The sequence below is a fragment of the Muntiacus reevesi genome, chromosome 2 (genome assembly GCF_963930625.1).
Source record: "Muntiacus reevesi chromosome 2, mMunRee1.1, whole genome shotgun sequence".
Lineage (NCBI taxonomy): Eukaryota > Metazoa > Chordata > Mammalia > Artiodactyla > Cervidae > Muntiacus > Muntiacus reevesi.
The window spans coordinates 272,422,141-272,492,064 of record NC_089250.1 but is presented as its reverse complement, the minus strand read 5'-3'; the positions used below and the strand labels follow the sequence as shown (position 1 = coordinate 272,492,064).

Below are 69,924 nucleotides of genomic sequence, written 5' to 3'. Positions count from 1 at the left end.
GCTTTAAAAAGTTGCATGCATAATATTTAAAGAGCATTAATATGTAAAGTTAGAAGCCGCAGGCTCTACATATGATCACATCTTCATTCTTCAACAGTCTGTGAGGCAGGTAATAATGTGACGTTAATGAAACAGAGGAGGGTGACATAAGCACAGAGAGATTGGATATTTGTCAAAATATGCTCTTAGGACAGAGTGAGGACTTGAAACCCACTGGACTGGTAAAGATAGTGCCTTGAACCCTGACTTTTCCAAAAAGTTATTTAATTGTTCATATAATAATTCAGATTGATATTTAGTTTTGTTTTCAGAGCTTGTTCTTTGATATTTGATTGCTGCTATTTCATAATTTTTATTGACAAGATTCCAGTTTTGAAAAGCACTTTGTATTATAAATGAGAATTCAGATTTCTTAGTATATGTGCATGTACTGCTGCCTGCCAGGAGAATATGGGAAGAGCCTTCCCCAGGACCAGGTAATGTCATGAAGATGAGGATGACTCAGAATGAGGATGGAAACAGGAAATCTTTTGCTTTTATTTCAGAAAAGCAGTTATACTGCAAGTACTCCAGAAATTGTTAAATAATTCCATATAATGTCATTAACTTGGGACATAAAATAGTCATACATGATGATGTAGTACAAAAGGAAAAAGTTAATTATTATTATTTTCCAGTGATACAGATATCTATTCATTAATAGCAGAGTTAATTGAATATATGGCAATGAATTAGACTTTTCAAATGACATACCAGAGATAGATACAAATCAGCACCTGCAAGGGATCTATTCTTATGTATTTTATAAATTAAAATAGTAGGTATTTAGATTCATATTGAAATATCTTTTCAATGGGCAGAAACAATACGATATATGACTGAGAGCTGCTGCCTGAAACTTTGCATTATGTGAAGTTTCTTTAACTACTCATTTCATTACATGAAGAGTGAAGACAACTTCACCATAATCAATGGACTCTGGATGTTTTCAGTTAGGACACAATTACTGTCTCCATTAACATCCAGAGTCAGAGAAAACATTTCCCTTCAAGCCATTTCCAGTTGTATTCGTTTTTTTGTACAGAATTACATGATTTTTGCACACTCATCAAACTGTTTACTGCCACCTTGGAGTTATTATTGTGGCCTCTCTAGTCATCCTGAACATTTAGTCTATGATTCCTCTGAGGCCGACTCAAGAGAAAATTGATTTTATATCTACATTCTTAAACACCTTAAACAAAATCAGATTTTGTTATCACTTGGACTAAGTCACAACAGCCACTGTCAGTGAGGATTAAATTAAACTCCAGGAAGAGCCAGCAAGAATTGGTTTAGGGTTAGGACCCCATCTCTCCTTGCCATCTTGGCTCATGATTCAGGATTTTACTACCTTATGCATGGTGTTGGCACTGAATCCAGTGACTACGCAGAAGGCTGCCTCTTTCTGATATGATCACTCAGCATCTTGATCTGCCTCTCTTTTACACACTCTGCCTCTCAGACTGAAATAGAACATCCTTATTTGACACCTTCCTTCTGCCAGGACAGTGGGCTCCCTGATGGTCATTATACCCAGTTTGTGTATGGAAGGCAGGCAGTCAGTCCCTGATATGTAGGTTTGAGATGCTGTGTCCTCCGCTCCTCTCCCATCAAAGCTGCAATGATCATTTCACTACCAGCAGCGACGGGCGTGCAGGCTTGGGAGCCAAGAACATTTCTGAAAACTTTTCTCTCAGTTGTTAATTACTGGAAGCAATTACAAGTTTCTAGTTGGCACACTTATGAGACAACTGGATATATTTGAGAGGCATTTTCTTTTTCATGATCACTGACGGCAACAGGGTCTCATGAGGAGGAAAGCAGGAAATGCTGAAATTCCACACATTAGGGACTGACATAAGCCATGCGTGTCCCTCTGGATTCATTACTTCCTTGTGATATGTCTCTGCTCTGAAACTAGTACTTTCCTCACCTTCAACCACTGAACCAAATCATCAAAAAAAGTACTGGTAGAGAAATGGAATTAGACAAAATACCTGGGAAGTATATTCGAAGAGACAAAGAGAAAAGGAGGAATATGATTAAACGCTCATTATATGGACTACTGGCACAAATCAAATCAATTTAGACTCATCATCATAACTTGATGCCAATTATTATGGAAATCTTGTAGGAAAATATAATTTATTATCATCAACCTCTGTGATAAGGAATGGATGTGGGACATATACACAATCAAAAAGGGATAGGGATTGAAAAAGTGTATGCCATAAAATAAAATCACCTAGATATGATGGCTCAGTGATTTTGACAATTACCTAATTCAAGAGGATCAAACCTGGACACTAAACAACAGGCTATTAATAGCCATGTGAAATCAGAAGAAAATGAGGAATTACCTTGAAGCAAATAAAAATAAAAACAGAAAATTTCAAAATCTATAAAACACAGCAAAAGAAGTTCTAGAGGGAAATTGATATGGATAAAAGCCTATTTCAAGAAGCAATATAAATCTCAAATAAACAGTCTAACCTACCAAATAAAGAAATTAGAAAAAGAACTACACATAATGTCAAAGATATCAGAGAGTGGAAGTGATATAGAGGAAAGAGAAAAATTTAAAATCAGACATCAAAAGACCATTAGGAAAAGTCAATGAAAGCAAGAGCTGGTTTTTTGAAAAGATGCACAAAACTGATAAGCCTCTACTGGGGGGATCAGGGTAAAAAAGAAGAAAAAGAGGACCTAGAACTTTTCTGGTGGTCCAGAGGTTAAGACTTTCAACGCAGGGTGTGCAGGTTTGATCCCTGGTCATGGAGGTAAAATTTTGCTGTCTAAATCAAAACATAAAACAGAAGGGATACTGTAACAAATTCTATAAAGAGTTTAAAAATGGTTCACATCAAAAAATCTTTTTAAAAAAGAAGTACATTTACAGTCAAGTGTTACCCTTCTTATATTCGTTATGTTTTTTGTGAATTTAAGGTTAGCATGAAGTTGTATAGCACTCATTGTCATTGCTGCATATGCCAATCTGTCCATGGGAGAAACACTGCAAGAATACTGGAGTGGGTTGTCGTTTCCTTCTCCAGGGGATCTTCCTTGACCCAGGGACCGAATCCCCATCTCCTGGGACTCTTGCACTGCCAGGCAGATTCTTTCCCACTGAGCCAGCTGGGAAGTATATATAATATACGATATACAATTACAATGTACAGTGTACAATATACAAGATTTCATTTTATGAATTTGAAATAATGCCATGAGCCTGTTGTTATGAGGAGTAATTCTAGGGAAATGGAATTTAAGGGAGAGTTTTTCATCAGTTTCTGTTTTCGGAAATGGCTTTCTAATCTAATTAGAAGTGAAAACACTAACGAGCTTTTTTCCAGCAGTAAACATTGCACAGATAGTCCATGCCCTGATTCAGCAGCGCAGACTCCCAACACATCTGCCTGTTAGAATAAGTGAGTTTCTGGGTGACTCTCTTTATAATACTTTTGAACATTTAAGAAACTAATGAATGTATCACCATTGGCTGCTTGCTCCTAATGTTGCTAGATTAACAGGTGAGTGAAAATGTTGATCTCAGGTATTGGAATGTCCCATCCAAGCACCATATAAAAGACCCAAGGCTTCTATGTGTGCCCTGAAGGAGACACTTACCTCCTCCTACCTCTTAACTGAGATTGCTGAAAATCAGGCAGGGAATATCACCCTCTTGGTATTTATTCCAAGGGAAGACTCAGGAGAAAAGACTGTGCAGTTAACTCAATTATGTTTTGGGAATTCTAGTCATGTTTTTTAGAAGGATTTTATTTTAGAACAACTTTTGATTTACAAGAGTGGCAAGACTTTACAGAGTTCACATGTATCTCACACTCAATGCATTGACTCTTAAAATCCTCTATTTGGTGTATAAAGTTGTCATAATTAACAAACCAATAGTGATGAATGTGTTAACTAAAGTCAACACTTTATTCAGGTTTTCTCAATTTTCCCTTTATATCCATTTTCTTTTCCAAGAACTGATCCAGATACCAAATCTTGCACTGTAGTCACCTCTATCTAGGCTTCTCTTTGCCAAGACAATTAGTCAGACATTTCTCAGATTTAATGATGTGACAGATTTGAGGAGCACTATTCCAGCATTTTCTGCAATGACATTTAACTGATATTAATGTGACACTTCTCTCATCATTATACTTGGGTTCTGTGTTTTGGGGAGGAAGACTGCAAAGCTGTAAGAGCCATTTTCATTACATCATATCATACATTGGTCCATACAATCAACATGGTTTATCACTGTTGATATTAGCTTCAGTGTCCTGGATGAAGTAGGGTGCCTCTGATTTGTTCATGAGAAGTTATTTTGTCTCTTTTCATGGTGTACTCTTCAAAGGAAAACACTCTATGCAGACCACATTTAACAATGGGATGTTAGAAAGTGATCTAGTTTCATTCTTTTACAAGTGGTTGACCAGTTTTCCCAGCACCACTTGTTAAAGAGACTGTCTTTTCTCCATTGTATATTCTTGCCTCCTTTGTCAAAGATAAGGTGTCCATAGGTGCATAGATTTATCTCCGGGCGTTTTATTCTGTTCCATTGATCTATATTTCTGTCTTTGTGCCAGTACCAAACTGTCTTGATGACTGTGGCTTTGTAGTAGGGACTGAAGTCAGGTAGGTTGATTCCTCCAGTTCCATTCTTCCTTCTCAAGACTGCTTTGGCTATTTGAGGTTTTTTGTATTTCCATACAAATTGTGAAATTATTTGTTCTAGTTCTCTGAAAAATACCATTGATAGCTTGATAGGGATTGGATTAAATCTATAGATAGCTTTGAGTAGTATGCTCTTTTTCCCTATATTGATTCTTCTGATCGATGAACATGGTATATTTCTCCATCTATTTATGTCCTCTTTGATTTCTTTCACCAGTGTTTTATAGCTTTCTATATATAGGTCTTTTGTTTCTGTAGGTAGATATATTCCTAGGTATTTTATTCTTTTCGTTGCAATGGTGAATGGACTTGTTTTCTTAATTTCTCTTTCTTTTTTCTCATTGTTAGTCATATACACCATACACAAAAATAAACTCAAAATGGATTAAAGATCTAAACGTAAGGCCAGAAACTCTAAAACTCCTACAGGAAAACATAGGCAAAACACTCTCTGACATAATCCACATCAGGATCCTCTATGACCCACGTCCCAGAATACTGGAAATAAAAGCAAAAATAAACAAATGGGACCTAATTAAAAGCTTCTGCACAACAAAAGAAACTATAAGCAAGGAGTCAGCCTTGAAAATGGGAGAAAATAATAGCAAACGAGGCAACAGACAAAGAATTAATCTCAAAAATATACAAGCAGCTCCTGAAGCTCAATTCCAGAAGAATAAAAGACCCAATCAAAAAGTGGGCCAAAGAATTAAACAGACATTTCTCTAAAAAAGACATACAGATGGCTAACAAACACATGAAAAGATACTCAACATCACTCATGATGAGAGAAAGGCACATCAAAACCACAATGAGGTACCACTATACGCCAGTCAGGATGACTGCTATCCAAAAGTCTACAAGCAATAAATGCTAGAGAGGGTGTGGAGAAAACGGAACCCTCTTACACTGTTGGTAGGAATGCAAACTAGTACAGTCACTATGGAGAACACTGTCGAGATTCCTTAAAAAACTGGAAATATAACTGTCATATGGCCAACAATCCCACTGCTGGACATACACACCGAGGAAACCAGAGTTGAAAGAGACACATGTACCCCAATGTTCATCACAGCACTGTTTAAAATAGTCAGGACATGGAAGCAACCTAGATGTCCATCAGCAGATGAATGGATACGAAAGCTGTGATACATATACACAATGGAATATTACTCAGCCATTAAAAAGAATACATTTGAATCAGTTCTAATGAGGTGGATGAAACTAAAGCCTATTATACAGAGCGAAGTAAGCCAGAAAGAAAAACACCAACACAGTATACTAACGTATATATATGGAATTTAAAAAGATGGTAATGATAAACCTGTATGTGAGACAGCAAAAGAGACACAGATCTATAGAACAGTCTTTTGGACTCTGTGTGAGAAGGTGAGGGCGGGATGATTTGGGAGAATGGCATTGAAACATGTAAATTATCTTACATGAGATGAATCGCTAGTCCAGGTTTGATGCATGATACAGGGTGCTCGGGACTGGTGCACTGGGATGACCCAGAGGGAAGGGATGAGGAGAGAGGTGGGAGGGGGGTTCTGGGTGGGGAACACATGTACACCCATGGAGGATTCATGTAAATGTATGGCAAAACCAGCTCAATACTGTAAAGCAAAAAAAAAAAAAGTTAATTACTTAGTTAATTAATTTTAAAAAATGGGATGTTATGTTCCACATTTTCCATGATATACTTTCAACACAATTTTGTGGAATATTTCTGAAAAAGAGTTCTGTTTACTGAATAAATTATTTCTTCAATTGTATTCATTGTCAGTTTAGACTGATGCACGTTTCTTTTATACTGTGAGTTATAATCCAAAACTACTTTCTTCGAAATAAAATTGTTCAACTTGATCATTGGGAGGTCTTTTAGGTGACTCCTATGTGTCTTTGCTATAGACCATCATTATGTTTTTTTCTTTCTTCTTATTTAAAGCATTTTCCTGTTTTCTAGCAGGCTTCCCTGCTGGCTCAGTGGTAAAGAATCTGCCTGCCAATGCAGGAGATGCAGGTTCAATCCCTGGACTGGGAAGATCCCCTAGAGAAGACAATGGCAAGCCACTCCAGTATTCTTGCCTGAGACATCCCATAGACAGGGGAGTCTGGTGGCTACAGTCCATGCGTTCTCAGAGTTGGACATGACTTAGTGACTAAATAACAAGACAACACATTTTTCTAGTACTATATGGACCTCCAGGAATTTATAGATACACACACACACACACACACACACACACACACACACACATCCTGTTCTGTTCTGGTCCAAGCTTCAATAACTACTCCACAGAGCAACAGCTGCTTTGATCAGCGAATGGTGTGATGAATCAATATATGCACAGTAGATGAGCCCAGGGCTACTGGTGTCATAAAGGTGGCCTTGAGACAGGGAGTCCAGAGGACAGAACATCCAGACAAACAGGATAGTTCTCAAACTTTAACATCTGGTGGAATTTACTGTCCTAGGAGTTTTACCTGCTTTAGGGAGGTGACTTGTTTCTACTCTGATTTCTTGTTGTTGGAATGATAATGTCCATCCTAGGCAGTCCCACCATTGTAATTTGGTAAGCATATTATTTTTCCGCTTTTGAAAAAAGAGGAAAATGGAGGAAACTTGTCCCTTGACTTCAGACTATACAACGAAGCTACAGTCATGAACACAGTATTCAGCAGGCACAAAAACAGACACACAGATAATTGGAATAGAATGGAGAGGCCAGAAATAAACCCATGCACTGTTGGTCAATTAATACATGAGCAAAGGCAGGACTATATAATGGGGTTAAGAAATTCTCTTCAAAAAGTGTTGCTGGGAAAACTGGACAGCTACATGTGAAAGAATGAGATGATGATTTGAATATTTTCTCATAGCATATGCAGAAATAAACTCAAAATAGATTAAAGGCCCCAATATAAGACTGGAAACCATAAAACCCCAACAAGAAAACACAGGCAGAACACTCTCTGACACAAGTAGTGGCAATATTTTGCTGGTTCTGTCTTCTAAAGTGAAGGTAACAAAAGCAAAAATAAACAAATGAGACTTAATTAAATTTACAACCTTTTGCACAGCAAAGAAAGCCATGGAGAAAAGGATAAGATAACCTACTGAATTAGAGAAATTATTTTCCAAGAATGTGACTGATAAGTTCATATCCAAAAGGTATACACAGCGCATACAACTCAGTCTTAAAAAGAAAATATGATATAAAATGGCTAGAAAACCTGACTAAATATTATTTCAAAGAAGATGTACAGATGGCCCTCAGACACATGAAAAGATACTCAACATTGCTATTCATTAGAGAAATGCAAGTCAAAACCACACTTAACACCCATCAGAATAGATATCATCAAAGAGACCACAAATAACAAATGCTGGTGAGGATGTGGAGAAAGGAAAACTCTAGTACACTGTGGAAGGCAATAGAAATCGGTGCAGCCACTTATGGAAAACAGTACGGAGTGCCTCAAAAACCTAAAAAAGAACTACCATGTGATGTAGCAATTATACACCTGAGTATACACCCAAAGAAAAGGAAAATACTAATTCATTAACAGGTGAGTGGTTAAAGATGTTTTATAAACACACACACACACACACACACACACACACACACACACACTGGTATAACAGTCAGGTGGTTCAGTGGCAAAGAATCCAAGGAGACATGGGTTTGTTCCCTGGGTCATGCAGATCCCATGGATAAGGAAATGAGAGCCCACTCCAGTAATCTTTCCTGGGAAATCTCATGGACCCGGGAGACTGATGGGTTTAGCCCATTGGGTCACAAAGAGTCAGACACAATTGAGCAGACATGCACACAAAAATGAATTAAATTTTCCATTTACAACAACATGAATAGACCAGAAGGTCTTATGCTTAGTGAAATAAGGCAAAGACAAATACTGTATACCATCACTTATTTGTGTACCTAAAATATATAAAAAATGGATGAATGGAACCAAACAGAAATGAACTCAGATATACAGAGAAGAAACTAGTGGTTACCAGTGGGGAGAGAAAAAGAGGGTGGAATGAGATATGGTAAGGTTTCAGAATTTAGAATCTATGTAAACATTGACTCACTATGATGCATTTGCAAAACTAATACTGTAAATCAACTATGATTTGATAGAAAAGTTAAAATTAAAAGGATACACATTTTACCATGTTGATATTTGGCAGAAAACAACACAATTCTGTAAAGCAATTATCCTTCAATTAAAAAATAAATTCTTAAAAATGATGAAAAAAATAATATATATTTTGTAATTGAGTTGCTAATTATGTGTATAATAGCAATCATGTTACAATATACAAGTATATCACCAGCTTGTATACATTAAACTGTGTTATATATCAAATACATTTTAATTTAAACAATCAGCTGAAACATACATTTTTGTTGTTTTGCTTGCATTTTTATTGGAGCATTCTTTTTGTGCTCCTCGTGCTGCACTTCACTTCAATCTGGTCATTGCTACATGAAAATAGTGAAATGTACTAATTTCCATATAAAACAATATTTCCAATAAATACTGCCATCTCTCTAGGCATGTTATCTATAATACTCATCATTGACTCCCATAGTCTCTACAACTGGAGACTGAGTTTAAACTCTAACTCCACAGCAGACCACTCTTCATTCTGTGAAGTCATTAACTTGTCTTTCATTAAGGACTATCCCAATGCTAATCCATGTTCACGCAAACCTTTCTCTATAGTTCATGTCGATTTAGTTTCAGTGAGACATCTGTTGTAGATTGAAAATTACACATTTGAATAGTAAATAATATGAAGGTGGTTTCAAGACGTGTTTATTATTGTATAAATTCTGAACCCCTTTTCTGAAAATATTAGAAAATCTTCAAGCACATAATTCTTTACAAGATAACTATATGTCATGACAATTCTGTTGCAACTGTTTATTCGGAAAAAGATGCTCAGCATGTCCTGTTTAATATTCTTTTGAGATTCAAAATTTTAGTTATGTCTCTGAGGTGAATAAACAGTCACTTGTACATTGTGGAAAAATAGCCAAGTCACAGATTTCTCATAATAGTAAAGGATTCTGTGTTTCTCATCCAGGCAAAGTAAAGCCTGCATACACTGGAGTCACATCTCATGAGCAGAAAGGGACTGACAACTGGGAAGCATGCTGCTATGATTACAGTCAAGTTCACAAGGAAACAGGTGGACTGATCAAAAACAGCCAGAAGAATTTGAAAGATGGAGGAAAGAGTATAAAAGTAGACAAAGGTGCTCCCAGGAGAAGGATGGTTTTAGTAGCTCTGGACTCAGGGGAAGATCTGGAGGAGGCGTTGGTCCTACAAATGTGCTAGACCTGTTGCTTATGTCTGTACATGATGAGAACCATGGAGCTGCCGGCCCAGAGTGTGAGCCCCAAACATAAAACATCAGGGAACGACAACGATGCTGCATACAAGGCGTCTCTGGTTTTTCCATTCTTCTGGTCAATAAGAAATGTAGAACAGCAGCCATAATCTCTTTCCTCTGTGATGTTATTGTCACTCCATTTGCCAGTTATATAGATAGGAAAACTGACATTTACCAGCATTTGCAGGATCCAACACAGGAAGATAGAGGGAACGGTGTACTTAGAAGCTGTTACTTTCAGTGCTGCCCACCTGGAGTTCCAGGGACTGATCGTGATCACCTGAAAGACACTCAAGAGGCAGATGCTACCGATGGACACACCCCTCCTCACTCTGTGCAGAAAGAAGAGAAGTTTGCAGCCAACATCTCTGCGGATCTGCTTCCACCCAAACACTGCCATTGTGTGTGGGACCCCTTTAGAGAGGAGGACCAAGGAGTTGGCCACAATCAGGTGTTTAAGGATCAAGTCTGTGGACCTTAACCTGTAACACATGAAGTGAAGGATGATATAACTACAAAGGAGTGTGAAATTCCCCAGGAGTCCAACCACGGTCTGTGTTAAATGATCATGCCTATTATGAAAAAGATGACGGCCATCCTCTCAGTTCGCAGTCACTGGTATTGTGAGTTAGAAGGTCTGTATGGGAATATGAGGCGTGGGCTACATGCATCGTGTCAACTGAAATCCAATATTCTCCACTTAGCAATAGTTCCCACTTGGAAATATTTGACTCTTGTGTTTCTGTTACCAGCAGCCTTTAAAGGGTTCCATGTCTAACATTTAAGGAGGACTAATATGTTAAATTAATCACTGAAGATACTTATGTGATCACATCTTCATTCTTCACAAATTTATTAGGCAGGAACTGAAGGGACCTTAGTTATACAGAGGAGTGTAACCTACCCCCAGACAGGTTAAGTATTTGCCCAACCTGCTTCTTAGTGCAGGATGAGGACTGAATCCCATTGGGTTACTCAAGACAGTGGTTTGAGGAACTTCCCAGGTGCTTAAATGATTAAAATTCTGCCTTCCAACACAGAGGGTCCAGGTTCAATCCATGGTCCAGGATCTGAGATCTCATGAACTTTGATGCACGGCCAAAACAAGAAAAAAAGAGAGTGCACTGATCACCAGCCATGTCAAACAGCTAGTTAGTTGCAGACATATAATAAACCAGATCTATATTTGATTATAATTTCACAACATGTCTGTTTGTAGACCTGTGATATTTTTAAATTTTCAATTAACATGATTCCATTTATTTGTAAAGCTTTCTTCTATGGAACCACATATTATGAATAAAATCTTAGCATCTTAACACATGAACATCACTGCTGGCAGTAGATTACAGCCAGAGCCTGCCTCAGGACAAGGAAATGTCATGAATGAGAATGATTCACTGTGAGGATGGCAACAGAAAGATTCTTTTGTTCCCGTGACAGAAACACAACTAAAATAATATGTATTATAGAAATGTTTGAATAGTCATATGTAAGCAATAAACCTTAGGGCATAAAACACTAGCATGTGATAAAACAGTTGAAAACAAAGCAAAATTATTATTGTCCAATCATACACTGAATCAGTATGTTATTGTCTGAGCCCAGTGAACATATTAGCAATGAATTAATATTTGCAGTTGACATTAACATACAAGACACAGAGGCAAAATTTGGCACTTGTAAAGCATGGATTCTCGTGTCTCTCATAAACTGATGTACTAGATTTGCTAGAATGTCAACAAATTGGTGTTGGTGTCAGTTTCTGATGTGATCACTTCCCCAGAATCTTGATCTGCCTTTCTCTCACAGACTCTGCTTCTCAGACGAAAGTACAACGAACATACCTTCCAGCTGCCAAGACAAGGACTCGGTGGGATTGTCATTATACCCAGAATGTGTGTGGGAGGGAGGCAGCCAGATTCTGATGAATGGGTTTGAGACACTGTCCTCCACTCCCCTCCCGTCAAAACTGCAATTATCATTTCACCTGCAGCAGCGATGGGAGTGCAGGCTTGGGAGCTGAGAACATTTCTGGAAACTTTTCTCTCAGTTGTGAATTACTGGAAACAATTACAAGTTTCTAGTTTGCAGCCTTAGGAGACAACTGGCTGTACTTGACAGGTAATTTCTTTTCCATGATAACTGAAGGTGATGGTGTCACGAGGAAGAAATGATGAAATCACACACATTAGGGACTGACACAGACCATGTGCGTCCCTCTGGATTCTTCACTTCCCTGAGATGCGTCTCTGCCCTAATACTAGTACTTTCCTCACCATCAACCATTGAATGGAACCGCCAATGAAAGCATTGGTAAAGAAATGGAATGAGATAAAACACCTGGGAAATATATTCAAAGAGACAAAAGGAAAAGGAGGAACATCATCAAGAACTTATGATAGGAAACACCGGCACAACTTATATCAACTTAGAATCATTTTCATAATTCAACGCCAATTATTATGGAAATTTTGTAGGAAATATACTTTACTTTTATTGAACGCTGTGAAAAGAATTGGGTGCAGAAGAAATAAATAGAAAAAAGAGTGAGGGTTTGAAAACAGTTATAAATCAAAGCACGTACATTTGTTGGGTCAATTATTTTATCAAGGACTTAATTCAGGAGCGTCCTGGAGAGGAAACAATATGCCACTAAAACCAAGTGCATCAGTGCAAAATTAAAAGAGAATCTGAAATGCAAGTAGGAGGCTTCACAAAAAGTAAACACACTGACACTTTGATTATGTACTTCTAGCCTCCAGAACTGTGAAAAACGGGGAAAACTATCTATGTTTAAACCTCCCAGGCTGTTGTGTTTTATGAAGGCAAACCTAAATGTAATACAAACTGTAAGAGTCTGTCTGTTTGATCCTGGAACTTCCAAGGATGATCCTGCAATTTATGTCAGAGAAAGTGTTGCCTATGTTTTCTTCCAGCAGTTTTATGGTGTCATGTCTTCTATTTAACTCTTGGAGCCATGTTGAATTTATTTTTGTGTATGGTGTGAGGGCGTGATTAGACTTCACGGATTTACATGAGGCTGCCCAGCTACCAGAGAAGAGTGGGAAGAAATAACTCGAGAAAGAACGTAGAGACGGGGCCAAAATGAAAACAATGCCAGCTGTGGATGTGACTGGTGATGGAAGTAAAGTACGATGCTGCAAAGAACAATATTGCATAGGAACCTGGAATGTTAGTCCATGAATCAAGGTACACTGGAAGTGGTCAAATAGGAGATGGGGCGGTGAACCTTGACATTTTAGGAATCAGTGAACTAAAATGGGATGGAACAGACGAATTTAATTCAGATGACCACTATATATACTACTATGTGCAAGAATCCCTTAGCAGAAATGGAGTAATGCTCATAGTTAACAAAAGAGTGCAAAGTGCAGTATTTGGATGTAATCTCAAAAATGACAGATTGATCTCTGTTTATCTCCAAGGCAAAGCATTCAATATCACAGTAATCCAGGTCAATGCCCCAACCATCAATGCTGAAGAAGCTCAAGTTGAATGGATCGATGAAGACCTACAAGACCTTCTAGAACTAACACCAAAAAAGATGTCCTTTTTATCATAGGGGACTGGAATACAAAAGTAGGAAATCAAGAGATACCTGAAGTAACAGGCAACTTTGGCCTTGGAGTATAGAATGAAGCAGGGCAAAGGTTAACAAGACTTTTGCCAAGAAAACGCACTGGTCATAGGAAACACCCTCTTTCAACAACACAAGAGACAACTCTACACCAGATGGACATCACCGATGGTCAACACCAAAATCAGATTGATTATATTCTTTGCAACCAAAGATGGAGAGGCTCTATACAGTCAGCAAAAAAAAGACCAGGAGCTGACTGTGCTTCAGGTCGTGAACTCCTAATTGCCAAATTCAGACTGAAATTGAAGAAAGTAGGGAAAACCACTAACCATTCAGATATGACCTCAATCAAATCCGTTACAATTATACAGCGGAAGTGGCAAACAGGTTCAAGTGATTAGATCTGATAGACAGAGTGCCTGAAGAACTGTGGACAGAGGTAGGTGACATTATAGAGGAGGCAGTGTTCAAGACCACCCCCAAGAAAAAGAAATGCAAAAAGACAAATGGTTGTCTGAGGAGGCCTTACAATTAGCTGAGCAAAACAGAGATGAGAAAGGAAAAGGAGAAAAGGACAGATATACCCATCTGAATGCAGGCTTCCAGGGAATAACAAGGAGAGATAAGAAAGCCTTCCTCAGCGATCAATGCAAAGAAATAGAGGAAACCAATCGAATGAGAAAGGCTAGATATCTCTTCAAGAAAATTGGAGAAACCGAGGGAATATTTCATGCAGAAATGGGCACAGTAAAGGACAGAAATGCTATGGACTTAACAGAAGCAGAAGATATTAAGAAGAGGTGGCAAGAATACACAGAAGACTATACAAAAAAATCTCGTGACCCAGATAAATATGATGGTGTAATCATGCACACTCACCTAGAGCCAGACATCCTGGTGTCTGAAGTCAAATGGGCCTTAAGAAGCATCAGGACCAAGAAAGCTAGTGGAGGTAATGGAATTCCAGATGAGCTATTGAGAGGGTAAGAGGCAGGAATGCCAGGGGTCTCCAAATGGAGGAAATAGGCTACAAGTGCCAGACATTTTTATCTCTCTTAATAGGCAGGAGGAAACATCCTGGTGATATTTTTTTCCTTCTCTATAAAATTTTTTTTCCTTCTCTATAAAAATTTAAAAGGCGGTTTCTCTTAAAACGCTGTTCGTCATGACACCTGGTTTCAACTGAAGCTAACTATTCTCAAACCCTGAGTCAACCAATACATTTTTCTTATGGAAATGTTTGTCTGAAGCTATGTTAATGTACCCCAGACTGTGTCTTCAATCTGCAAGTGGCTTAGAACCTACTTGACAAACCAGTATTATATACTCAAATATTGTTCCCCTAATCTATGTAAGTGAAACTATTTGTATGGTCATCTGCCCTTCTACAAGATTCAAGTCAATCGTTTTATGGCCTGGGATGAATTATCTGGTGCCAAAATTATCACAAAAGGCAGTTTTGGATGAGGGGCCTGGTGCCATTCTGAGTTTTGAGACATTCCTTTCTTTCACTAAAAGACTGCTAATGACTACACAACATCCAGCTGAAGACTAGTAGGGGGGTACTCTTTCTGCCCCCTTCTGATGCCTGTGTCAGAAGTTTTCTCTATCTCCTTTAAACTTTAATAAAATTCATTACACAAAAGCTCTGAGCAATCCAGCCTCATCTCTGGCCCCGGATTGAATTCAACTCCTCCGGAGGCCAAGAATCCTGGCGTCTTATCATTCAGTAACAACCTATCACTATATCAAGTCCTAATAGATGACGCTGTGAACATGCTGCACTCAATACGCCAGCAAATTTGGAAAACTCAGCAGTGGCCACAGGACTGGAAAAGGTCTGTTTTCATTCCAATCCCAAAGAAAGACAATGCCAAAGAGTGTTCAAACTACCACACGATTGCACTCATCTCACACGCTAGCAAAGTAATGATCAAAATTCTCCAAGCCAAGCTTCAACAGTATGTGAACCAAGAACTTCCAGATGTACAAGCTGGATTTAGAAAAGGCAGAGGAGCCAGAGATCAAATTACCAACATCCACTGGATCATCAAATGAGCAATAGAGTTCTAGAAAAACATCTACTTCTGCCTTATTGGCTACAACAAAGCCTTTGTGTGGACTGCAATAAACTGTGGAAAATTATTTAAGAGATAAGAGTACCAGACCACCTGACCTGCCTCCTGTGAAATCTGCATGCAGGTCAAGAACTGTTAGAACGGACATGGAACCATGGACTGGTTCCAAATTGGGAAAGGAGTACATCAAGGCTGTACACTGTTGCTGTGCTTATTTAATTTATATCCAGAGTACATCATGCGAAATGCCAGGCTGGATGAAGCACAAGCTGGTATCAGGATTGGTAAGAGAAATGTCAGCAATTTCAGATATGCAGATGACACCACACTTATGGCAGAAAGTGAAGAGTAACTACAGAACCTCTGGATGAATGTGAAAGACGAGAGTGAAAAAACTGGCTTAAAACTCAAGATTTGAAACACAAAGATCATGGCATGTGGTCCCATGATTTCATGTAAAATAGATGGGGAAACATAGGAAAGAGTGACAGAATTTATTTCCTTGGTCTCCAAAATCACTGCAGATGGTCATGCAGCCGTCAAATTTAAAAATACTTGCTCCTTTGAAAAAAAGTTATGATCAACTTAGACAGCATATTAAAAAGCAGAGATATCACTTTGCTGACAATGTTCCATCCAGTTAAGGTTATGGTTTTTCCTGTAATGTATGAATGTGAGAGTTGGACCACAAAAACAGAGCACAGAAGAATTGATGCTTTTGAACTGTAGTGTTGGAGAGGACTCTTGAGAGTCCCTAGAACTGCACGGAGATCAGACCAGTCAGTCCTAATAAAAATCAGTCCTGAATATTCACTGGAAGGCCTGATGCTGAAGCTGAAGCACCAATACTTTGGCCACTTGATGAAGAATGGACTCATTGGAAAAGACCCTGAGGCTGCGAAGGATTGAAGGCAGGAGAAGGGGACGAGAGGATGAGATGCTTGGATGGCATCACTGACTTGATGGACATGAGTTTCAGCAAGTTCTGGCAGTTGGTGCTAGACAGGGAAGCCTGGCATGCTGCAGTCCGTGGGCCCACATAGAGTTGGATGTGACTGAGCAACTGAACTGAACTAATTACATTGGGCCCACTGATACTGGGGAAAATTCCCGATCTTGAATCAACTCATTGGTAAATTTGAAGGCCCCGAAAATGCCACTTGCCATGTAGTATAACATGACTACTCAGATGATGTCACATACATGGGAGGAGAACTGTTTATTATTTATATCATTATCAATATGTTTTCAACTCTATGAGCAATCTTTATCTCTTGTGATGGTTTCTTACGAGGAAGAAGTTAGTATAAGGGGATATGCCTTCACAAATTTCAGTGGTCTTATCTTTTGTCCGATTCTTTGCGACCCCACGGGTTGCACCATGAAAGACTTCCCTGTCCATCACCAACTCCTGTACCTTACTCAAATTGATGCCCATAGAGTCGGTGATGCCATCCAACCATTTCAATCTCTGGCATCCCCTTCTCCTGCTGCCTTCAATCCTTCCCAGCATAATGGTCTTTTCAAATGAGTCAGTGCTTCTCATCATGGCCCAAATATTGGGGTTTCAGCCAGCATCAGTTCTTACAAAGAATATTCAGGATGGATTTGCTTTAGGATAGACTGGTTGGATCTCCTTGCAGTCTAAGGAAGTCTCAAGAGTTTTCTTCAGTACCACAGCTCAAAAGCATCAATTCCTCAGTGCTCAGCTTTCTTTACCTCCAACTCTCACATCCATACAAGACCACTAGAAAAAGCATAGCCTTGACTAGACGGACCTTTGTTGGCAATGTAATGTCTCTGCTTTTTAATATGCTGTCTAGGTTGGTCATAACTTTATTACCAAGGAGCAAGCGTCTCTTAATTTCATGTCTGCAATCAACAACTTCAGTGATATTGGAGTCCCGCAAAATAAAGTCTCTCACTGTTTCCATAAGTTATGATGAACTTAGACAGCATATTAAAAAGCAGAGACATTACTTTGCCAACAAAGGTCCATCTAGTCAAGGCTAAGGTTTTTCCAGTAGTCGTGTATGTATGTGAGAGTTGGACTATAAAGAAAGCTGAGCACAGAAGAATTGATTCTTTTGAACTGTGGTGTTGGAGAAGACTCTTGAGAATCCCATGGCCTGCAGGGAGATCCAACCAGTCCATCCTAAAGGAAATCAGTCCTGAATATTCATTGGAAGGACTGATGTTCAACCTGAAACTCCAATATTTTGGCCACCTGATGTGAAGAACTGACTCATTGGAAAAGACCCTGATGCCGGGAAAGATTGAAGTTGGGAGGAGAAGAGGATGACAGAGGATGAGACGTTGGTTGGATGGCATTACTGACTCACTGGACATGAGTTTGGGAAAACTCTGGGAGTTGGTGATGGACAGGGAGGCCTGCTGTACTGCAGTTCATGGGGTCACAAAGAGTCGGACAAGAGTGAGCGACTGAATTGAACTAAACTGAATCAAAAACTTCCAAGAAAACAATGTGCAGGACCTGAGGGTATTACATGTGATCCTATTAAACATTTTAAAAAATAACATCTATCCTTCTTAAACTATTCCCAAAAATTGAAGAGGAGGGGAACACTCTTAAATTTATTATATCAGGCTATCTCTACGCTGATACCAGTACTATAATGAGATATTACAGAAAATTACAGATCACTTTCTTGATGAATATGGTTGAGAAAATTTTCAAGAAAATATTAGCAGACAGAATTCAACAATCTATAAAGGGTATCATAAATGACTATCATGTAGCATTTTTCCAGAGATGCAAGGATGGTTAAAAATCCACAAATCAGTCCACGTGATACACCACATTAAAAAAAGGAAGAGAAACACAAGATTGTGTCAGTAGATGTAGAAAAAGCATTGACAAAATCGAACATCCATTTATGGTAAATACTCTCAGAAAAATGGGCATAGAGAAAATACATCTCAACATGATAAAGGTCATTTATAACAAATCCACAGAGGTGGATATCTGAAAGCTCTTTCCTCTAAAATCAGGCCCAAGAGAAGGATGTTCACTCTTGCCATTCTGGTTTAACATTGTGGAGGTCCTAGCCACAGCATTTGCATAAAAATATAATAAGAGACATCCAACACCTAAGAGAAGAAGTAACACTGTCACGACTGTAGAGAAATGATACTTTATATAGAAAACCCTAAAGTATCCACCAGAAAACTAACTAATGAATTCAGTATACACACACACACACACACACACACACACACACACACACACACGAACGCACACACACACAAACATACAATGGAATACTTCTCACCCCTTAAGAATAAAGTTTTGCTGCTTCTAACATAGATGGACCTGGATATCATTCTGTTTAGTGAATTAAGAGAGACAGAAAAAGACAAATACTGTATATTATCACTTGACATATGCAATCGAAAACTAGTACAAATGGATGAAAATAATGGAGTAGAAAAAGACTCTCATACATAGAGAATAAACTAGTGTTTACCAGTGGGGAGAGAAAGTGAGAAGGGGCAAGAAAGAGTAAAGATTCAGAAGTACACACTACTATGTATAAAATAAATAAACTACAAGAACATACTTTACAGCACAGGGAATATAGCCAATAGTTCATAATAGCTTTAAAGAAAGTATAACCTATATATTGAACCACAATGTTGTACCTCTGCCACTACTATAATACTGTAAATCAACTATAATTCAATGAGAAACTTAACATAAAAGAAGAGCTCTGCATTGTGATATGTGGCTATAATGGCAGTCATATTGCAATATTCACATGTAACAAATTACCAAAACTTACACTTTAAATTAACACAATGTTATATGCCAAATATCCTTCAGTTTAAAAAATCTGCTGAAATATAGTTTTCTTTTGGCATGTTTTTTTATTGTACTTCACTTCAAACTGCTCATTTCTACATGAAAATATTTTAATGTGCTAATCTCCCTGCAAGACTCTTTCTAATAAATACCGCCATCTCTCTTAAAAATGTTAACTCTAAACTTGTAACTGGCTACCAAACTCTTACCAGATTTTACCTTCGAGACCTAACCTGGGAATTCTTTACTCTGTGAGAATATTAATTTCTTCAGTTTTATTTCGGAGGACTGTACACACTGGTCCATTTTCTTGTTTATTTTTATCTATAATTCCATACCTACTTCATTTCTGGGAAATTTCTTTTTTTAGACTGAAAGTGACACATTTGTACACTTTATAATATGCACATCATTTCAAGACCTGTTGTTTATTGCATAAATCTGAACTCCTTTTCTACAAGAAAATTTCATTGATATATTCATATTTCATGACAATATATTTCAATTGTTCTTTACATTGAAGAAGATGCTTGGCATGTCTGGTATAAAACTATCTTGAGATTCAAAGTTTAAATTAGGATTCTGAGGGTGAATAAATGAACTGGCAATGGATCATTATAGGAATAAATAAAATTCACACTTTTCTCATAATAGTGGAGGACCTTGCATTTGTAATCCAGGCAAAATAGAGCCTGTGTACACTGGAGTTATGGCTCATGAGCAGAGAGGGGCTGACAGTTGGGAAGCAGGCTGCAATGATTATAGTGATGTCCACAAGGAACTGGCTGGGCTGATCAAAAAGAGCCAAAAGAGCTTGACAGATGGAGGAAAGAATATAAAAGTAGACAAAGCTGCTCCCGAGGAGAAGGATGGATTTCGTACCTCTGGATTCAGGGGAGGACCTGGAGGAGGCGGTAGTCCTACGAATGTGCTGGACCTGCTGCTTATGTCTGTACAGGATGAGAACCATGGAGCTGCCAGCCCAGTTCTTGAGCCCCAAACATAAAACATCAGGGAATAATAGCAATGCTGCATACATGGCATCGTCAGTTTTGTCAGTAACAACAGAAATACAATAGCCAAAATCTCTTTCCTCTGTGATGTTTTTGTCACTCCATTTGCAGTAATATTGAAAGGGAAAAAGACATTTACCAGCATTTGCAGGATCCAACACAGGAAAATAGAGAGAACCACGTACTTGGGAGCTGTTACTTTCAGCGCTGCCCACCTGGAGTTCCAGGGGCCGATAGTGATCACCTGAAAGACACTCAAGAGGCAGATGCTAATGATGGGCACACCACTCCCCACTCTGTGCAGAAAGAAGACAAGTTTGCAGCCAAAATCACTGCGGATATGCCTCCACCCAAAGACTTCCATTGTCTGGGGGACCCCTTTAGAGAGGAGGACCAAGGAGTTGGCCACAATCAGGTGCTGAAGGTCAAATATGTGGACCGTAACCTGTAACCCATGAAGTGAAGGACGATATAACTGCAAAGGAGTGAGAATTTCCCCAAAATTCCAACCACGGTCTGTGTTAAGATGATCATGCTTATCATGAAAAAGCTGCTGGCCATCATTTCAGTTCACAGTCACTGGTACTTTTGAGTTAGAATGTTCTGCATGGGAATATGAGGCATGGGTTACATGCATCATGTCAACTGAAATCCAATATTGTCCATTTAACAATAGTTCCCACTTGGAAATATTTGCTTCTTCAGTTTCTGTTACCAGCAGCCTTTAAAGGGTTTCATGTATAACATTTAAAGAACTAATATGTAAAATTAATCACTGAAGATACTCATGGTATCCCTTCTTTATTCTTCACAAATTTATTAGGCAGGAACTGAAGGGACCTTAGGTATACAGAGGAGTGTTACCTACCCCCAGACAGGTTAAGTACTTGCCAAACCTGCTTCTTAGTGCACAGTGAGGATTGAATCACATTGGGCTATTCAAGGCAGTTGTTTGAGGAACTTTCGAGGTGCTTAAATGATTAAGACCTTGCCTTCCACTGCAGAAGGTCCAAGTTCAATCCTTGGTCCAAGATCTAAGATCTCATGAACTTTGATGCATGGCAAAAACAACAACAAAAAAGAGAGTGCACTGACCACCATCCATGCCAAACAGCTAGTTAGTTGCAGGCATATAATAAACCAGATCTATATTGGATTTTTATTTCCAGCTTCTCTGTTTGTAGACTTGTGGTATCTTTTAATTTTCATTTAACGTGATTCCATTTATTTCTAAAGCTTTATTCTATGGAACCACATATTTTGAATAAAATCTTAGCATCTTAACACATGAACATCACTGCTGGCAGTAGAATACAGAAGGAGCTTGCCTCAGGACAAGGCAATGTCATGGATGAGAATACTTCACTGTGAGGATGGCATCAGAAAGATTCTTTTGTTCCCATGACAGAAACACAACTAAAATAACATGTATTATAGAAATATTTGAATAATCATATATAGGCAATAAACATTGGGGCATAAAACACTAGCATGTGATAAAACAGTTGAAGACAAAACAAAATTATTATTGTCCAATCATACACTGAATCAGTATGTTATTGTCTGAGCCCAGTGAACATATTAACAATGAATTAATATTTGCAGCTGACATTAACATACAAGACACAGAGGTAAAATTTGGCACTTGCAAAGCACGGATTCTTGTATCTCTCATAAACTGACGTACTAGATTTGTTAGAATGTCAACAAATTGGTGTTGGTGTCAGTTTCTGATGTGATCACTTCCCCAGAATCTTGATCTGCCTTTCTCTCACAGACTCTGCTGCTCAGACGAAAGTACAATGAACATAACTTCCAGCTGCCAGGAAAGGGTCTCAGTGGGATTGTCATTATACCCAGTATGTGTGTGGGAGGGAGGCAGGCAGATCCTGATAAATGGGTTTGAGATGATGTCCTCCCTTCCCCTCTCGTCAAAACTGCAATTATCATTTCACCTGCAGCAGTGATGAGAGTGCAGGCTTGGGAGCTGAGAACATTTCTGGAAACTTTTCTCTCAGTTGTGAATTACTGGAAACAATTACAAGTTTCTAGTTAGCAGCCTTAGGAGACAACTGGCTGTACTTGACAGGTAATTTCTTTTCCATGATAACTGAAGGTGATGGTCTCACGAGGAAGAAATGATGAAATCACACACATTAGGGACTGACACAAACCACGTGTGTCCCTCTGGATTCTTCACTTCCCTGAGATGAGTCTCTGCCCTAATACTAATACTTTCTTTACCTTCAACCATTTAATGGAACCATTAATGAAAGTATTGGTAAAGAAATGGAATGAGACAAAATACCTGGGAAGTATATTCGAAGAGACAAAAGGAAAAGGAGGAACATCATAAAAACTCATGACAGGAACCACCAGCACAACTTAAATCAATTTAGACTCATTTTCATAATTCAATTGCAATTTTTATGGAAATTGTGCAGGAAATAAACTTCATTATTATTGAACCCACTGATAGGAATCAGGTTCAGAACAAATAAATAGAAAAACGATTGAGGGTTTCAAAATAGCTATAATGTAAAAGCACTTAGAACTGATATCCCGATTATTTTATCAAGTTTTTAATTCAGAAGCATCCGGGAGAGGAAACAATATGCCACTACAACCAAGTGCATCAGTGCAAAATTAAAAGAAAATCTGAAATGCAAGTAGGAGGTTTCACAAAAAGCAAACACACTGACATCTTGACCATGTACTTCCAGCCTCCAGAACTGTGAAAAACTGGGGAAACTATCTATGTTTAAACCTCCCAGGCTGCTTTGTTTTATGAAGGCAAACCTAAATGTAATACAAACTGTAAGAGTCTGTCTGTTTGATCCTGGGACTTCCAAGGGTGATCCTGCAGTTTATGTCAGAGAAAGTGTTGCCTATGTTCTCTTCTAGCAGTTTTATGGTTTCTTGTCTTCTATTTAACCCTTGGAGCCATGTTGAGTTTATTTCTGTGTATGGTGTGAGGGCATGATTAGACTTCACGGGTTTACATGAGGCTGTCCAGTTACCAGAAAAGAGTGGAGAAACATCTCGAGAAAGAACGAAGAGAGGGTGCCAAAGTAAAAAATGCACAGTTGTGGATGTGACTGGTGATGGAAGTAAAGTCTGATGCAAACAAGAATATTGCATAGGAACATGGAATGTTAGATCCATGAACCAAGGGACATTGGCAGTGGTCAAATAGGAGATGGAGGGAGTGAACATTGACATTTTAGGAATCAGTGAACTAAAATGGGCTGGAACAGGCGAATTTAATTCATATGACCACTATATGTACTACTATGTGCAAGAATCCCTTAGAAGAAATGGAGTAACCCTCATAGTTAACAAAAGAGTGCAAAGTGCAGTGTTTGGGTGTAATCTCAAAAGTGACAGAATGATCTCTGTTTATTTCCAAGGCAAAGCATTCAATATCAGAGTAATCCAGGTCGATACCTCAACCATCAATGCTGAAGAAGCTCAAGTTGAATGGTTCAATGAAGACCTACAAGACCTTCTAGAACTAACACCAAAAAAGATGTCCTTTTTATCATAGGGGACTGGAATACAAAAGTAGGAAATCAGGAGATACTGGAATAGCAGGCAAGTTTGGCCTGGAGTTCAAAATGAAGCAGGGCAAAGGCTAACAGAGATTTGCCAAGAGAACGCACTGGTCATAGCAAACACCCTCTTTCAACAACACAAGAGACAACTCTACACCAGATGGACATCACCAGATGGTCAACAACAAAATCAGATTGATTATATTCTTTGCAACCAAAGATGGAGAGGCTCTATACAGTCAGCAAAAACAATATCAGCAGCTGACTGTGGCTCAGATCATGAACTCCTTATTGCCAAATTCAGGCTGAAATTGAAGAAAGCAAGCAAAACCACTAACCATTCAGGTATGACCTCAATCAAATCTGTTACATTTATACAGTGGAAGTGACAAACAGGTTCACGTGATTAGATCTGATAAACAGAGTGCCTGAAGAACTCTGGACAGAGGTAGGTGACTTTGTAGAGGAGGCAGTATTCAAGACCATGCCCATGAAAATGAAATGCAAAACATCAAAATGGTTGTGTAAGGAGGCCTTACAATTAGCTGAGAAAAAAAAGAGATGATAAAGGAAAAGGAAAAAAGGACAGATATACTCATCTGAATGCAACTTCCAGAGAATAACAGGGAGAGATAAGAAAGCCATCCTCAGCGATCAATGCAAAGAAACAGAGGAAACCAATAGAATGGGCAAGACTAGATATCTCTTCAAAAATATTGGAGACACTGGGGGACCATGTCATGCAGAGATGGGCACCGTAAAGGACAGAAATGCTATGGACCTAACAGAAGCAGAAGATATTAAGAAGAGGTGGCACGAATACACAGACGACTATACAAAAAAATCTCCTCACCCAGATAACCACGGTGGTGTGATCACTCACACTCACCTAGATCCAGACATCCTGGAGTCTGAAGTCAAATGGGCCTTAGGAAGCATCATGATGAACTAAGCTAGTGGAAGTAATGGAATTCCAGATGAGGTATTTCAAGTCCTAATAGATGACTCTGTGAACACTCTGTACTCAATGCGCCAGCAAATCTGGAAAACTCACCAGTGGCCACAGGACTGGAAAAGTTCTGATTTCATTCCAATCCTGAAGAAAGGCAATGCCAAAGAGTGTTCAGACTACCACGCGATTGCAGTCTTCTCACATGCTAGCCAAATAATGATCAAAATGCTCCAGGCCAAGCTTCAACAGTATGTGAACCAAGAACTTCCAGATGTATAAGCTGGATTTAGAAAAGGCTGAGGGGCCAGATATCAAATTACCAACTTCCATTGGATCATCGAAAAAGCAAGAGAGTTCTAGAAAAACATCTACTTATGCCTTATTGAACACAGCAAAGCCTTAGAGTGTGTGGATGACAATAAATTGTGGAAAATTATTCAAGAGATAAGAGTACCATATCACCTGACCTGCCTCCTGTGAAATCTGCATGCAGGTCAAGAAAGAACTGTTAGAATGGACAGAGAAGCATAGACTGGTTCCAAATTGGGAAAGGAGTACGTCAAGGCTGTATAATGTCACCCTGCTTATTTAACTTATATGCAGAGTACATCATGCGAAATGCCAGGCTGGATGAAGCACAAGCTGGTATCAAGATGGCCAGGAGAAATGTCAGTAACTTGAGATATGCAGATGACACCACCCTTATGGCAGAAAGTGAAGAGTAGCTACAGAACCTCTGGATGAATGTGAAAGACGACAGTGAAAAAACTGGCTGAAAACTCAAGATTTGAAACACAAAGATCATGGCATGTGGTCCCATGATTTCATGTAAAATAGATGGGGAAACAATGGAAACCATGACAGAATTTATTTTCTTGAGTTCCAAAATCACTGCAGATGGTCATGCAGCCATGAAATTAAAAGATGCTTGCTCCTTTGAAGAAAAGTTATGATCAACTTAGATAGCATATTAAAAAGCAGAGACATTACTTCGTTGACAAAGGTCCACCTAGTTAAAGCTATGGTTTTTCCTGTAGTGGTGGATGGATGTGCGAGCAGGACACAAAAAAGCAGAGCACAGAAGAACTGATGCTTTTGAACTGTGGAGTTGGAGAAGACTCTTGAGAATTCCTTGAACTGCATGGAGATCAGACCTGTCAGTCCTAATGGAAATCAGTCCTGAATATTCACTGGAAGGCCTGATGCTGAAGCTGAAGCACCAATATTTTGGCCACCTGATGCGAAGAATGGACTCATTGGAAAAAACACTGAGGCTGCGAAGGATTGAAGGCAAGGTGAGATGCTTGAATGGCATCACCGACTTGATGGACATGAGTTGAGCAAGGTAGAGCAGTTGGTGCTGGACAGGGAACCCTGGCATGCTGCAGTTCGTGGGCCCACAAGGAGTTGGATGTCACTGAGCAACTGAAATGAACTAATTACATTGGGACCACAGATAATTGGGGGAAATTCTATGTCTTGAATCAACTCATTACTAATCTTAATTGACCTGAAAAATCCACTTGCCATGTAGTATAACATGCCTACCCAGATGATGTCACATTCATGGGAGCAGAACTGTTTATTATTTATACAATTATCAATATGTTTTCAACTCTATGAGCAATCTTTAACTCCTGTGATGGTTTCTTACGAGGAAGAAGCTAGTATAAGGGGATACGCCTCCATAAATTTTCGTGGTCTTATCTTTTGTCTGATTCTTTGCGACCCCATGGATTGCACCATGGCAGACTTCCCTGTCCATCACCAACCCCTGGAGCTTACTCAAACTGATGTCCCTAGAGTCGGTGATGCCTTGCAACCATCTGAACCTCTGTCATCCCCTTCTCCTGCTGCCTTCAATCCTTCCCAGCATAATGGTCTTTTCAAATGAGTCAGTTCTTCTCATCATGGGCCAAATATTGGGGTTTCAGCCAGCATCAGTTCTTCCAATGAATATTCAGGATGGATTTGCTTTAGGATGGACTGGTTGGATCTCCTTGCAGTCTAATGGAGTCTCAAGAGTTTTCTTCAGCACCACAGCTGAAAAGCATCAATTCCTCAGTGCTCAGCTTTTATTTTTACAGTCAAACTCTCACATCCATACATGACTACTAGAAAAAGCATAGCCTTCTCTCTACGGACCTTTGTTGGGAAAGTAATGTCCCCACATTTCAATATGCTGTCTAGGTTGGTCATAACTTTATTTCCAAGGAGCAAGCGTTGCTTAATTTCATGGCTGCAATCACCAACTTCAGTGATTTTGGAGCCCCCCAAAACAAAGTCTCTCACTCTTTCCATTGTTTCCCTATCTCTTTGCCATGAAGTGATGGGATCGGATGCCATGAGCTTCGTTTTCTATATGTTGAGTTTTAAGCCAACTTTTTCACTCTCCTCTTTCACTTTCATCAAGAGGCTCTTTAGCTCTTCTCCACTTTCTGCCATAAGGGTGGTGTCATCTGCATCTCTGAGGTTATTGACATTTGTCCCTGCAACCTTGATTCCAGCTTGTGCTTCATCCAGCCCAGCATTTCGCATGATGTAGTCTGCATTTAAGTTAAATATACAGCGTGACAATAAACAGCCTTGACATTCTCCTTACTCGATTTGGAACCAGTCTGTTGTTCCATGTCCAGTTCTCACTGTTTCTTTTTGACTTGCACACAGATTTCTCAGGAGACAGGTCAGGCAGTCTGGTATTCCCAGTCTTTAAGAATTTTCCACAGTTTATTGTGATCCACATAGTCAAAGGTTTTGGCATAGTCAATAAAGCAGAAGTAGATGTTTCTGGAACACTCTTCCTTTCTCGATGATCCAGTGGATGTTCCAATTTGATCTCTGATTCCTCTGCCTTTTCTAATTGCAGCTTGAACATCTGGAAATTCATGGTTCACATACTGGTTAATTGGTTACAGTAATGCTTAAAGGGATTAAACGTGTATATCTGCATTTAAAATAGTATTTTTTAGGAATACCAAAACACATAAATGTGTTTTCATCATATCAATAGAGAGGCATAGAATTTCTTTGAGGTATAGGAGATACTGAATAACACAGCGGACTTTGAACATCATGAGCTGACATCACTCCCAAACACCTGCATCACTAGACACCTGTAAACAGCCTGTCCTTCCTGATCCTGTGAGTTCACATCCTATGGCTGATATTGTGAAGGAAGAGTGAAAATGCTGTTGAGTGTTGTTTCCTCAAATTTTTATCGTTCCTCCTTTACTTTTAAAATAATTTTGAGGGTATTTTAAATAAACAAGCTATTTTCCCCTGAGCTGAAATTACAAAGTAACCCTGACTGATTAAATACTATGTGGTGTATGTGTGTACAATGGAATACAACTCAGCCATGAAAAGAATGAAATAACACGTTTTGCAGCAACATGGATAGAGTTCGAGATGATCATACTAAGGGGAGTAAGCCGGAAAGAGAATGGCAAATATAATGTTATATCACTTATGTATGGAATCTAAAATACTGGGGCTTCCCAGGTGGTACTAGTGGTAAAGAACTCTCCTGCAAATGAAGGAGACATAAAGAGACGTGGGTTCCGTCCAAGTCTGATCCACTACTTGGGTCAGGAAGATTCCCTGAGTAGTGCATGGCAACCCACTCCTGTGTTCTTGCCTGGAGAATTCTCATGGACAGAGAAATCTGGTAGGCTGCAGTCTGAAGGGTTAGACATGACTGAAGCAACTCAGCGAGCAAAAACATGAAACACATGAACTTATCTATGAAAAAAAACAGACTCACAGAAATAGAAAACAGAATTGTGATTCACAAGGGATAAGGTGGGGGAAGGATGCATTGGGAGTTTGAGATTAGTAGATGAAAACTATTAAACACAGAATGTATCAAGAACAATGTCCTACTGCATAGCACATGGAACTATAGTTACTATCTTGTGATAAGCCATGGTGGGAAAGAACATGAAAAAGAACATCACTAAATCACCTTGCAGTACAGCAGACATTGACACCATACTGTAAATCAACACTATATATCAGTAAAATAAATTTTAAAAAACTAAATGTGCCAGATATGAAGTTAAGTGAAAGTTGCCTGGTCGTAACCAACTCATGAGACCCCATGGACTGGAGACTGCCAGGCTTCTCTCTCCGTGGAATTCTCCAGGCCAGAAGACTGGATTGGGTAGGCGATCCCTTCTCCAGGGGATCTCCCCAACCCAGGGATCGAATCCAGGTCTCCTGCATTGCAGGCAGATTCTTTACCATCTGAGTCAGCAGGGAAGCCCAACAATCTGGCAGTGGGTAGCCTATCTCTTCTTCAGCTGATCTTTCTGACCCAGGAATTATACCGGGGTTTCCTGAATTGCAGGTAGATTCTTTACCAGCTGAGCTACCAGGGAAACTGTGATTAGATGACAAATCATGGAATTCATGAATGGGTTCTCTGCCACGTCCTTCATTTCCAGCTGCTCCTTCCTACAAGTAGATGTTACCAAGCTGAATTTGGGCCCATAGGAGCCTTTCAATGTATTATTGCATGCAATTTTCTAATATTTTGTGAGAGTTCTTGCATCTATTTTTATGAGAGATTCTGGCCTGTAAATTTCTTCATATATATTTCCATTTTGTGCTTTCGGTATCAGAGTGATGTTGGCCTCATAAAATGACGTAAGAAGCATTCTCCACTCTTCAGGTTTATTTTATTTTATTTTATTTTATTTTTTTTGGAAGTGCTTGGGAAGCATAGGTATTAATTCCTTGAATATTTGGTAGAATTCACCTGTGAAGCCATCTGGCCCTGAACTTCTGTTTGGGGCAGTTTTCTAATACTATTTCAAGCACTGGACGAGTGATCAGTCTAGTCAGTTTTTCTACTTCATGATTCAGTCTCGGAAGGTCGTATTATTCTAAAAGTTGGTCCATTTCTTCTCGTCTGTCCAAGTTTCTTCACATAGATAGGTGTTGAAAATATTGTCATGATTCTTTGTATTGTTGTGTAATTATTGCTCTTTTTCTTCTTCTTCCATAATTTATTGATCAGAGCCTTCTCTCTCTCTTTTCTTAAAGTCAGTCTAATTAACCAACATTTCTCAATGTTGTTTCCCTTTTCAAATAACCAGTTTTTAGTTTGATTGATCTTTGAAAAAATGCTAATGCTAAGTCGCTTTAGTCATATCGGACTCTGTGCAACCCCATGGATAGCAGCACACCAGGCTCCTCCATCCACAGGATTCTCCAGGCAAGAATACTGGAGTGCATTGCCATTTCTTTCTCCAAAATATTTTTTAAAATATTTTTAAAGAATATATTTTAAATGTTTATTTATTTATATGGGTACACTATGTCTTAGTTGTGGCACTCAGTATCTTTAGTTTCAGCATGTGAAGTCTTAGTTATCGCATGTACTATCGAGATCCTGGACCACGGATCAAATACAGGGCCCCTGCATAGGGACTTTGGAGTCTTAGCTACTGGAACATCAGAGAAGTCCCTGATTGATCTTTTCTACTCTTTTTAGTCTCTGCTTTATTCATTTCCACACTGATTTTATCATTTCCTTCATTCCTGACTCTGGGCTTTGTTTGTTCCTCTTTTCTAGTTTCTTTAGTTGTACGGCTAGAATGTTATTCGAGATTTTCCTTCTTTCCTTACGTGGGCCCGTTTTACTATAAACTCCCATCTCACTTTTCCAGTTCTCATCTCAAAGATGGCTTCTTCATTTCATAACATTGTGAGTGGAATATAGGTTATGTGTGATTTCTACTTAAATTTCTTGAGATTTGATTTGTGTTCCAATATATGATCTATCTGTGAGGAATCAAGCCAGGAGCTGAACCCATGACTGACAACTCAGAGAAATGGATACCCCGGTGAGTGAGTGGTTTGAGCCACAGATTGGGTACCCCAGTCCTAGTGTCCTGTGTGATTGATACAAGCCACATTGTCTGGTGGGAGAAGTGCTGGGATGAGAAGAAGGGCTATAGGAAGGCAGGACTATGCTCACGAGGAGCACACATTGCCTAGCCCATGAGGCAGGGAAGACAGAGGTCTACTCAAGGAGCTGTTGTTTTCCCACAACCAACTCACCACACAGCCCAGCCCCAGTGGAATGAACACACCAGTCCTCCTCACTCCATGGCACTGTATCTCTAAAAGCCACTAAGGGAAGAGTTGATGGAAGGACACAGAGGTAACCAGCAGCCAAGGCAGAGCCTGGGTGGAACAGTGGCAGCCACTGTTGCTGTTGATTCAAGAAACCCCCCAGAACCAGCCCGGAAATCATATGACACCTCGTTCACAAAGCTCATTCCCTGATATCAGATGCAAAGAACTGCCTACCATGAGGAGCAGTTTCACAACAGTGCAGGGGTGACAGAGGATGGGGAAAGTTTAGAGACACAGGGGACCTGCCGCCCAGACAAGACAGACAGGTCTGCTCTCATGGCTGCAGAGTTTCCTAGGACCACCTACCACCAACTGATGTGCCCCAGCCTGAAAACAGCAAATGCTTCTGCCCAACTCAATCCATGTCATACCCCTGCACTGGATCTAGAGCACCTTCAACCAGAGAGAAAACTTCACCAAGGGACACAGAGCAACCTGGTTCTGGGACAGAGCTGATGGGCAACAGCCCACTTCTCAACCAATGATTAGGATCCACGTGAGCTCCCGCAAGCTGTAAAGAGCAACTCCATAACAGGTTGAGGACTGCAAAGACAGGGAGCAGTCTTCAACTGGGAAGGACAATGGGAACTTACACTTGAGGCTGTGACAGCACAGCCATTGGCACCTACATAGACCGAGCATCAGACCCCAGTCTGCCCATAGTTCCCAACTGATTCAGAGGTCTTCTTCCTCTGGGGAAATGGACCCACTGTGCGGAGAGGAAAAACACACACTTAGAAGAAAGACATTCACCTTGGGCCCGACCCTCAGGGTTTCTCTTCCAGGACCTTACTGGATTCAAAACAAAAAACGAGCTCCTTCACTATGTTTCCTGCAAGAGACTTTTCTCAGACATAAATCTGCAAAGAGGCAAACACACAGAGACTAAACAACACACTATTAAATAGGATAGGTTCAAAAAAGAAATCAAGAGTTAATCAGAAATTACCAGAAGACAAATGAGAACAAAAACACACCGTTCCAAAATTGATGGAACACAGTAAACACAGCTCAAAGAGAAAACTTTATATCAATACAGGCCTACTTCAAATGTGTGAGAAAAATTTAAAGAATAAATCCAAACACACTTAACTGACCAAATTTCTAGAAGCAGTGTTTAAAGACTGAATTAGGAGGAAATAGACAATTGGGAATGAAAAGAAGCAAAATAGGTGTCTGAGGAGGCCTTAGAAATAGCTGTGAAAAGAAGAGATGCGAAAAACAAAGGAGAAAAGGAAAGATATACCCATCTGGATGCAGAGTTCCAAAGAATATGCAGGAGAGATAAGAAAAGCTTCCTTAGCAATCAATGCAAAAAATACAGGAAAACAATAGAATGGGAAAGACTAGAGATCTATTCAAGAAAATTAGAGATACCAAAGGAACACTTCTTGCAAAGATGGGCTCAATAAAGGACGGAAATTGTATGGACCTAACAGAATCAGAAGATATTAAGAAGAGGTGGCAAGAATACACAGAAGAACTGTACCACAGAGATCTTGATGACCCAGATAATCATGATGGTGTGATCACTCACACTCACCTAGAGTCAGACATCCTGGAATGTGGAGTCAAGTGGGACTTAGGAAGGATCACTACAAACAAAGATAGGGAGGTGATGTAATTCCAGTTGAGCTGTGTCAACTCCTAAAAGATGATGCTCTGAAAGTGCTGCACTGAACATGTTAGCAAATTTGGTACATTCAGCAATGGCCACAGGACTGGAAAAGGTCCGTGTTCATTCCAGCCCCAAAGAAAGGCAATGCCAAAAAATCCTCAAGCTATTGCACAATTGCACTCATCTCACATGCTAGTAAAGATGCTCAATATTCTCCAAGTCAGGCTTCAGCAACACATGAACTGTGAACTTCCAGATGTTAAACTGATTTTAGAAAAGGCAGAGGAACCAGTGATCAAATACCAACATCCTCTGGATCATCAAAAAAGCAAGAGAGTTCCAGAAACACATCTATCTCTGCCTTATTGACTGTGCCAAAGCCATTGACTATGTGGATCACAATAAACTGTGGGAAATTCTGAAAAAGATGGGAATACCAGGTCACCTGAACTGCCTCTTGAGAAACCTATATGCAGGTCAGGAAGCAACAGCTAGAACTGGATATGAAACAACAGACTGGCACCAAATAGGAAAAGCAATACATTAAGGTTGTGTATTGTCACCCTGCTTATTTAACTTATATGCAGTGTACATCATGAGAAACGCTGTGCTGGAAGTAGCACAAACTGAACTCAAGATTGCTGGGAGAAATATCTATAACCTGAGATATGCAGATGGCACCACCCTTATGGTAGAAGCTGAAGAAGAACTAATGAGCCATTTCCTCAAGAGAGGAAAGTGAAAGAAGAGAGTGGAGAAGTTGGCTTAAAGCTCAACATTCAGAAAACTAAGATCATAGCATCTGGTCCCATCACTATGTGGCAAGTAGATGGGGAAACAGTGGAAACAGTATCAGACTTTATTCTGGGGTCTCCAAAATCACTGCAGATGGTGAATGCAGCCATGAAATTAAAAGACGCTTACTCCTTGGAAGGAAACTTATGACCAAACTAGAGAGCATATTAAAAAGCAGAGACATGATTTGTCCACAAAGGTCTATCTAATTAAGGCTATGGTTTTTCCAGTAGTCATGTATTTCTGTGAGAGTTGGACTATAAAGAAAGCTGAGAGCAAAGGAATTGATGCTTTTGATCTGTGGTGTTGGAGAAGACTCTTGAGAGTCCCTTGGCCTGCAAGGAGAACCAACCAGTCCATCCTAAAGGAAATCAGTCCTGAATATTCATTGGAAGGACTGATGTTCAACCTGAAACTCCAATACTTCGGTCACCTGATGTGAAGAGCTGACTCATTGAAAAAGACCCTAATGCTGGGAAAGATTGAAGGCGGGAGGAGAAGGGGATGACAGAAGATGAGATGGTTGGATGGCATCACTGACTCAATGGACATGAGTTTGGGTAAACAGTGGGAGCTGGTGATGGACAGGTTTTAGGATGCTTTAATGGACTGGAACCTGGTAGTCTGGAGTCAATCATAAGGAAGTGAAAGAGCGGAAGTGGTTGATAGTCCCTGGTTTATACCGCGGAACAATAAAGCGCTTGACACAGGGCTTGCATCGCTCACGAAGGCACAGGGCGCCCTCTCGATGGGAACTTGAAAGCCCATGTAGGAGAGTGAGTACGATGGGTCTCTATGCTCCAGAGAAAAAGCCGGGGGTGGCAGTGTTGGGGTGGGTGGGGAGTGAGAGAGAGAAAAGACATGGAGACCTAAGCTCTGATGGAGCAAATGTGCTTTAATGAACTTTTTGTGATTTTGTATAGGTGTTGTACAAGGAATTTCTTTCGACAATGATAAAGATCAGAAAACTCAATGTGCAGCAACCGTTACCAAGGGAACAAGGGATTAACAACAGTCATAAGGTCAGGAGACAATTCATTTCTCAAAAAAGAGGATCGAGACTAAGTTTTGTCATAAAGAAAATGTTTACTGATGGAGACCCAAGCCTGTCTCCCACAATGACCCCAGCTCTGGGAGCAGCTTGCCTTTCCACTGATAAGGAAGAAAGGATTTATGAGAAACAGCACATAGGAATCCTCCTATTAAACATCCCCCGACAATTCTCCCTTATTTATTTATAATATTTGTAAAAAGGGCTCTGACCATTTGAGTTTGTTTAGTTTTACCATTTTTGCATGAAGGCAACAGTAAATGACAAATATAATTGTCAAGACAATCACCAAAATTATAGTTCCTGACCCGATGCTGTGAGTGATGCTTTGAAACCATCTACATGGGTCTAGCCCAAATAATCGACCAGCGAGTTGTTCAGCTAAAGTTTCCAAATGAGAGGAAGAGTGCAGATTTTTAGAAGAGGTTTCAAAGATTTCTTTTTGTAATACTGTACATTCAGAGAGACATTATCATGTATGTTTTGTAAAGGAAATTTGATTTGTTCCCAGTTGTAGGCACGATGATCAAATTGAACAGGAGTAACACAAAATTGAGTAGAATTCCAATCACATTTTAGTATCACAAGTTTTTGTATATCTACTGATTGATCTCCAACCCATTTGATGGCTGTTTTTAGTTCTTGCATTTCATCTTAAATATCCTCATCTAGCTGAGCCTGTGTGGCCCAAATAGTATGAGCATCTTTAGTCCAAATTTGGATAAAATTATGTATTTGAATTGAAGTTTGTGATGCAATGCCATTGATGGCAGCAGTGGTGCAAATAGTTATTAATCCCCAAATGTCGAGAATCAGCCATCCAATGAATCGTTTAGATCACTGGAGCAGTTTAGTATGTAACCAGGAAGCAAGTCCAGCCATGGAACCTTCTTCCCAGGGCCATTGTAGATTTATTGGCAACCACAGTCTACGTCGAGCTTGAAGAATCAAAAGGGAATCTTTTCTTAAGGAAATAGAGGAGTTCAGACAAGTATATAATTTGCAACTTATGCAAGTTACAGAACGTAAAGTCTTAATGAATTCTAAGTTTCCTATAGCTACAACAAAAGGAAGTGGAACACAGGCTTCTATGAACTATGATTGATGATAGCAAAAGAAATAATTACTATGACTCTGATTGGTCCCTGTAAAATGTCCAGTCTAAGTCCCAAGTTCTTCAGTGCTTGCTGCAAGTTTCCAGATGTCCCATTGTTTAGGCCCAATCTGTTTATCAAGGACGATTGGAGAGCAAGAAGCTGTCATTTTGCCATCGAGCCAGCCGAGGAGTCCTTTTCATGGCAGTGTTTCATTGAACTGTTGGTAATCTTTTATGTTACTTCAATAACATAATCACATATAATACTGTTATTATAATAACCTGAGCAGTTAGATAGCCATATACCATGGGGTCTCCAATCAAGAAGGGTGTAATTGGCCCTAAACATTAATTTCCCTGATTCAGCTTGACATCTATCTCAGTAAATAGAGTATATTTAATGTCTTTATAAGTAAACGCCTTACATTCTAACTTTTGTCCTCTTCCTAGAGTTTTGGTAGTGTTGACATGGTTTTCAGAGAAGGACAGGGGAGTATACAGTCCAAGCAATGTGTGGAAGTTCTTCTTTGGAGGCAGGATGAAAGCCCATGTTTGTCGACTAACATTAATACATAATTTTGTTGTGCCCATGCATAAAGGAAGGATTTCATAGCCTAGAGAAATGTCAAATAGACTTCCTTCTCTCTCAGGATGAAAGGGCCCCTCCAACCTCCAAGGAGGGGTCATATGTGTTGAGTCGTTAGTGGTTATGATTGGTCGTATATCTGTCCATTCTAGAACCTACAATAAAAAGGGGGGTTAGGTACATAAGCCCAATAAGTGTGATCAATCAAGTCAGCCTGAGCGGGGGAAGCAAAAGCAAGCATACCAAGCATAGCAAAAAAAAAAAAAAAATATTTTCAGGATTCTGAGTCATTCCCTGTTGAGAAATCAGATTTTCAGACTGAAGAGTAAATATTTTTACCTGTTCCCAAGTAGGGAGATCATTAGGTCGATGACGTCGAGTGTGGCATTTTTTGGAAATGTTTTAAAGATGCCATGACTTGTACTGGAATTTCTTCCTCCTGAGGTTGTGGTTGTTTCATCTCTAGTTTGAATGTTGGGGGCCCCCTTAGGTCGAATCTTCCGAAGAGGAAGTCATGTTTGTTCGAAATAGAAGCATACCCCTTTTTCTGTAAGGTTAGTTTTCTAGATTTCCATCAACCCGTCTTGATACCAAATGGGAAGAGGAAGGGAGGTATCCTTCAATGTCTCAAAATGCTTTTCTGCTTTTGTCAAAATATCTCCTTGCAGTAAGTTTAAAAACATTCAAAGCAAATAAAGCTATATTAACAATAGTTATAGGCTTAAAGAACATATTGCGTTGGAATCTAGAAGAGTCTCCTCTAGATAAGGAAGATAAAAGTGTTCCTATGTATTTCCCCTTTAAAAAACCAAATTTTTTTTTTGGAGTTTCTGTGTGTGAGGTGTTTGTCTAACTATGTCTCGTGTTTGTGGATTACAAGGAATGTCTGTAATGTGTTTAATAGAGAATAAATGTAAAAATTGTTTGAACTGTCTAGAAATACAGGCAAGGCCATTGTCTGTTTATATAGAATTAGGTGTTCTCATTATTGCAAAGTAAGCTAAAAGGTGGGTTATAACATGTCGTGTAGGTTCAAGTCGGAGATTTGTGGCCCATATAAAAGAAGAATTTGTATCGATTGAGACATGTAAGAAGGAAATGGATGAAAGTTCAGGGCAATGAGGTACATGCATTTGCCATAAATCTTTTTTCTATTTTTGTATTCTTCATTCCATTCATCATTCCTTATACCTTTAATTAAAAATATATATCTTATTTTTCTTTAGCAAACATGAACTGTGTTGTATATTAGCATTTTACAGATTGGTAAATATATTTATTGTATTATACATTATAATATATATTTATTTATATATATGTAAATATACACAGATATATATTTATACAATTTTATTTAACAATATATTTTTTATAATGTAAGATATTTATATATTTATTAATAGTCCAAAATCTCTTTAAGTTTTCTATAAGAAAAACTTTCTGAGTGGAATATAGTGTTCAGTAATTAATGTTTTAAAATCTTATTTTATTTGGTAATGACCCAACTATTTATTGAATTTTTATTATTTATTTTATTATAACTCTAGAAATTTAAGTTACTCCAATCCTAAGATAATATTTTAAATTATAATAATAGATCATTACTTTTAATAGAGTTTAACTAAAAGTATTAATCCCATTTATTTATATACACACACACATATATATAAAATATATTTATATATATATGTAGAGGGAAATGGCAAGCCACTCCAGTGTTCTTGTCTGGAGAATCCCAGCGACAGGGGAAGCTGGTGGGCTGCCATCTATGGGGTTGCAGAGAGTCGGGCACGACTGAAGTGACTTAGCAGCAGCAGTATATATATATATATATATATGTATACACACACACATACATATACATATATATATATATATATATAAATATAGAGTTAACTTTTTGTTGACAAATTTAGTTTACCTTAAACCAAGGCCCAATAAACGTATTATATAATATTGATGACTTAAGACATGACTGAATTAGATTAGCAAACAATTATATGTAAATTATATTTATATATAAATAAACATTGCATTTTATTTCAGCCTCTTGATGAAAGTGAAAGAGGAAGGTGAAATAGTTGACTTAGAGCTCAACATTCAGAAAACTAGGATCATGGCATCTGGTCCCATTACTTCATGTAAAATAGTTGGGGAAACAGTGGAAACAGTGTCAGACTTTATGTTTGGGGGCTCCAAAATCACTGCAGATGGTGATTGCAGCCATGAAATTAAAAGACGCTTACTCCTTGGAAGGAAACTTATGACCAACCTAGACAGCATATTAAAAAGTAGAGACATTACTTTGCCAAAAAAGGTCCGTCTAGTCAAGGCTATGCTTTTTCCAGTGGGCATGTATGGATGTGAGAGTTGGACTCTAAAGAAAGCTGAGCACCAAAAAAACATGATTTTGAACTGTGGTGCTGAAGAAGACTCTTGAGAGTCCCTTAGACTGCAGGGAGATCCAACCAGTCCATACTAAAGGCGATCAATCCTGGGTTTTCACTGGAAGGCCTGATGCTGAAGCTGAAACTCCAATACTTTGGCCACCTCATGCAACGTGTTGACTCATTGGAAAATACCCTGATGCTGGGAGGGATTGAGGGCGGGAGGAGAAGGGGACGACAGAGGAAGAGTTGGCTGGATGGCATCACCGATGATGGACAGGAGTTTGAACAAACTCCGGGAGTTGGTGATGGACAGGGGGACCTGGCGCACTGAGATTCATGGGGTTGAAAACAGTTGGACACGACTGAGTGACTGAACTGAACTGAACTGAAACATTATATTTAATATTGAATATTTTTCAGTTCACAAGAACCTGAATTTAAATAGAGCTCATTTAACTTCATATTATCTAAAAACAAACACATACATTGAGACTCAGATAAATTTGGATAGACAGAAAGAGATAGTTTTCCACTTGAAATTTAAAAAGAAATTTTTTTTGAGTTCTTCCATTTTGTTTATGACTGGAGTCCTAGATAGAGTGGGCTGTGTATCCCAAAGACATGATAAGAGCTAACTTCAGGCTTTTTCCCAGGCCTGTTTTTGTTTCCCAGGCAGAATTGAAACTTCAAAAAGTATTTTAACAAGTTAACCTTTTCAACGGCTGAGTAATATTCCATGGTGTATATGTACCACAGCTTCCTTATCCATTCATCTGCTGATGGGCATCTAGGTTGCTTCCATGTCCTGGCTATTATAAACAGTGCTGCGATGAACATTGGGGTGCAACTGGAGCCCATTATACAGAGTGAAGTAAGTCAGAAAGATAAAGAACATTACAGTATACTAACACATATATACGGAATTTAGATAGATGGTGGCGATAACCCTATATGCAAAACAGAAAAAGAGACACAGAAATACAGAACAGACTTTTGAACTCTGGGGGAGAACGTGAGGGTGGGATGTTTTGAAAGAACAGCATGTATATTATCTATGGTGAAACGGACCACCAGCCCAGGTGGGATACATGAGTCAGGTGCTCGGGCCTGGTGCACTGGGAGGACCCTGAGGAGTCGGGTGGGGAGGGAGGTGGGAGGGGGGATCGGGATGGGGAATACATGTAACTATATGGCTGATTCATGTCAATGTATGACAAAACCCACTGAAATGTTGTAAAGTGATTGGCCTCCAACTAATAAAATAATATTAAAAAAAAAAAAAAAAAAAAAAAACAAGTTAACCTTTTCATAACTGCATGTGTAAAAAGAACCCATTTTGCAATTTTTAAATGATTTTATTTTAATCAGTTTTTTCTGATGTCTAAAGAATATCATGGCTATTCAGTGTCAAAAATGTCATTTTTCTTTTTTATAGTCACAGTATATCATTAATGATATATGCATGAGGGAATTGTTGTCACATTGGGTGTAAAGCCTTGGCTACAAAATTTTGACAAATAGTGGGACTGTTAAGCATATCTTGAGGTAACATAGTCCATTGAAATATTTTATGAGACCCAATATGATTAGGATAAGGGAGAGAGAAAGTGAATCTCTCCCAGTCTAAACAGTGTAGGGGTATATTGAAAAAGCAATCTTGTAAATCAATAATAATAATAATATGCCATTTTTGAGGAATAGTAGTAGGTGATGGGATCCCTAGTTGCAATACTCTCATAGGTTTCATAGATGCATTAACTTTTCTAAGGTCTGTTAAGAGACTCCATTTGTTAGATTTCTTTTTATAACAAAAATAGGAGATTTTCAAGGAGAGCAAGATTCCTCAATTTGTTTCGATTTTAATTGTGTGTCTATAAGTTCTTAGGCAGCCTGTAATTTATCTTTCAAGAGGGGTCATTGCTCTGTCCAAACAGGCTCCTCATTTTTCCCAGTTATTTTAGTAATTGCTCTGTTTGTTAAATGAGCAGTGGCCCCTAGGTAAAATGTGGACTGTATATCTGAGTTTGCCATTGCATAAGTCAGTCTTTCCTATCAGATTAAGGGGTGCATTTATCACATAAGGAGAAGGAAATGGCAACCCACTCCAATATTCTTGCCTGGAGAATCCCATGGACGGAGGAGCCTGTTGGGCTACAGTCCACGAGGTGGCAAAGAGTCGGACCCATCTGAGCGACTTCATTTCACTCACTTACCACATAAGATCTTAATGTTGCAGGTTGGCCTTCTGGTCCCTCACAGGGGTATATTTGAACACTTTGATAGACTTCTTGCATTTTTGGTTTGAGAAATTCCTGCAATTTGGCAAGAGATTTTTGTATAGGCCATGATTTGGGCCATAAGTGTTTGGAAATAATAGTAATATCAGATCCAGTGTCAAGGAGACCAGAAAATCTTTTACCATTAATTTTGATATTTATATTTGGTCAGGTATATTCAGATACCAATGATGTCCATAAGGATTGCTTTTGGTCTGTACTGATGAATCTGCCTGCCCATATATCATTAGAGGAGTTCATAGAAATGTGTTGCCAACAAAGGTCCATCTGGTCAAGGCTTTGGTTTTTCCAGTGGTCACGAATGGATGTGAGAGTTGGACTGTGAAGAAAGCTGAGCGCCAAAAAATTGATGCTTTTGAACTGTGGTGTTGGAGAAGATTCTTGAGAGTCCCTTGGACTACAGGGAGATGCAACCAGTTCATCTTGAAGGAGATAGGTCCTGGGTGTTCTGTGGAGGAACTGATGCTGAAGCTGAAACTGCAATACTTTGGCCACCTCATGCGAAGAGCTGACTCATTGGAAAAGATCCTGATGCTGGGAGGGATTGGGGGCAGGAGGAGAAGGGGACGAGAGAGGATGAGATGGTTGGATGGCATCACCGACTCGATGGGCATGACTTTGAGAGAACTCCAGGTGTTTGTGATGGACAGGGAGGCCTGGCATGCTGCGATTCATGGGGTCACAAAGAGTCGGACATGACTGAGTGACTGAACGAACTAAGGCAAAAGAAGCAGTTGAGCAATTTTCTCCTCCTTTTTGAATTGCCATAGAATCTGAGATGACATCATGATTTGAACTTCTCCTTTAAAATCTGAATTAACTATTCCAGGGTGAACAGCAATTCCTATACAAGTCAAACTAGATCAGCTCAGTAAAAGACTGAAGGTTTGTGGGGTTAGGGGCGCAAAAAGTCTAGTAGTTATTCTGGAAGGGACTGCTTGAGCGTCAAGGAGAAAATCACTTAGGGCTGATATGTTGACAGCAACACTGCCAGATGTTGAGGGTTTGAGGGAAAAGATAGAATTTGCCCCTGGTTTTTGTTGAAGGGCACCAGGGGGGTCCCCTGCTTGGAGTTTCCTGGAATAGTCCTTCCTTCAATATCAAATTTAGATTTACAATCTTTGGCCCAATGCATTCCTCTATGGCAATGAGGGCAAATTCTTGGAGGTTGGTTTATTAAACTTCTTAGGGCAGTCCCTTTTTAAAAGGTTTTTAACTCTACATGTAAAGCATCCTTCATTTTCCTTTCTAAAGGCAGCGAACATTGTCTCAGTTAGCATTTGCATCTTTTGAGTTTCTGATCGTAGACTGAGACAAGCCTTCAAATAATCAGTAATAGTCCCAGTCTCATGAATTGGAGCGATATCTCTTTGACATTCCTGATTTGCATTCTGATAAACAAGTAATCTCTCTAATTGTTTTTTGACTTCTTCTCCAATTACAGTACGGGAAATAACAGATTCTAATCTAGCTAAAAAATCAGCGTAATTTTCATTAGTTCTTTATAATATTTTGATGTTTCTGCCTGTAGGCTCTCCTTGAGGAGTAATTTGATCCCATGTTTCAAGGGCCACTGTTTCTAATTGTTCACGTAACAAGGAAGGGCATTGTATTTGAGCTTCTATGGCATCAAATTATCTGGTATCAGTTAACATTTCAAAAGTTATTTGGTTTTGGGAGTGCCACCTCGGGCATTCTTGTCAGCATGATCTCTGGCTATATCATGAAACCACATTGTCCATTGAAGATATTCTCCTGGTTTAAGGAGAACTTTTACTAGAATTCGGCAATCATAGGAAATAAAGTTTCCAAAAGAAGATGCCACAGAATTTAAAAGCTCTTTAGTAAAAGGCGAATGTGTGCCATACACAGTTGCAGCCTTTTTCATTTGTTGCATGTAAAAAAAAACTAATACCTTCATATTGAGATACTATGTGCCCGTGAGCATCAGGATTCCTTAAAACTGGAAAGGTGGAGAAACCATCAGGTTCAGAGACTTGTGATTGCAAAGCCAGTAATTCAAAGAGCTTCTGTCATGGAGGAGAGTGAGTACATACCGATTTTTTCAAATATAAATCTGTACTTAGGACTTAGCATTATTATCTAAAAAAGCGTTGCCAGTTTTGATGTCAAAAAGGGTCTCAGGAGAGTCGTTGTTAGAATCATTAGGTTCTAGCAAAGGAGACACTTTTGGATTTGTGCCTGCTGGCAGAGGAGGAGCATTTGGAGCAGTCAGGGCAGGGCTTGTAGGAAAATTCTGAAATATTTTATGTTGTTATAGTTGGGCCTTCTATAAATTTATATCATTTAATTTATATTCTTGTAATAAGTGTTCTGTCTGCTGTCGAATATTAGGAGGGCTAAAAGTTACCTTGAAATGACAGAATTACAGCTTTAGTGAGAGCCCAAAGGGGCCAGAAATCGATTGGAATATTTTTTTCTCCGTTTGGTGGCTCATTCAACATTTTCTTTGACCTGGTGCCATTTTCTAAATCAAAACTGGGTTTATCAGGGAACCAAGGATTCCAATTAAACATTGTTTAAAGGCAAGCCTCTATTTGTTGGCGCAAAAGCAAAAGTCCCTGAGCTTTAAACAAATGGTGAAATAAAGTAGAGAGATGATGGGGCTTTCCAGCCGTTTGAAGTTAAGTAGAGATAAGGGGGCTTTTTCGACGTTTGACCCATGTCTTTGTACTTACTGACGTCAATAAGCCCTGAGTCACTCCATCTGAAATGTCACGCATACGAGAGTCCCTGTTTTTGGCGCCACTTGTTGGGGTTCTCTAATGGATAGAGAGAAAGTCAAAAAAGGCATCGGGACCTAGCCTCTGATTGAGCAAACTTGCTTTAATGATCTTTCTGTGAGTATATGTAGGCTGTTGTACAAGGAATTTCTTTCGACAATGATAAAGATCAGAAAACTAAATGTACAGCAACCATTACCAAGGGAAAAAGGCATTAACGATGGTCATAAGATCAAGGGACAACCCATAGCTCAAGAAAGAGGATCAAGACAAAGCAGTTTTCTCATAAAGAGAATATTTACTGAGAGAGACCCAAGCCTGTCTCACACAGTGACCCCAGCCCTGGGAGCACCTTGCTGTTCCACTGATAAGGAACAGAGGATTTATGAGAAACAGCACGTAGGAATCCTCCTGTTAAACCTCACCTGACAGAGAGGGAGGCCTGGTGTACTGCGGTGCATTGGGTCGCAAAGAGAAAGACAAGATGAGCGACTGAACTGAACTGAATCAAAAACCTCCCAGAAAACAATGTCCAGGACTTGAGGGTGTCACATGTGATCCTATGAAACATTTTTAAAAATTACATCTATCCTTCTTAAACTCTTCAAAAAAGTTGAAGAGGAGGGGAACACTCTTAAATTTATTCTATCAGGCTATCTCTACACTGATATCAGCATTATAAAGAGACCCTAGAGAAAATTACAGATCATTTTCTTGAAGAATATGGTTGAAAAAAGTTTTCCAGAAAATATTAGCAGACAGCATTCAACAATCTATAAAAGTTATCATAAATAATTATCATGTAGCATTCTTCAAGAGATGCAAAGATGGTTAAAAATCCACAAATCAATCCACTTGATACACCACATTAAGAAAAAGAAGAGAAACACGATTCTGTCAGTAGATGTAGAAAAAGCATTGAGAAAATCTAATATCCATTCATGGTAAATACTCTCAGAAAAATGGGCATAGAGAAAACACATCTCAACATAATAAAGGCCATTTTTGACAAACCCATAGAGGTGGATATCTGAAAGCGTTTTCCTCTAAAATCAGGACCAAGGGAAAGATGCTCACTCTTGCCACTCTGGTTTAAGTATGTGGAGGTCCTAGCCACAGCATTTGGGCAAAAATGTAGTAAGAGACATCCAACGCCTAGGAGAAGAAGCAACACGGTCACTACTATAGAGAAATGATACTTTATATAGAAAACCCTAATATCTCCACCAGAAAACTAACTAATAAAAACAGTACACAGACGCACACACGCACACCACACACACACACACACGCACACACACAAAGAATGGAGTATTCCTCACCCCTTAAGAAAAAAATTTTGCTGCTTCTAACATAGATGGACCTAGATATCATTCTGTTTAGTGAATTAAGTGAGACAGAGAAATACAAATACTGTATATTATCACCTGACATATGCAATCTAAAACTAGTACAAATGGATGAAAATAATGGAGTAGAAAAAGACTCTCGCACATAGGGAATAAACTAGTGTTTACCAGTGGAGAGAGAAAGTGGGAAGGGGCAAGACAAAGTATAGATTCAGAAGTACACACTACTATGTGTAAAATAAATAAACTACAAGAACATACTTTACAGCACAGGGAATTTGGCCAATAGATCAGGATACCTTAAAACAAAATATAACCTATATAATGAACCACAAAGTTGTACCTCTGCCACTATCATAATACTGTAAATCAACTATAATTCAAAGAAAAATTTAGCATAAAAGAAGAGTTCTGCATTGTGATATGTGGTTTTAATGGCAGTCACATTACAATAATTACATGTAACAAATTACCAAATCTTACACTTTAAATTTACACAATGTTATATGTCAAATATATTTCAGTTTGAAAAATCTGCTGAAATATAGTTTTCTTTCGGCATGATTTTTATTGTACTTCCCTTCAAACCGCTTATTTCTACATGAAGATATTTTAATGTGCTAATCCCCCTGCAAGACTCTTTCTAATAAATACTGCCATTTCTCTTAACATTTAAATCAGTTCTAATGAGGTGAATGAAACTGGAGCCCATTACACAGAGTGAAGTAAGCCAGAAAGAAAAACACCAATACAGTATACTAAGGAATATATATGGAATTTAGAAAGATGGTGATGATAACTCTGTATGCAGGACAGAAAAAGAGACACAGATGTATAGAATAAACTTTTGGACTCTGAGGGAGAAATCGAGGGTGGGATGATCTGAGAGAATAGCATTGAAACATGTATATTGTCAATTGTGAAACAGATTGCCAGTCCAGGTTTGATGCATGAGACAAGTGCTTAGGGCTGGTGCCCTAGGATGACCATAGGAGGGAGGTGGGAGGGAGGTGGGAGGGGGTTCAGGATGAGGAACACATGTTAATCCATGACTGATACATAACAATGTATGGCAAAAAAACACTACAATATTGTAAAGACCTGTTGTTATGTCCATAAAGCAGAACTCCTATTCTCCAAGAAAACTTCATTGATATATTCATATTTCATGACAATATATTTCAATTGGTCTTTATATTGAAGAAGATACTTGGCATGTCTGGTATAATATTATCTCGAGATTTCAAAATTTAAATTAGGATGCTGACGGTGAATAAATGAAATGGCAACCAGTCATTATAGAAATAAATAAAATTCACACTTTTCTCATAATAGTAGAGGACTTTGCGTATCTTATCCCGGCAAAATAGAGCCTGTGTACACCGGAGTTATGGCTCATGAGCAGAAAGGGGCTGACAGTTGGGAAACAGGCTGCAATGATTATAGTGATGTCCACAAGGAACCGGCTGGGCTGATCAAAAAGACCCAAAAGAAATTGACAGATGGAGGAAAGAATATAAAAGTAGACAAAGGTGCTCCCGAGGAGAAGGATGAATTTAGAAGCTCTGGATTCAGGGCAGGACCTGGAGGAGGCATCGGTCCTACGAATGTGCTGGACCTGCTGCTTATGTCTGTACAGGATGAGAACCATGGAGCTGCCGGCCCAGAGCGTGAGCCCCAAACATAAAACATCAGGGAATAATAGCAATGCTGCATACAAGGCGTCTTCAGTTTTGTCAGTAAGAATAGAAGAACAGTAGCCAAAATCTTTTTCACCTGTGATGTTTCTGTCACTCCATTTGCCAGTCATATGGAAAGGAAAAATGATATTTACCAGCATTTGCAGGATCCAACACAGGAAAATAGAGAGAATCACGTACTTGGGAGCAGTTACTTTCAGCGCTGCCCACCTGGAGTTCCAGGGACTGATCGTGGTCACCTGAAAGACACTCAAGAGGAAGATGCTACTGATGGACACTCCCCTCCCCACTCTGTGCAGAAAGAAGAGAAGTTTGCAGCCAACATCACTGCGGATATGCTTCCACCCAAAGACTGCCATTGTGTGTGGGACTCCTTTACAGAGGAGGACCAAGGAGTTGGCCACAATCAGGTGCTTAAGGATGAAATCTGTGGATCTTAACCTATAACCCATGCAGTGAAGGACGATATAACTACAAAGGAGTGAGAAATTCCCCAGAATTCCAACGACGGTCTGTGTTAAGATGATCATGCCTATTATTAAAAAGCTGCTGGTCATCCTTTCAGTTCAGTCACTGGTACTTTTGAGTTGGAATGTCCTGCGTGGGAATATGAGGTATGGGTTACGTGCATCATGTCAACTGAAACCCAATTTCTCCATTTAACAATAGTTCCCACTTGGAAATATTTGCTTCTTGTGTTTCTCTTACCAGCAGCCTTTAAAGGGTTCCATGTATAACATTTAAAAGAACTAATATGTAAAATTAATCACTGAAAATACTCATGTGATCCCTTCTTTATTCTTCACAAATTTATTAGGCAGGAACTAAAGGGACCTTAGTTATACAGAGAAGTGTTACCTACCCCCAGACAGGTTAAGTATTTGTCAAACCTGCTTCTTAGTGCAGAGTGAGGACTGAATCCCATTGCGCTACTCAAGACAGTGGTTTGAGGAACCTCCCAGGTGCTTAAAAGATTAATACCCTGCATTCCACTGCAGAGGGTCCAAGTTCAATCCCTGGTCCGGGATCTAAAATCTCATGAACTTTGATGCATGGCCAAAAGCAAAAAAATAGAGTGCACTGATCACCAGCCATACCAAACAGCAAGTTATTTGCAGGCTTATAATAAGCCAGATCTATATTGGATTTTGATTTCACAGTTTTTTCTATTTATAGACCTGTGGTATTTTTAAATTTTCATATAACATGATTCCATTTATTTGTAAAGCTTTATTCTATGGTACCACGTATTATGAATTAACTCTTAGCATCTTAACACATGAACATCACTGCTGGCAATAGAATACAGCAGAAACCTGCCTCACGAAAAGGCAATGTCATGAACATGAGAATGCATCACTCTGAGGATGGCAACAGAAAGACACTTTAGTTCCCATGACAGAAACACAACTAAAATAATGTGCATTATAGAAATGTTTGAATAATCATATGTAGGCAATAAACCTTAGGGCATAAAACACTAACATGTGATAAAAACTGCTTAAGTCAAAACAAAATTATTAGTGTCCAATCACACACTGAATCAGTATGTTATTGTCAGAGCTCAGTGAATATATTAGCAAGGAATTAATATTTGCAGTTGACATTAAAATACAAGACACAGAGGAAAATTTGGCACTTATAAAGCATGTAGTCTTGTGTCTTTCATAAACTGACGTATTAGATTTGCTAGAATGTCAACAAATTGGTGTTAGTGTCAGTTTCTGATGTGATCACTTACCCAGAATCTTGACCTGGCTTTCTCTCACAGACTCAGCTGCTCAGACGAAAATACAACGGACATATCTTCCAGCTACCAGGACAAGGGCTCGGTGGGATGGTCATTATACCCAGTATGTGTGTGGGAGAGAGGCAGCCAGATCCTGATATATGGGTTTGAAACGCTGTCTTCCCCTCCCCTCCCGTCAAAACTGCAATTATCATTTCACCTGCAGCAGCAATGGGAGTGCAGGCTTGGGAGCTGAGAACATATCTGGAAACTTTTCTCTCAGTTGTTAATTACTGGAAACAATTACAAGTTTCTAGTTAGCAGCCTTAGGAGACAACTGGCTGTACTTGACAGGCAATTTCTTTTCCATGATCCCTGAAGGTAATGGTCTCATGAGGAAGAAATGCTGAAATCACACACATTAGGGGCTGACACAGACCATGTGCATCCCTCTGGATTCTTCACTTCCCTGAGATGAGTCTCTGCCCTAATACTAGTACTTTCCTCACCTTCAACCATTGAATGGAACCATCATTGAAAGTATTGGTAAAGAAATGGAATGAGACAAAATACCTGGGAAGTATATTCGAAGAGACAAAAGGAAAAGGAGGAACATCATCAAGAATTCACGATAGGAAGCACTGGCACAGCTTATATCAATTTAGACTCATTTTCATAATTCAATTCCAATTATTATGGAAATTTTGTAGGAAATAAACTTTATTATTATTGAACACTGTGATAGGAATTGGACCCAGAACAATAAATAGAAAAAAGAGTGAGGGTTTCAAAATAGCTATAAAATAAAACACACAGATCTGATGGCTCAAATATTTTATCAAGGGCTTAATTCAGGAGCATCCTGGAGAGGAAACAATATGCCACTAAAACCAAGTGCATCAGTGGAAAATTAAAAGAAAATCTGTATAATGGGCTCCAGTTTCATCCATCTCATTAGAACTGATTCAAATGAATTCTTTTTAACGGCTGAGTAATATTCCATGGTGTATATGTACCACAGTTTCCTTATCCATTGGCCTCCAACTAATAAAATAATATTTAAAACAAAAAAAAAAAGAAAAAAAAAATCTGAAACGCAAGTAGGAGGCTTCACAAAAAGCAAACACACTGACAACTTGACCATGTACTTCTAGCCTCTAGAACTGTGAAAAACTGTCTCTGTGAAAAACTGTGAAAACTATCTATGTTTGAACCTCCCTGGCTGTTGTGTTTTATTAAGGCATACCTAAAATGAAATACAAACTGTAAGAGTCTGTCTGTTTGATCCCGGGACTTCCAGGAGTGATCCTGCAATTTATGTCAGAGAAAGTTTTGCCTATGTTCTCTCCTAGCAGGTTTATGGCGTCATGTCTTCTATTTAACCCTTAGAGCCATGTTGAGTTTATTTTTGTGTATGGTGTGAGTGTGTGATTTGACTTCACAAATTTACATGAGGCTGTCCAGCTATCAGAGAAGAGTGGAGAAATATCTCGAGAAAGAGTGAAGAGAAGGAGCCAAAGCGAAAACAATGCCCAGCTGTGAATTTGACTGATGATGGAAGTAAAGTTCGATGCAAAAAACAGTATGGCATAGGAACCTGGAATGTTAGATCCATGAACCAAGGGACATTGGAAATAGTCAAAAAGCAGATGGGAGGGTTGAACGTTGACATTTTATGAATCAGTTAATAAAATTTTTGGAACAGGTGAATTTAATTCAGATGCCCATTATACATACTACTCTTTGCAAGATCCCTTAGAAGAAATGGAGTAGCACTCATAGGTAACAAGAGTGTGAAATGCAGTATTTGAGTGCAATCTCAAAAGTGACAGAATGATCTCTTCGTATCCAAGGCAATGCATTCAGTATCACAGTAATTCAGGGCGATGCCCCAACCAGCAATGCTTAAGAAGCTGAAGTTGAACAGTTCGATGAAGACCTACAAGAACTTCTAGAACTAACACCAAAAAAGGTGTCCATTTTACCATAGGGGACTGGAATACAAAGTAGGAAATCAGGAGATACCTGGAGTAAGAGGAAAGTTTGGCCTTGGAGTACAAAACGAAGCAAGGCAAAGGCTAACAGTGTTTTGCCAAGACAACACACAGGTCTGAGAAACACCCTCTTTCAACAACACAAGAGACAACTCTACACCAGATGGACATCCCCAGATCGTCAACACCAATATCAGATTGATTATATTCTTTGCAGCCTAAGATGGAGAGGTTCTATACAGTCAGCAAAAAAACAATATCAGGAGCTGACTGTGGCTCAGATCATGAACTCCTTATTTGCAAATTCAGACTGAAATTGAAGAAAGTGCGGAAAACCACTAACCATTCAGGTATGACCTCAATCAAATCCGTTAAAATTATACAGTGGAAGTGACAAACAGTTTCAAGTGATTAGATCTGATAGACTGACTGCCTGAAAAACTGTGGACGGAGGTTGGTGACATTGTACAGGAGGCACTGTTCAAGACCACCCCCAAGAAAAAGAAACACAAAAAGTCAAAATGGTTGTCTGAGGAGGCCTTACAATTAGCTGAGAAAAAAGAGATGATAAAGGAAAAGGAGAAAAGGACAGATATACCCATCTGAATGCAGACTTCAGGGAATAACAAGGAGAGATAGGAAAGCCATCCTCAGCGATCAATGCAAAGAAATTGAGGAAACCAATAGAATGAGAACGGCTATATATCTCCTCAAGAAAATTGGAGATACCAAGGAAACATTTCATGCAGAGATGGGCACAGTGAAAGACAGAAAATGTATGGATCTGACAGAAGCAGAAGATATTAAGAAGAGGTGGCAAGAAACACACAGGACTATACAAAAAAAATCTCATGGCCCAGATAACCACGATGGTGTGATCACTCACACACACCTAGGGCCAGACATCCTGGAGTCTGAAGTCAAATGGGCCTTAGGAAGCATCATGACGGAAAAAGCTAGTGGAGCTGATGGAATTCCATTGAGCTACTTCAAGTCGTAATAGATGACACCATGAACGTGCTGCACTCAATACATCAGCAAATTTGGAAAACTCTGGCCACAGGACTGGAAAAGTTCTGTTTTCATTCCAATGCCGAAGAACGGCAATGCCACAGAGTGTTTAAATTACCACATGATTGTACTCATCTAAAAAGCTAGCAAAATAATGATCAAAATTCTCCAAGCCAGGCTTCAACAGTATGTGAACCAAGAACTTCCAGATGTAAAAGCTGGATTTAGAAAAGAGTGAGGAGCCAGATATCAAATTACCAACATCCACTGGATCATCGAAAAAGCAAGAGAGTTCTAGAAAAACATCTATTTATGCCTTATTGGACATAACAAAGTCTTTGACTGTGTGGATCACAATAAACTGTGGGAAATTATTCAAGACATAAGAGTACCAGACCACCTGACCTGCCTCCTGTGAAATCTGTTTGCATGTCAAGAGGCAACTGTTAGAATGCACATGGAAGCATAGACTGGTTCCAAATTGGGAAAGGAGTACGTCAAGGCTGGATATTGTCACCCTGTTTGTTTATCTTATATGCAGAGTACATCATGTGAAATGCCAGGCTGCATGAAGCACAAGTTGGTATCAAGATTGCCAGGAGAAATGTCAGCAACTTGAGATATGCAGATGACACCACCCTGATGGCAGAAAATGAAGAGTAACTACAGGACCTCCAGATGAATGTGAAAGAGGAGAGTGAAAAAACTGGCTTAAATCTCAAGATTTGAAACACGAAGATCATGACATCTGGTCCCACTATGTCATTAAAATAGATGGGGAAACAATGGAAACAGTGACAGAATTTATATCCTTGGGTTCGAAAATCACTGCAGATGGCATGCAGCCATGAAATTAAAAGATGCTTGCTCCTTTGAAGAAAAGTTATGATCAACTTAGATAGCATATTAAAAAGCAGAGACATTACTTTGCTGAGAATGGTCCATCTAGTCAAAGCTATGGTTCTTCCTGTAATGTATGAATATGAGAGTTGGACCACAAAAAAGCAGAACACAGAAGAATTGGTGCTTTTGAACTGTGGTGTTGGAGCAGATTTTTGAGAATTCCTTGAACTGCACGGAGATCAGAATAGCCAGTCCTAATGGAAATCAGTCCTGAATATTCACTGGAAGGACTGATATTGAAGCTGAAGAACCAATACTTTGGCCACCTGATGCGAAGAATGGACTCATTGGAAAAGACCCTGATACTGTGAAGGATTGAAGGCAGGAGAAGGAGACGACAGGATGAGATCCTTTGATGGCATCACTGACTTGATGGACATAAGCTTGAGCAAGCTCCAGCAGTTGGTGCTGGACAGGGAAGCCTGGCAGCTGCAGTCCGTGGACCCACAAAGATTTGGACGTGATGAGCAACTGAACTGAGCTAATTACATTTGGCCCACGGATACTGGGGGAAATTCCCCATCTAGAATCAACTCATTAGTAAACATAATGGACCTGAAAAATCCATGTGCCATATATTATAACATGACTACCCAGATGATGTCACAACTATGGGAGGAGAAATGTTTATTAGTTATATAATTTTCAGTATGTTTTCAACACTATGGGCAATCTTTACCTCCTGTGATGGTTTCTTACAAGGAAGAGGCTAGTATAAGGGGATATGCCCTCACAATTTTTAGTGGTCTTAAATTTTGTTGGATTCTTTGGGACCCCATGGATTGCACCATGGCAGACTTCCCTGTCCATCACCAACTCCTGGAGCTTACACAAACTGATGTCCATAGTCGGTGATGCCATCCAACCATCTCAACCTCTGTCGTCCCCTTCTCCTCCTGCCTTCGATCCTTCCCAGCATAATGGTCTTTTCAAATGAGTCAGTTCTTCTCATCATGGGCCACAATACTGGGGTTTTATCCAGCATCAGTCCTTCCAGTGAATTTTCAGGACTGATTTCCTTTAGGATAGACTGGTTGGATCTCCTTGCAGTCTAAGGGAGTCTCAAGAGTTTTCTTCAACACCACAGCTCAAAAGCATCAATTCTTCCATGCTCAGCTATTTTTTACAATCAAACTCTCACTTCCATACATGATTACTAGAAAACACATAGCCTTCACTCTACGGACCTTTGTTGGGAAAGGAATGTCTCTGCTTTTTAATATGCTGTCTAGGATGATCATAACTTTATTTCCAAGGAGCAAGCGTTGCTTAATTTCATGGCTGCAATCACCATCTGCAGTGATTTTGGAACCCCCCAAAACAAAGTCTCTCACTGTTTCTATTGTTTCCCCATCTCTTTGCCATGAAGTGATGGGACCGGATGCCATGATCTTTGTTTTCTACATGTTGAGTTTTAAGCCAACTTTTTCACTCTCCTCTTTCCCTTTCATCAAGAGGCTCTTCAGATCTTCTCCGCTTTCTGCCATAAGGGTGGTGTCATCTGCATCACTGAGGTTATTGATATTTCTCCCTGCAACCTTGATTCCAGCTTGTGCTTCATCCAACCCAGCATTTCGCATGATGTATTCTGCATTATGTTAAAAAAGCAGGGTGACTATAAACAACCTTGACATATTCCTTTCTCGATTTGGAACCAGTCTTTTGTTCCATCTTCAGGTCTCACTGCTTCTTCTTGACCAGCATACAGATTTCTCAAGGGGCAGGTCAGGTGGTCTGTTATTCCCATTCTTTAAGAATTTTCCACAGTTTGTTGTGATCCTCACAGTCAAAGGATTGGGCGTAGTCAATAAAGCAGAAGTAGATGTTTTCCTGGAACTCTCTTGCTTTCTCGATGATCCAGTGGATGTTGGCAATTTGATCTCTGGTTCCTCTGCCTTTTCTAATTCCAACTTGGACATCTGGAAGTCCACGGTTCACATACTGGTTAATTGGTTACAGTAAAGCTTAAAGGGCTTATTTTTATTTTTTTTTCATTTATATTTATTACTTGGAGGCTAGTTACTTTACAGTATTGTAGTGGTTTTGGCCATACATTGCTGTGAATCAGCCATGGATTTACATGTGTTCCCCATCCCAATCCTCCCTCCCACCTCCCTCCCCTTCCATTCCCTCTGGGTCTTCCCAGTGTACCAGCCCTGAGCACTTCTCATGCATCCAACTTGGGCTGGTGGTATGTCTCGCCCTTGATAGTATACTTGTTTCAATGCTATTCTCTCAGAACATCCCACCCTTGCCTTCTCCCACTGAGTCCCAAAGTCTGTTTGGTACATCTGTGTCTCTTCTTCTGTTTTGCATATTGGGTTATCGTTACCATCATTCTAAATTCCATATATATGCGTTAGTATACTGTATTGGTCTTTATCTTTCTGGCTCACTTCACTATGTAAAATGGGCTCCAGTTTCATCCATCTCATTAGAATTGATTCAAATGAATTCTTTTTAATGGCTGAGTAATATTCCAAGGTGTATATGTAACACAGCTTCCTTATCCATTCGTCTGCTGATGGGCATCTAGCTTGCTTCCACGTGCTGGCTGTTATAAACAGTGTTGTGATGAACATTAGGGTGCATGTGTCTCTTTCAGATCTGGTTTCCTCAGTGTGTAGACCCAGAAGTGGGATTGCTGGGTCATATGGCAGTTCTATCTTCAGTTTTTTAAGGAATCTCCACACTGTTATCCATAGTCGCTGTACTAGTTTGCATTCCCTCTAACAGTGTAAGAGGCTTCCCTTTTCTCCACACCCTCTCCACCATTTATTGCTTGTAGACTATTGGATAGCAGCCATTCTGAATGGCGTGTACCTCATCATGGTTTTGATTTGCATTTCTCTGATAATGAGTGATGTTGAGCAACTATTCATGTGTTTGTTAGCCATCTGTATGTCTTCTTTGGAGAAATGCCTGTTTAGTTCTTTGGCCCATTTTTTGATTGGGTCATTTATTTTTGTGAAATTGAGCTGCAGGAGCTGCATGTATATTTTTGAGATTAATCCTTTGTATGTTGCTTCATTTGCTATTATTTTCTCCCATTCTGAGGGCTGTCTTTTCACCTTCTTTATTGTTTCCTTTGTAGTGCAAAAGCTTTTAAGTTTCATTAGGTCCCATTTGTTTATTTTTGCTTTTATTTCCAATATTCTGGGAGGTGGGTCATAGAGGATCCTGCTGTGGTTCATGTCGGAGAATGTTTTGCCTATGTTTTCCTCTAAGAGTTTTATAGTTTCTGGTCTTACATTTAGATCTTTAATGCAATTTGCATTTATTTTTGTGTATGGTGTTAGAAAGTGTTCTAGTTTCATTCTTTTTCTTGTGGTTGACCAGTTTTCCCAGCACCACTTGCTAAAGAGATTGTCTTTTCTCTATTGTATATTCTTGCTTCCTTTGTCAAAGATAAGGCATCCATAGGTGCGTGGATTTATCTCTGGGCTTTCTATTTTGTTCCACTGATCTATATTTCTGTTTTTGTGTCAGTATCACACTGTCTTGATGACTGTGGCTTTGTAGAAGAGACTGAACTCAGGCAAGTTGATTCCTCCAGTGCCATTCTTGTTTCTCAAGATTGCTTTGACCATTCGAGGTTTTTTGTATATCAATACAAATTGTGAAATCATTTGTTCTAGTTCTCTGACAAATACCATTGGTAACTTAATAGGGATTGCATTGAATCTATAGATTGCTTTGGGTAGTATACTCATTTTCACTATATTGATTCTTCCAGTCCACGAACACGGTATATTTCTCCATCTATTTGTGTCCTCTTTGATTTCTTTCGCCAGTGTTTTATAGTTTTCTCTATGTAGGTCTTTTCTTCCTTTAGGTAGATTTATTCCTAAGTATTTTATTCTTTTCGTTGCAACAGTGAAGGGACTTATTTCCTTAATTTCTCTTTCACTTTTCTCACTGTTATTGTATAGGAATGCAAGGGATTTCTGTGTGTTAATTTTATATCCTGCAACACTACTATATTCATTGGTTAGCTCTAGTAATTTTCTGGTGGAGTCTTTAGGATTTTCTCTGTAGCGGATCATGTCATCTGCAAACAATGAGTTCTACCTCTTCTTTTCCAATATGGATTCCTTTTATTTCTTTTTCTGCTCTGATTGCTGTGGCCAACACTTCCAAGACTATATTGAGTAGTAGTGGTGAGAGTGGGCACCCTTACTTGCTCCTGGCTTTAGGGGAAGTGCTTTCAATTTTTTCACCATTGAGGATAATATTTCCTGTGGGTTTGTCATATATACCCTTTATTATGTTGAGGTATGATCCTTCTATTCCTACTTTCTGGTGGGTTTTTATCATAAATGGATGTTGAATTTTGTCAAAGGCTTTCTCTGCATTTATTGAGATAATCAAATGGTTTTATCTTTCAATTTGTTAATGTGGTGTATTACATGGATTGATTTGCAGATATTAAAGAATCCTTGCATTCCTGGGATAAAGCCCACTTGGTCATGATGTATGATCTTTTTAATATGTTGTTGGATTCTGTTTGCTTGAATTTTGTTAAGGATTTTGTATCTATGTTCATCAGTGACATTGGGCTATAATTTTCTTTTTTTGTGGCATCTTTGTCAGGTTTTTGTATTAAGATGATGGATGGCATCATAGAATGAGTTTGGAAGTTTACCGTCTTCTGCAGTTTTCTGGAAGAGTTTCGGTAGCAAAGGTCTTAGTTCTTTTCTAAATTTTTGGTAGAATTCAGCTGTGAAGCCATCTGGTCTTGGGCTGTTGTTTGGTGGAAGATTTCTGATTAGAGTTTCAATTTCCATGCTTGTGATGGGTCTGTTGAGATTTTCTATTTCTTCCTGGTTCAATATTGGAAATGTGTCCTTTTTGAAGAAAAGTCATCTGGTCCCATCACTTCATGGCAAAGAGATGGGGAAACAGTGGAAACAGTGGCTGACTTTATATTGGGGGGCTCCCAAATCACTGCAGATGGAGATTGCAGTGATAAAATTAAAAGATGCTTACTCCTTGGAAGGAAAGTAATGACCAACCTAGACAACATATTAAAAAGCAGAGACATGACTTTGTCCACAAAGGTCCGTCTAATCAAGGCTGTGGTTTTTCCAGTAGTCATGTATTTCTGTGAGAGTTGGACTATAAAGAAAGCTGAGTGCAGAAGAATTGATGCTTTTGAACTGTGGTGTTAGAGAAGACTCTTGAGAGTCCCTTCGCCTGCAAAGACATCCAACCAGTCCATTCTAAAGGAAGTCAGTTCTGAATACTCATTGGAAAGACTGATGTTCAACCTGAAACTCCAATACTTTGGCCACCTGGTGTGAAGAGCTGACTCATTGGAAAAGACCCTGATGCTGGGAAAGATTGAAGCCGGAAGGAGAAGGGGATGACAGAGGGTGAGATGGTTGGATGGCACCACTGACTCAATGGGCATGAGTTTGGGTAAACTCCGGGAGTTGGTGATGGACAGGGAGGCTTGGTTTACTGCAGTTCAAGGGTCACAAAGAGTCGGACATGACTGAGCGACTGAACTGAACTGAACCAAAAAGCTCCCCGAAAACAATGTCCAGGACTTGAGGGTATCACATGTGATCCTATGAAACTATTTAAAATAACATCTATCCTTCTTAAACTATTCCAAAAAGTTGAAATTTAAATTTAAAATTTTTATTTAAATTTATTCTATCAGGCTATCTCTACACTGATATCAGTACAATAAAAAGACCCTACAGTAAATTACAGATCACTCTCTTGATGAATATGGTTGAAAAAGTTTTCAAGAAAATATTAGCAGACAGAATTCAACAATACAAAAAGTGTATCATAAATGATTATCACATAGCATTCTTCCAGAGATGCAAGGGTGGTTAAAAATCCACAAATCAATCCACGTGATACACCACATTAAAAAAAAGGAAGAGAAATAGAAGATTGTGTCAACAGATGTAGAAAAGCATTAACAAAATCTTACATTCATTCATGGTAAATACTCTCAGAAAATGGGCATAGAGAAAATGCATCTCAACATAATAAAGGCCATTTATGACAAACCCATAGAGGTGGATATCTGAAAGGGTTTTCCTCTAAAATCAGGACCAAGGGAAGGATGTTCACTCTTACCACTCTGGTTTAACACTGTTAAACAGTTTAATAGTTTAACAATGTTAAACCTAGCCACAGCATTTGGACAAAAATGTAATAGGAAACATCCACGCCTAAGAGAAGAAATGACACTGTCACTACTATAGAGAAATGATACTTTATATAGAAAACCCTAATATCTCCACCAGAATACTAACTAATGAATTCAGCACACACACACACACACACACACAATGGAGTATTCCTCAACCCTTAAGAATAAAGTTTTGCTGCTTCTAACATAGATGGACCTGGGTATCATTCTGTTTAGTGAATTAAGACAGACAGAGAAAGACAAATGCTGTATATTATCACCTGACATATGCAATCTAAAACTAGTACAAATGGATGACAATAATGCAGTAGCAAAGACTCTTGCACATAGGGAATAAACTAGTGTTTACCAGTGAGGAGAGAAAGTGGGAAGGGGCAAGACAGAGTAAAGATTCAGAAGTACACACTACTATGTGTAAAATAAATAAACTACAAAGACATACTTTACAGCACAGTGAATATAGCCAATAGTTCATAATAGCTTTAAAAAAATAACCTATATATTGAACCACAATGTTGTACCTCTGCCACTACTATAATACTGTAAATCAACTATAATTCAATGAAAAATTTAACATAAAAGAAGAGTTGTGCATTGTTATATGTGGTTGTAATGGCAGTCATATTACAATAATTGCATGTAACAAATTATGAAATCTTGCACTTTAAATTTACAAAGTCATATGTCAAGTATATTTCAGTTTAAAAAATCTGCTGAAATATAGTTTTTTTTCGGCGTGTTTTTTATTGTACTTCACTTCAAACTGCTCATTTCTACATGAAAGTATTTTATTATGCTAATCTCCCTGCAAGACTCTTTCTAATAAATACTGCCATCTCTCATAACAATGTTAACTATAAACTTGTAACTGGCTTCCAAACTCTTACCTGATTTTACCTTCGAGTGTTAACCAGGGTATTCTTTATTCTGTGAGGATATTAGTTTCTTCAGGTTTATTTCTGACTACTGTACACACTGATCCATTTTCTTGTTTACTTTTATCTATAATTCCATACCTACTTCCTTTCTGGGAAAATCTTTTTGTTAGACTGAAAGTAAAACATTTGGACACTTTATAATATGCACATCATTTCAAGACCTGCTGTTTATGGCACAAATCTGAACTTTTCTACAAGAAAACTTCATTGATGTATTCATATTTCATTACAGTATATTTCAATTGGTCTTTATATTGAAGAAGATGCTTGGCATGACTGGTATAAGATTATCTTGAGATTAAAAGTTTAAATTAGGATTCTGAGGGTGAATAAATGAACTCGCAAGCAATCATTATAGAAATAAATAAAATTCACACTTTTCTCATAATAGTGGAGGACCTTGCATTTCTTATCCAGGCAAAGTAGAGCCTTTGTACACTGGAGTTGTGGCTTATGAGCAGAAAGGGGCTGACAGTTGGGAAGCAGGCTGCAATGATTATAGTGATGTCCACAAGGAACCGGCTGGGTGGATCAAAAAGAGCCAAAAGAACTTGACAGATGGAGGAAAGAATATAAAAGTAGACAAAGGTGCTCCCGAGGAGAAGGATGGATTTAGTAGCTCTGGACTCAGGGGAGGACCTGGAGGAGGCATCAGTCCTACGAATGTGCTGGACCTGCTGCTTATGTCTGTACAGGATGAGAACCATGGAGCCGCCAGCCCAGAGCGTGAGCCCTAAACATAAAATATCAGGGAGCAACAGAAATGCTGCACAGAAGGCGCCGATGGTTTTTCTACTCCTCTGGTCAGTAAGAATAGTAGAACAGTATCCAAAATCTTTATTGCTTGTGTTGTTTCTGTCACTCCATTTGCTATGTATATAGATAGGGAAAATGACATTTACCAGCATTTGCAGGAGCCAACACAGGAAAATAGTTCGAACATTGTACTTGGGAGCTGTTGCTTTCAGCGCTGCCCACCTGGAGTTCCAGGGACTGATCGTGATCACCTGAAAGATACTCAAGAGGCAGATGCTACTGATGGACACTCCCCTCCCCACTCTGTGCAGAAAGAAGAATAGTTTGCAGCCAACATCACTGCGGATATGCTTCCACCTAAAGACTGCCATTGTGTGTGGGACTCCTTTACAGAGGAGGACCAAGGAGTTGGCCACAATCAGGTGCTTAAGGATCAGGTCTGTGGACCTTAACCTGTAACCCATGAAGTGAAGGACGATATAACTGCAAAGGAGTGAGAAATTCCCCAGAATTCCAACCACAGTCTGTGTTAAGATGATCATGCCTATTATGAGAAAGCTGCTGGCCATCCTCTCAGCTCACAGTCACTGGTACTTGTCTCGTGAGTTAGTCTGTATGGGAACATCAGGCATGAGCTGCATGCATCATGTCTGTTGAAATCCAATATTCTCCACTTATCCTCAGGTCCCACTTGGAAAATTTTGCTTTATGCTTTTCTGCTACTGGTGGCCTTAAAAGGGTTTAATGTATAACACTGAAAGACCACTTAAAATGCAGAATTACTTGCTGAAGGCACTCCATGGTATCTCTTCATTCTTCACAAATCCACGAGCCTGGGATTTCTGTGACTTCAACTTTTTCAGGGAAAGGTAACACAAAGAGGTTCCGTATTTGTTGAGATCTGCTGCACAGGGCAGAGCGAGGACTTTAGAAACTCATTATGCTGGTCAAGAGAGTACACTGAACTACCAGCTCTGCCGAAAACCAGTCAGTTGTATTCAAATAATAATCCATACCTATGCTTAGTTTTGATTTCACAACTTCTTAATTTGATTTTCGACTGATGGTCTTTTATGTTTTCATTATAAGAAGATTCCCTTTTTGTAAAGCTTTATTCTGTAGGGCACTATGTACTATGTGTTAGGTTTTAGATATCTTAATACATATACATGGACTGCTGGAAGTAGAATATGGCATATGGCAGGAACCTGCCCAAGATTATATAATGTCACCAAGATGAGAATGGCTCAGTTTTGGGATGGTATTAGGATGTTTTTATGTCTGAAAAGCAGGTACAATGTACCCATCACAGGAATTATTGCATAAGCACAAGTAACATCGTAAACTTTCAGCCATAAATACTAATATATGATGAAAAAGGGTAAGCAAAAACTGAATTATTATTGTTTTCAATTCATATACTTATCTATTTGTTAATTCCAGAGCTAAACAAAAATAGCAAGAAAGAAATAAGATTTGTGCATGCCTCTGACTTACCAGACATATTTGTAAAATAACATCTGCAAGGCATGTATTCTTGTGCATTTTATAAATTCAGAGACTGGATTTTTGGATTGATAGTAGCCTATTTAAAAACAAAAAAGAATCAACATGCTAGGAGACCACCAGCTGCTGCCTCTAACTTGCCATTACCGCGTCAACTCTTCTTTAAATCTAAGAACAACAATAAGCTCACCAGAATTAACACACTACAGAGGTTTTCAGTAGAGGCAAAGTTACTCTCTACACTAATTGCATCAGACATCCAGGATTGGAGCACCCTTTCTATTCAAGTTGTTTCCATTTAGATACACTTTCTCCATGGATTAGGTGATTTCTTCAGATCCATCATACATTTTATTGCAAACCTGTAAGCATTAGTGGTCAACTTCTAGTCATCCTGAACATGGAGTCTATAATTTCTGTAAGGTAGACTCAACAGCAGATCGATTTTACAAATGTATTTTACCACTTAAAATACAATTATTTTTAGGTTGAGAAAAATATCTTTATGGGAATGGTGTCACGTGTGCAGCTTCATTCTTTGTCTAGAAAAGGCTTTGATGGACATGAAAAATCCAAGAGTTTTAACTCAGTGAGAAGCAAAGCTTTTTCAGTATAGTTATCAAATAGCTTAAATATTACCAAATGATAGACGTTTCCCCAATGTGGACTAGCATCCTTCTCATCACAAATATTTTTAAGCACCTTAAAAATCAGGTTTTGCTGTAACTTGGATTGAGTTGCAACAGAAACTGTCAGAGGATTATATTTTATTGCATGAAGGCTCTTTAGAGATTGCTGTGGGTTCTAGAAACCAATCTCTCAATATTAGCTCAGCTCACGCCTCAGACTTACTCCACCTTTCTGCCTGCTATTGGCACTGAATCAAGTTACTACACAGAATATTGCCTTTGTCTGATATGATCTCTTCTCCAGACACTTGATGTGACTTTCTCTTACAAACGCTGCTGCTTAGAATGAGATGGAAAACACTTACCTGACACCTTCCTACTGTCAGAAGAGGGGGCTTCCTGGTGGTCTTTATACCCAGTGTCTGTGTGGGAGGGAGGCAGCTGGATCCTGATATATGGGTTTGAGATGCTGTGTCCTCCCCCCTTCTCCCATCAAAGCTGCAATTATCATTTCACCTGCACCAGTAATATGAGTGCAGGCCTGGGACCTCAGAACACTTCTGGAAACTTCTCTCTCAGTTGTTAATTACTAGGAACAATTACAAGTTTCTAGATAGCACCCTTAGGAGACTAAAAGAGGGTTTCCAAGAGCCTTCTTAATTTCCATGATCCCTGAAGGCAGACAGGGTCTCACACTGAGGAAAGCTGGACTTTCTGAAGTCACACACATAAAGGACTGGCATAAACTGTGTGTCCCTCTGCATTCTGTACTTCCCTGAGATGTTTCTCTACCTTGAAATTAGCGCTCTCCTAATCTTCAGACCATTAAACTGAATGATCAATTAAAATGCTGTTAGAGAAATGGAATGGGACAAAATACCTGGGAAAAACATTTGAAGAGACACAAGTAAAAGGAAGAACAGGACACATCACTCATGATAGAAAATGTCAGCACAAATCAGAGCCAATTAATTGGATGACTTGCATAAATCAATGCCGATCAGTATGGAGATGTTGTAGGAAAATTTACTTTATGATGATTGACCTGCATTAGCAATTAGAATCAGACACAGAACAATATGAGGCTTCCCTAGTAGCTGAAACGGCAAAGCATCTGCTGCAATGCAGGTTCCATCCCTGGGTTGGCAAGTCCCCTGGAGATGGAAATGGCAACCCACTCCAGTTTTCTTGCCTTGAGAATTCCATGAGCAGAGGAGCCTGGTGGGCTACAGTCCATGGGGTCGCAAAGAGTCAGAAATAACTGAGTGACTGACACACAACAGAAAAATATACATGGGAAAAAATGAGAAAGTTCAAAATGAGTGTCTCACAAATGAGCACTTAGTTCTGATGGCTCAACAAACAGACTCTACCATTCTTGTAAATATCAAATGAACCAATGCTCAATTACTTCATTCAAAGAGATAAAATAGTTACCACAGTGCTCTACATTAATTAATTAATTATGCTATATTTCCAGAATGAGCACTTGATACTCTGATAATTAAGAAATATAAATTAGGAGTTGCAAGAAATGTGGTTTTTCACATAAATACATTTACATTTGATGCAGTGTCACGATGTAATCACTGCCGATTTTCAAGTTAGGGATTTGGAGCCACATTTGGTGGGCAACCAAGTCTGCACACAACCTCATTTAAGTACTTACAGGCAGATGCGAACACCCATGTGCATTAATACTCACATACTTATGCATATAGTACTTACATAATTATAGTTTAAAACTCACAAACATTTGTGGATATGCTCACCACACACAAACTCACATCATATTCCTAAACACATGACACATATTCATATGAACTCACACGGTCACGTTCACCTTCATAAAATCAGCTTACATGGTCTCTGTGTATCTCTGGATGATGATTTCATATACAGAAGAACAGGTGTATCTCCAGACTTCTGGATGCAGGAAAATGGCATCCTTTCCTCTGCTTGTAATCCATTCACCCTGCAGCAATCCGCAGACAATATTTGCTATAAGCTGCCTTAAAGTTGGGCTTCCCTGGTGGCTCAGCTGGTGAAGAATATGCCAGCAATGTGGGAGACCTGGGTTTCATCCCTGGGTTGGGAAGATCCCCTGGAGAAGGGAACAGCTATCCACTCCAGTATTCCGGCCTGGAGAATTCCATGGACTTTAGAGTCCATGTGAGCATTACCTACTCACGGGTCAGGGGTAAGAAAGATAGCGTGTTTCAGGGCATAACAGTGAACAGGTATGTATTCATCCCCAAATAAAACCATTGTGGGGAAAGCCTGGAGTGAAGGCATAAAGTCTGAATGGAAACACAGAAGACTCTGAACAGCCAAAACAATCTTGAGAAAGGAAAACAAAGCTGTAGTGATCTTGCTCCCAATTTCAAACTACACTATAAAACTATAGGCATCAAAACAGTGTGGTACTGACACAAGATCAAGGGACACATAGATCAATGGAACAGAATAAATAGAACAGAAGTGAATCTACACTTAATGGTCAATTTCTCTATGACAAAGGAGACAAGCGGATACAGTAAGGCAAAGACAGCCTCTCCAATAGATGGTGTTGGGAAACTGGACAGCTACATGCAAAACAATCAAACTGGAATCGTTTCTTATATCATATACAAAAATAAACTGGTATATACATACAATGGAATATTATTTAGGCTTAAAGAGGAGGAAATAATGATATATGCCACAACATGGATAAACTTTGAGAATATTATATAAAGTGAAATAAGCCAGTCACAAAAAGACAAGCACAGTATGATTCCATTTTTATGCGATATTTATCGTAGTAAAAATCACAGCAATAGAAGCAGGAAGGCAGTTGTTAGGGTACTGAGAAAGGAGAGATGGGTAGTTACTGTTTCAGATTTGCAAGCTGAAACGAATTCTCTATCTTGCTTTCTATCTTCTCTTTTCATGAGTAGGAGCACTTAACTTCAATACAAGCTCATTTGTCATATCCTCCTTTATACTTGATATTTTTGCTCTGTTTAAGAACAGTCTTTTCCTATGAGAGCTCAGAAATGTTCTCTGTTTTCCTCTAAAAACATCATTTTATATCTTTAAAATTTACATCAGCAAACTATTCAGAATAATTTGTGATATATGTCAGTAGTAACTTGTCTCTTTACGCTTCAAGATAACCCACTTTCATTTCTTCAGAAAATGCTGTGCTTGCCTTGCTTTTTGTTTGCTCTCATCTATCGTTGCCTCATCCAGTTTGACATTGCATCACCCTTGGAGCTGGTTTTCTGTCAGACTTCCTGGTGACCCCATCTCTTCTTGTCTCTTCCAATATTTACAACTCCAGTGTGCCACACAGTCAAGTTTAGTCTTGGCACCAGAAAGCTTCAGTGGGCCTTTTTGTTTAGAAGGTTAATTAGGCTCACGTTGGGAACGTTGCACGGCGCTGAGAGACAAGTTTTGCTCTCTTAAGTTTCCTCACAGCTTGTGTCAGCTTCTGTCCTAAATTATCTTTTCAAGAACTTTTCAAACAACAATCAGCTTCAGATAATGTCTACAGTGTATTCTCCAGGGAAAAGGACAGGTTAATTACTTGATCAGCATAATAAAAATAATGCCTTCCGCTGAGGCAAAATTTGGGCAGGTTTGTTCGTGACCAACATTAAAATATTTGGATTTCTTAACCTTCACACCTGCACTTGCGATGTAAACCTATTATGTGTATCGTATCCACCTGGCCCTCTTTTATCACCTCTGAGAAGGCTGATACAGACAAGGAGAACAAATGAAAGCACAAAGCTCTTGCTGTTCTTGTGTCACGAACAATAAAACCTTTCTTCTCAGACCCAGGAGTCTCATGCCTTCTGACAGCATCCATGAAGTTGACAGGATAATTTGTTACCTTGCATGTAGGATAAAATCCAAGACATTTCTTCACATTCTTCAATAGTCATGATGATAAGGATGTGATGCTGAGAGAGACATGACTTTCTCAAAGAGAAAATTACAAAAATCTTACACAATCCTGATTAGGGGATACGAAAATGCTTCCTAGAACAACTGGAAATCTTCTTACCCAAGTTCTGGGCAATGTGGGAAAAGGACAATTCTTTCAACAAATGAGGCTGGGAAAATCGCATATCCACATGCAAAAGAAAATTGCATATCCACATGCAAAAGTAAGTTGGACCCTTACTTAAGACTACATACAAAAATTAACTCAAAGTGGATCAAATACCTAAATGTAAAACCTAAAACAATAAAATTCTTAGAAGAAAATACAGGGGAAAATTCGCAACATTAGACTTGGCAATGATTTCTTTGGATTTGACACAAAAGGCACATGTAACACACACTGAACCTCCTAAGATTTAAAAAGCTTTTGTGTATCAAAGACAGAATCATCAGAGTAAAAAAAGAATTCACTGAATAAGAGAAAATATTTGCAAATCACATACCTGATAAGACATTAATACCCAAAATATGGAGAAAATTCTTAAACAAAAAACAACCGAGAAATAACCCAATTCAGGACTTGGGAAAGGCCATTTCTCCACAGAAGATATACAAATGACAAATAAGCACATGAAAAGATGATCAACATCACTATCCATTAGGGGAATGCAGATCAAAACTACAGTGAAATGCCATCTTGCAGCCATTAAGATAGCAACTGTCAAAACAAAAGAAGACAACAAGTGATGACAAGAATGTGGAGAAATTGGAATTCTTTTCACTGTTGGGCAGAAAGGTAAGATGGCACATTCATTGGAAAACAAGATGGCAGTTCCTTGGGAAATCAAAAACAGAATAACTACATGATTGAGCAATTCTACTTCTGGGTATCTATACCAAAGAATCAGAAGCAGGGTCCCAAACAGATGTTTGATAGCTAAAACATGGAAACAATGCAACAGTTCATCAACAGTGGACAGGTAAGTAAAATACAGTATAGACATAAAATCTAAAAGAAAGGAAATTCTGCAATATAATGCAATGTGAATGAAACTTGAGAACTGTGAACAATAAAGGAAAATCTCACTAAAATGTTGTTGGGTGACCAGCAGGGGGAGCCCTCACACATGTACCGCTGGCTCACAATACAGATCCCAGCATGAAAGAGATGCTTGTTACCTTACATTTTCTGGCAGAAAGTGACACTCCTTGACTACTACCACTAGCAACAGGAAGCCAGACAACAGCTCAACCAATGAGAGACTGTCACAACGCAATGAAAAGCCACTGCACTTTGAACTCTCAGTTTCCTCCAAAGGACTTTTTGTTTATAACAGCCCCTCCTAACTGCTTCTTCGCCTCTATAAAAGTATCCTCTTACTTGCTTCACTGGACTTCTATATGTTTCACCAGAGTTTGCTTGTCCCAAATTGCAATTCTCTGCTGCTCCTGCATAAACCCACTTGTCTGGTAAAAGGCTGCTTTGTTGTTTTCGGTTAACAAGGGCATTAAGCTAGGCGAAATAGACCAGTCACAAAAGGACAAATACTGTATGATTCCACGTATGTGAGATACTTAACAGCAGTCAAAATCATAAGAGACAGAAAGTAGAGCAGTAGTTTCCGAGGACTGGGGGAAGGGGAAAGTGAAAAGTTAATGAATTGTTGTTTAATGGGCATACAGTTTCAGTTTTACAAGATGAAATGAATTATGGAGCTGGATATGGTGATGTTTGCATAATGTTATGGATATATTTAATACCACTTATCTGTACAATTTAAATCGTTAAGATGGTAAATTTTATGAGTATTTTTACTATGATTTTTCAAACTTAAAAAAAAAATTCAGGAACTTGTCAAAAAAAAAATAAAATCTAGTAAAGACATGAATTTGAGCAAACTCCGGGAGATAGTGAAGGATAGGGAAGCCTGGCATGCTGAAGTCCATGGAGTCGCAAAGAGTCAGACACAACTGAGAAACTGAACAACAGTAAAGACCCACCCCCAGGACCTGGCTCCAGAGACCCTTCCCTCTGCAACCTCAAGATTTTAAACATCACATATTTGTGGGTGTGTGGGGTTACAGGCGTGGTAGAGCTGGGTCCCCCAAGCCCACCCCCCTAGCCTCATAAGAGAAAAGGAGCTCCATGTGTTGCAAAATTAGAGACAAGAAGTTTGAGTTGGCTAGACTCTGACTTCAGAAGGGTGGAGGGAAACCTGTGACCCTGATATTCTTCATGGTGAGTAGCTGCCCCCTGTCCCAGTGGAGGCTGAGGACTGAAATCTACTCCCCACCCTAGAGCTTAGCCTTAAAGGAAATGAAGAGCAGCTCCCGTTCTGCTGTTCCCCTACCCTGTGAGTATATAACCTAGAATATTGGTGAAAACAGACCTTCCAGCTCCAAGTGTGGGGAAGCAGGAGAGCTATTAAGAACCCCACCGTGGGCCTTTATCAGCTCCTTGTCCCAGATGAAAAGTGTTGAGGAGTTACTGCCCTTCCTTCCTGTCCCAACCTAGAGTCTGGGCAAACAGTTCTGTGAGAAGGGTAACGATGCATGCACGAGTCTGCAGTAGCCCCACTATTTGACTGTTGGACCCCGGCCAGAAGAAGGAGCACAGGGCAGGCGTTTAAAAACTGGAGGGTAAAGGAGATGTGCTTTTTGTGGACTTGGACAAGAGATCTTTTCCTATGTTTGAGCAGCACCCAGGTCTCTCTCGAGCCACTGGATAGAAGTGGCTTCCAAGCTAGGGACATCAAAGTTGAGCCCTGATGTGGGCAAGTTATCCCCTTGCCCTCTCTCTACAAGGCAGCGCAACTCCAAAGAGGCTCAGGCTCAGGGGTGTTTTCCCAGAATCAGAGGCACTGTTGTTGTTGAAGTTTAGAAAATGTCATCAGTGTCCAGGAGAAGTAATACTGGAAGGGCACTAGATGGAGGTCTGATCTGGAGATATATATGTGTGTGTGTGTGTATTATTTATATACATAAATATTTATATTTTTAAAGTGGATCCCAGTAAGAGCAAGTAAAGCCTAAGTATATGTCAGGATCTGTCTTCTGATGTTACCCTGTCTGGAGACAATATGAACTTGACCCTGACATCTCCCCCTTGGTGGCACCGTGGGAAAGAGGAGACCCTCCCCGTGCAGACTACATGCCTGTCATGATGACTTCACTGTGGGGTAAAGAAATCCTCCAGTAGTGGTGGGAGTGCTCATGAGGTAACACATGCTGCCTTAGGGGAAAATGAGGCAGACAGTGAGAAAGAGGCTGAGGCAGAATGCCTAGGAAATGAAAAAAGGGGGGTCAACGAACAGCCAGCCTGGTGGTAATGAATGGAAACACCCCCATCTTCATCTTCACCATCCACTCACACACACTACAGGATCCAGGTGCCAGGTCCCTGTGGCTCCACGATAAA

At 39.2% G+C, this 69,924-nt stretch overlaps 2 protein-coding genes and 3 pseudogenes across 2 annotated transcripts; all 5 read right to left on the bottom strand.

Moving 5' to 3' along the window:
- LOC136157601 (vomeronasal type-1 receptor 4-like) overlaps window positions 1-3,421 on the bottom strand; it is a 4,537-nt pseudogene extending 1,116 nt beyond the window's left edge.
- A 6,499-nt stretch (window positions 3,422-9,920) lies between these two features.
- Window positions 9,921-10,735, bottom strand: LOC136161680 (vomeronasal type-1 receptor 4-like; annotated as a pseudogene).
- Window positions 10,736-20,277: 9,542 nt separating this feature from the next.
- Window positions 20,278-21,217, bottom strand: LOC136161677 (vomeronasal type-1 receptor 4-like; annotated as a pseudogene).
- Window positions 21,218-46,547: 25,330 nt separating this feature from the next.
- Window positions 46,548-47,489, bottom strand: LOC136161673 (vomeronasal type-1 receptor 4-like). The gene has a single exon (XM_065926697.1). It carries the CDS (start codon window positions 47,487-47,489, stop codon window positions 46,548-46,550), a length of 942 nt encoding a protein of 313 aa, XP_065782769.1.
- A 12,564-nt stretch (window positions 47,490-60,053) lies between these two features.
- On the bottom strand, window positions 60,054-61,007 carry LOC136161662 (vomeronasal type-1 receptor 4-like). Its single transcript, XM_065926689.1, has one exon. The coding sequence runs from the start codon at window positions 61,005-61,007 to the stop codon at window positions 60,054-60,056; it is 954 nt and encodes a 317-aa protein (XP_065782761.1).
- Window positions 61,008-69,924: the final 8,917 nt, after the last annotated feature.

Coding starts and splice junctions, on each gene's coding strand:
- LOC136161673 (XM_065926697.1), bottom strand. CDS start 47,489: ATGACCAGCAGCTTTTTAATAATAGGCATGATCATCTTAACACAGACC.
- LOC136161662 (XM_065926689.1), bottom strand. CDS start 61,007: ATGGCCAGCAGCTTTCTCATAATAGGCATGATCATCTTAACACAGACT.